This window comes from Procambarus clarkii, chromosome 61 (genome assembly GCF_040958095.1).
Source record: "Procambarus clarkii isolate CNS0578487 chromosome 61, FALCON_Pclarkii_2.0, whole genome shotgun sequence".
In the NCBI taxonomy this organism is placed as follows: domain Eukaryota; kingdom Metazoa; phylum Arthropoda; class Malacostraca; order Decapoda; family Cambaridae; genus Procambarus; species Procambarus clarkii.
Window position 1 is genome coordinate 27057837 of NC_091210.1, and position 72089 is coordinate 27129925.

At 42.4% G+C, this 72089-nt stretch overlaps 11 protein-coding genes across 11 annotated transcripts; all 11 read left to right on the top strand.

Moving 5' to 3' along the window:
• Positions 1 to 20104: 20104 nt before the first annotated feature.
• On the top strand, positions 20105 to 20800 carry LOC138354171 (uncharacterized). Its single transcript, XM_069308063.1, has one exon. The coding sequence runs from the start codon at positions 20105 to 20107 to the stop codon at positions 20798 to 20800; it is 696 nt and encodes a 231-aa protein (XP_069164164.1).
• Positions 20801 to 21006: 206 nt separating this feature from the next.
• LOC138354172 (uncharacterized) lies at positions 21007 to 25303 on the top strand. Its single transcript, XM_069308064.1, has 3 exons — positions 21007 to 21144; positions 24380 to 24444; positions 25000 to 25303. The coding sequence occupies exons 1-3, from the start codon at positions 21007 to 21009 to the stop codon at positions 25301 to 25303; spliced, it is 507 nt and encodes a 168-aa protein (XP_069164165.1).
• Positions 25304 to 25966: 663 nt separating this feature from the next.
• Positions 25967 to 26293, top strand: LOC138354173 (uncharacterized). Its single transcript, XM_069308065.1, has one exon. It carries the CDS (start codon positions 25967 to 25969, stop codon positions 26291 to 26293), a length of 327 nt encoding a protein of 108 aa, XP_069164166.1.
• Positions 26294 to 26407: 114 nt separating this feature from the next.
• Positions 26408 to 26743, top strand: LOC138354174 (hyaluronan mediated motility receptor-like). Its single transcript, XM_069308066.1, has one exon. The coding sequence runs from the start codon at positions 26408 to 26410 to the stop codon at positions 26741 to 26743; it is 336 nt and encodes a 111-aa protein (XP_069164167.1).
• Positions 26744 to 26746: 3 nt separating this feature from the next.
• LOC138354175 (uncharacterized) lies at positions 26747 to 27250 on the top strand. Its single transcript, XM_069308068.1, has 2 exons — positions 26747 to 26889; positions 26926 to 27250. Exons 1-2 carry the CDS (start codon positions 26747 to 26749, stop codon positions 27248 to 27250), a joined length of 468 nt encoding a protein of 155 aa, XP_069164169.1.
• Positions 27251 to 27316: 66 nt separating this feature from the next.
• On the top strand, positions 27317 to 27697 carry LOC138354176 (uncharacterized). The gene has a single exon (XM_069308069.1). It carries the CDS (start codon positions 27317 to 27319, stop codon positions 27695 to 27697), a length of 381 nt encoding a protein of 126 aa, XP_069164170.1.
• Positions 27698 to 28419: 722 nt separating this feature from the next.
• Positions 28420 to 28782, top strand: LOC138354177 (uncharacterized). Its single transcript, XM_069308070.1, has one exon. The coding sequence runs from the start codon at positions 28420 to 28422 to the stop codon at positions 28780 to 28782; it is 363 nt and encodes a 120-aa protein (XP_069164171.1).
• Positions 28783 to 28862: 80 nt separating this feature from the next.
• LOC138354178 (uncharacterized) lies at positions 28863 to 29321 on the top strand. The gene has a single exon (XM_069308071.1). It carries the CDS (start codon positions 28863 to 28865, stop codon positions 29319 to 29321), a length of 459 nt encoding a protein of 152 aa, XP_069164172.1.
• A 4-nt stretch (positions 29322 to 29325) lies between these two features.
• LOC138354179 (hyaluronan mediated motility receptor-like) lies at positions 29326 to 29751 on the top strand. Its single transcript, XM_069308072.1, has one exon. The coding sequence runs from the start codon at positions 29326 to 29328 to the stop codon at positions 29749 to 29751; it is 426 nt and encodes a 141-aa protein (XP_069164173.1).
• Positions 29752 to 29766: 15 nt separating this feature from the next.
• On the top strand, positions 29767 to 30251 carry LOC138354180 (probable transport protein MmpL9). Its single transcript, XM_069308073.1, has 2 exons — positions 29767 to 29904; positions 30003 to 30251. Exons 1-2 carry the CDS (start codon positions 29767 to 29769, stop codon positions 30249 to 30251), a joined length of 387 nt encoding a protein of 128 aa, XP_069164174.1.
• A 60-nt stretch (positions 30252 to 30311) lies between these two features.
• Positions 30312 to 30692, top strand: LOC138354181 (hyaluronan mediated motility receptor-like). Its single transcript, XM_069308075.1, has one exon. The coding sequence runs from the start codon at positions 30312 to 30314 to the stop codon at positions 30690 to 30692; it is 381 nt and encodes a 126-aa protein (XP_069164176.1).
• Positions 30693 to 72089: the final 41397 nt, after the last annotated feature.

Sequence of the window (72089 nt, forward strand, 5' to 3'; positions counted from 1 at the left end):
ACTACACAACTCCTGAATCATCTTAACCACACAATCCTCAGCAGCGTCTTCACTACATAACTCAATGAACATCTTCACCACAATCAATATCATAATTTACCCTTCAGCAGCATATTCACTACATAACCCCAGCAGCATCTTCACTACATAACTCCAGCAACATCTTCACTACATAACCGCTGAATCATCTTCACCACACAATCCTCAGCAGCGTCTTCTCTACATAACTCAATGAACATCTTCACCACAACCTATATCATCTTCAATTAACCTACAGCAGCATCTTCACTGCATAACCCCAGCAGCATCTTCACCACATAGCCACAAAAGCATTTTCACTACATTAACCCCAGCATCAATGAAAATCTTTACCACAACCTATATCATCTTCATTTAACCTGCAGCAGCATCTTCACAACATAACTCCAACATCTTCACCACACAGCCCTGCAGCATCTTCACTACATATCTCCTGAATCATCTTAACCACACAATCCTCAACAGCGTCTTCACTACATAACTCAATGAACATCGTCAGCACAACCTATATCATCTTCATTTAACCTACAGCAGCATCTTCACTAAATAACCCCATCAGCATCTTTACTACATAACCCCAGCAGCATCTTCACTACATAACTCCAGCAGCATCTTCACCACATAACTCCAGCAGCATCTTCACTACATAACTCTTGAGCCATCTAAACCACACAATCCTCAGCAGCGTCTACACTACATAACCCCAGCCACATCTTCACCACACATCCCCAGCAACATCTTCACTCATTACCCAAGTAGCATCTTCATCACATAACCCCAACAGCATCTTCACCACATAACCCCAGCAGCATCTTCATCACATAACCCCAAAAGCATCTTTACCACATAACCCCAGCAGAATCTTCACCACATTACCCTAGCAACATCATCACTTCATTTCCCCAGCAGCATCTTCACTACATAACTCCTGAATCATCTTAACCACACAATACTCAGTAGTTTCTTCACTACATAACTCAATGAACATCTTCAACACAACCTATATCATCTTCATTTAACCTACAGCAGCATCTTCACTACATAACCATAACAACATCTTCACTACATAACCCCAGCACCATCTTTACTACCTAACAGCATCTTGACTGCATAACCCCAGCAGTATCTTCACTACATGACCCTAGCAGCATCTTCTCTACATATCCCCAGCAGCATCTTCACTACATAACCCCAGTAACATCTTTACTACATAACTCCAGCAACATCTTCACTACATAACCCCTGAATCATCTTAACACTTTCGTGTTCCACAGACTGACTATCGCGTCACTCATTTTTCTACTGAATGTGTTCCAACGATGCAATACTGAGTCACTCATTAAAATATTGTTTAAAAATTTAAATTTTATCAGATCAATCTGGTAGTGGTTTTAAAATAAGCGCCTTTAGATTGCACACAATTTGATACCAAAATCAAAGATATAACATGAAACTTGATGTCCAAACACTTGAAATATTATAAATAGGCCTATGGTCCGAATATTAAAATATTTGTTAAAATTCTATTTATTGTCCTATTATCTTGGGACTAGTTTTAAAATGCGCGCCTTTTTATTGCGAACAATTTGATACCAAAATGAAAGATGTAACACAAATATTTATGTCAGAACACTGGAAAGATATAAATAAATTTGTGATGATGAGCGTCCAGAATTAAAATATTTGTTAAAAATCCAGTTATTGCTCTATTATTCTGGGACTAGTTTTAAAATACTCGCCTTTTTATTGCGAACAATTTGATACCAAAACGAGCGACGTAGCACGAAATTTTATGTTATCAAATTGATAAAATCCTCAGCAGCGTCTTCACTCTATAACTCTATGTACATCTTCACCACAACCTATATCATCTTCATTTACCCTACAGCAGCATCTTCACCACATAACCCCAGCAGAATCTTCACTACATAACTCCTGAATCATCTTAACCACACACTCCTCAGCAGCGTCTTCATTACATAAACCCAGCAGCATCATTACTAAATAACCCCAGAAGCATCTTCACTACATAAGCCTAGCAGCATCTTCACCACATAACCACAACATCATCCTCACTATAAAACCCAAGCAGCATCTTCACTACATAACCCCAGCAGCATCTTTACTACATAACCCCAGTAGCATCTTCACCACATAACCACAACATCATCTTCACTACATAACCCCAAGAGCATCTTCGCCACATCACCCCAGCGGCATCTTCACCACATATCCCCAGCAACATCTTCACTCATTATTTCAGCAGCACATTCATCACGTAACACCAACAGCATCTTCATCACATAATCCCAGCAGCATCTTCATCACCTAACCCCAACAGCATCTTCACCACATAGCCCAGCAGCATCTTCATCACATATCCCCAACAGCATCTTTACCACATAACCCCAACAGCATCTTCACCACATAACCCCAACAGCATCTTCACTACATAACCCCAGCAGCATCTTCACTACATAAACACAGCAGCATCTTTACTACATAACCCTAACAGCATCTTCATTACATAACCCAAGCAGTATCTTCACTACATAACCCCAGCAGCATCTTCACTACATAACCCCAGCAGCATCTTCACTCATTACCCCAGCAGCATCTTCACCACATATCCCCAGCAACATCTTCACTCATTACCCCAGCAACTTCTTCACCACATAACCCCAGCAGCATCTTCATCACATAACCCCCACGGCATCTTCACCACATAACCCCAGCAGCATCATCGTCACATATCCCCAACAGCATCTTCCCCACATAACCCCAGCAGCATCTTCATCACATAACCTAACAGCATCTTCACCACATAACCCCAGCAGCATCTTCGTCACATAACCCCAAAAGCATCTTCACTACATAACCCCAGCAGCGTCTTCACTACTTTACCCAACTGCATTTTCACTACATAACCCCAGCATCATCTTCACAACTTTACCCCATCAGCATTTTCACCACATAACTCCAGCAGCATCTTCATTTCATGACCCCAGCAGCATCTTCACTACATAACCCCAACAGCATCTTCATTACATAACCTCAACAGTATTTTGACTACATAACCCCAGCAACATCTTCACTCCATAAGCCAAGCAGCACCTTCATCACATAACCCCTACAGCATCTTCACTACATAGCCCCTGCGGCATCTTCACTTCATAACCCCAGCAGCATCTTCACATTACCAAAGCCGCATCTTCACTACATAATCCCAGCAGCATCTTCACCACATAAGCCAAGCAGCACCTTCATCACATAACCCCAACAGCATCTTCACTACATAACCTCAGCCGCATCTTCATCACATAACCTCAACAGCATCTTCGCTACATAACCCCAGCAGCATCTTCACCCCAAAACTCCAGCAGCATCTTCATCACATAACCCAACAGCATCTTCACCATATATCCCCAGCAGCATCTTCACCACATAACACCAGCAACATCTTCGTCACATAACCATCAAAAGCATTTCCTCTACATAACCACTGCAGCATCTTCACCACATTACCCCAGCTGCATCTTCACCGCGTATCCCCAGCAGCATCTTCACTACATAACTCCTGAATCATCTTAACCACACAATCCACAGCAGCCTCTTTACTACATAACTCAATGAACATCTTCACCACAACCTATATCATCTTCATTTAACCTAAAGCAGCTTCTTCACTACATAACCCCAGCTGCATCTTCACTACATAACCCCAGCCGCATCTTCACCACACATCCCCAGCAGCATCTTCATCACATAACCCCAACAGCACCTTTACTACATAACCCCAGCAGCATCTTCATCACATTTCCCCAGCAGCATCTTCACTACATAACTCATGAATTATCTTAACCACACAATCCTCAGCAGCTTCTTCACTACATAATTCAATTAACATCTTCAACACAACCTATATCATCTTCATTTAACCTACAGCACCATCTTCACTGCATAACCACAACTGCATCTTCACTACATAACCCCAGCACCATTTTTAATACATAACCCTAACAGCGTCTTGACTGCATAACCCTAGCAGTATCTTCACTACATAACCCTAGCAGCATCTTCTCTACATATTCCCAGCAGCATCTTCACTACATAACCCCAGCAACATCTTTACTACATAACTCCAGCAACATCTTCAATACGTAACCCCTTAATCATCTTAACCCCAAAATCCTCAGCAGCTTTTTCACTCTATAAATCAATGAACGTCTTCACCACAACCAATATCATCTTCATTTAACCTACAGCAGCATCTTCACAACATAACCCCAGCAGCATCTTCACTACATAACTCCTGAATCATCTTAACCACACAATCCTCAGCAGCGTCTTCACAACATAACTCTATGAACATCTTCACCACAACCTATATCATCTTCATTTAACCTACAGCAGCATCTTCACTACATAACCTCAGCAGCATCTTCACCACATAACTCCAGCAGCATCTTCACTACATAACTCCTGAGTCATCTTAACCACACAATCCTATGCAGCGTCTTCACAAAATAACCCCAGCAGCATCATTACTAAATACCCCAGAAACATCTTCACTACTTAACCCTAGCAGCATCTTCATCACATAACCACAACATCATCCTCACGATAAAACCCAAGCAGCATCTTCACTACATAATCCCAGCAGCATCTTTACTACATAACCCCTGCATCATCATCACCACATAACCACAACATCATCTTCACTACATAACCCCTAAGAACATCTTCGCCACATTACCCCTGCGGCATCTTCACCACATATCCCCAGCAACATCTTCACTCATTATTCCAGCAGCACATTCATCACGTAACACCATCAGCATCTTCATCACATAATCCCAGCAGCATCTTCATCACCTAACCCCAACAGCATATTCACCACATAGGCCCAGCAGCATCTTCATCACATATCCCCAACACCATCTTCACCACATTACCCCATCAGCATCTTCACCACATAACTCCAGCAGCATCTTGACTACATAAACCCAGCAGTAGCTTCCCTGCATAACCCCAACAGCATCTTCATTACATAAGCCCAACAGCATCTTCGCTACATAACTCCTGAATCATGTTTACAACACAATCCTCAGCAGCGTCTTCACTACATAACTCAATGAACATCTTCACCACAACCAATATCATCTTCATTTAACGTACAACAGCATCTTTACTACATAACCCCAGCAAAATCTTCACCACATCACCACAACAGCATCTTCACCACATAACCACAGCAGCATCTTCACCACATTACCCCATCAGCATCTTCACCTCATATCCCCATCAGCATCTTCACTACATAACTCCTGAATCAACTTAACCACATAATCCACAGCAGCCTCTTTACTACATCAATCAAAGAACATCTTCACCACAACCTATAGCATCTTCATTTAACCTACAGCATCATCTTCACTACATACCCCAGCAGCATGTTCTCCACATAACCACAGCAGCCTCTTCACTACACAACCCCAGCAGCATCTTCACTACATAACACCAGCAGCATCTTTACAACATACCCCAACAGCATCTTCACCATGTAACTTCAGTCACATCTTCACTACATAACCCCTGAATCATCCTAACCACACAATCCTCAGCACCGTCTTCACTACATAACTCAATGAACATCTTCACCACAACCAATATCATCTTCATTTAACGTACAACAGCATCTTTACTACATAACCCCAGCAGAATCTTCACAGCATCACCACAACAGCATTTTCACTACATAACCCCAGCATCAATGAACATCTTCACCGCAACCTATATCATCTTCATTTAACCTACAGCAGCATCTTAACAACATAACCCCAGCAGTATCTTCACCACATAACCCCAACAGCATCTTCACTACATAACCCGAACAGCATCTTCACCACATAACCCCAGCAGCATCTTCCTTACATAACCCCAGCAGCATCTTCACCACATAAACACAACATCATCTTCACAACATAACCCCAGCAGCATCTTCACCACATTACCCCAGCGGCATCTTCACCACATATCCCCAGCAACATCTTCACTCATTATTCCAGCAGCACATTCACAACGTAACACCAACAGCATCTTCATCACATAATTTCAACAGCATCTTTATCACTGAACCCCAACAGTATCTTCACCACATAGCCTTAGCAGCATCTTCATCCCATATCCTCAACAGCATCTTCACCACATAACCCCAACAGCATCTTCACCACATAACCCCAACAGAATCTTCACTACATAACCCCAGCAGCATCTCCACTACATAAACCCAGCAGCATCTTTACTACATAACCCCAACAGCATCTTCACTACATAACCCCAGCAGCGTCTTCACTTCATAACCCCAGCAGCATCTTACCCACATAACTCAAGCAGCATGTTCACTACATAACCCAAGAAGCATCTTCACTACATAACCCCAGCAGCATCTTACCCAAAAAACTCCAGCAGCATCTTCACTACATAACCCCAGCAGCATCTTCACTACATAACCCCAACAGCATCTTCACAACATAACCCCAACAGCATCTTCACTACATAACCCCAGCAGCATCTTCACTACATAACCCCAGCAGCATCTTACCCACATAACTCAAGCAGCATCTTCACTACATAACCCCAGCAGCATCTTCACTACATAACCCCAGCAGGATCTTCACTACATAACCCCAACAGCATCTTCACTACATAACCCCAGCAGCATCTTCACCACATATCCCCAGCAACATCTTCACTCATTACCCTAGCAACTTCTTCACCACATAACCCCAGCAGCATCTTCATCACATACCCCCCACGGCATGTTTACCACATAGCCCCAGTAGCATTTTCGTCACATAACCCCCAACAGCATCTTCCCCACATAACCCCAGCAGCATCTTCATCACATAACCCAACAGCATCTTCACTACATAACCCCAGCAGCGTCTTCACTACTTTACCCAACAGCATTTTCACAACATAACCCCAGCATCATCTTCACAACTTTACCCCAGCAGCATTTTTACCACATAACTCCAGTATCATCTTCATTTCATGACCCCAGCAGCATCTTCACTACATAACCCCCAACAGCATCTTCATTACATAACCTCAACAGTATTTTGACTACATTTCCCCAACAGCATCTTCACTCCATAAGCCAAGCAGCACCTTCATCACATAACCCCTACAGCGTTTTAACTACAAAACCCCAGCCGCATCTTCACTACATAACCAGAGCAGCATCTTCCCATTACCAAAGCCGCATCTTCACTACATAACCCCAGCAGCATCTTCACCACATAAGCCAAGCAGCACCTTCATCACATAATCCCTACAGCAACTTCACTACAAAACCCCAGCTGCATCTTCACTACATAACCCCAGCAGCATCTTCACTACATAACCCCAGCAGCATCTTCACATTACCAAAGCCACATCTTCACTACATAACCCCATCAGCATGTTCACTACATGACCCCAGCAGCATCTTCACCCCATAACTCCAGCAGCATCTTCCCCACATAACCCCAGCAGCATCTATATCACATAACCATACACCATCTTCACCACATAACCCATGCAGCATCTTCGTCACATAACCCCAAAATCATCTTCACTACATATCCCCCAGCATCGTCTTCACTACTTTACCCAACAGCCTTTTCACTACATAACCGCAGCAGCATCTTCACAACTTTACCCCATGAGCATTTTCACCACATTACTCAAGCAGCATCTTCATTACATAACCCCAGCGGCATCTTCACTACATAACCGCAGCAGCATCTTCACTACATAACCCCAGCAGCATCTTCACCACATCAGTCAAGCAGCACCTGCATCACATAACCCCTACAGCATCTTCACTACATAACCCCAGCAACTTCTTCACTACTGTGACGGTGTTCCCCCCCTTATATTTCTCCCACGCCTGCAGTAAGAGTCATGTCCACTTTACCCAAGCGTTCTCTACGTCGCAGGCATCAATTTGATATATGTGGGAGAGTGGAGTGTTCTCGGAGTGCCGAGAAATTTATAAAACAAGAGTATTTTGGCCTGTGGTTTAGGCCCTTTAGGAAGCCAAGATGGCGCTGGCTCTCCTGTTTCCCCGCCAAAACTGTGTAACGTCAGTGACACCGGATTGGTCACCGACAGCAATGTGGCACAGGGAGCCAATGAAAACCTCCCGTGGCAAATGTGACGTCATGAAGGAAGGGGGGTCCGGTCAGCGCGCCGCGCTGGCGCCAGCAGTCTAAGACAAGCACGTCAAGGAGGTCGGACGTACGCTGTGGGGGTCCTGTCAGTTGGACAGTTTACCCCGACTCCGGAGGATTTACGCATCACCCGTGGTCTGCCAACACCTGTGGGGTCTTCCTTCGTTCATGTGTTGAACCGAAGAAGGAATTGACGGGATATTGAGCAACAAGTGCTCCAGGAACAGGTGTTGTGCAAGAGTGGAGTCTAGGCAGTGATGTATGCGACGGCTGTCAGCTCCACTGTGATGACGTAGTTGCTGAACCAATCCTCCGCGAGGGAATCAGTCTGACACGACACGTCAAGGAGGTTGGACGTGCGAAGATTGGTCCTGTCAGTTTGACAGTTGTTTCCCGCTCCCGTGGATTTTACGCGTCACCTGAAGTCTGCCAGTACTCTGTGAGGTCTTCCTTCGTTCATGTGTTGAACCAGAGAGGGAATCGACGGATATTGAGCAACAAGTGCTCCAGGACAGGTACTGTGCAAGAAGAAGTGAAGTCTGTGCAGTGACGTAGGCGACGACTGAGGCAGTTCACCCATTCGTGACGGCGTAGTGGCTGAACAGAGCCACTGGGTAGCAGAGGAAGAAGAGGACTATTTGGGAATCCGGACGACTGCAGCCGAGAAGTAGGCGGGCAGCCGTAGCTGGGAGAAGTCGACGGCCGGGAGACCGACTCCAACCCTACAAGAAGTCGAGGAGGAGCACGGACCTGCAGGGATAAGGCACGGAGACGACGCGCTTACGGTGGGACATTGATTGAGTTCCTGGAGGACACGACAGCGTGTGTGTGTGGGGGCGTTCCCGACACGAGGCAGGAGCCAGGACCAGGAGCTACAACTCAACTCTCATCGGAGGATAGGTGGAAGTAGGTGGTTCTAGTTTCCCTCCCCATTCCCCTTTAGTCAGCTATAGTATTCGGCTATGTTATTTAGCCTGAGGATTTTGTATGTCGTGAGCAAGGCTCACCTATGTCACAGTAAGGCACCAGTGTGCAGAGTAGTACTATCAAGAGTACTTATGATATTTATGTTTATTATTGGTGTGTACAGGCACCCAGATTAATTGATGAATTTACTGTGTTGAGAATGTCTTTCATGAGACTTTAATTGAATCATATAGTGAGAGAATATATATAATATTATGCCAGTATTTGGAAGTTAGGCTATGTGCCCAGTAACTATGTTATTACCATTTATTGATGTCTGATTTATCTATATTATATATGTCTATGTTCGTGCATTGAATAATCATTCGTGTGTGCAGTGATTAATTGTGTTATCGCCCACGAAAGGAAATACTGAGAACTCCAGTGTTAAATACTTCATAAGTTATCATTAAATGAAGGGCAGTGTGAAATACCATTACAGTGAATTATTGTCGCATTTATTATAGAAACGATTGTTTGAGCCCGAGAACAGTGTAGCGAAGTAATACGTGCTATTGTCGCAAATATCGAGTGTTTGGATTTCTAGTGATTTTGAGAGCTTAAAGAAACAGCGCGCGTGACGCCAGAGAAACAATCAATAAACATTTGCGTGGGGGAAGGCGCCCAGCTGATTTTGACAGTGACGAGAGGGGGAGTGTTGCCGACTTAGCGAGTGTATATTATACGTGGGAACGAACGACTCCCGCCTGGATCAGCTGATTATTTATTGATATGACCTTGTGACATCTTTGAATGAGTTTTAAGTAAAATACAAAATACATCTGTGTTTATATCATCCCCTCTATTTATCTTGTGGCTATATAATACCTGAGAGCAGAGAGTGATAGAAGTAAATACCTGCCTGATATTATGATCTATTGAGAGTGTCCTTGCCACGGTTACCACAACTCAACAGATCCACTGACGTGTTACTGGACACCGGAAAACACCAGTTGGCGACCTTGAGGTTAATAGTAGAGCCCTATTGTTGGGGCGGGCACATAACAGTTAAGTGAACGAGTTGTGTTCCCACTCCTTCTCAATCAGAGGCCGGTTGGGATTGACTGGGATACTCTCCTGGCGTACAGTGGCGCCGTGAGGATAGAGTGAAGACCCGCAGGGCTACCTTACCTTGAGGTTACCTTGAGGTGCTTCCGGGGCTTAGCGTCCCCGTGGCCCGGTCGTCGACCAGGCCTCCTGGTTGCCGGACTGATCAACCAGGCTGTTGGACGCAGCTGCTCGCAGCCTGACGTACGAGTCACAGCCTGGTTGATCAGGTATCCTTTGGAGGTGCTTATCCAGTTCTCTCTTGAACACTGTGAGGGGTCGGCCAGTTATGCCCCTTATGTGTAGTGGAAGCGTGTTGAACAGTCTCGGACCTCTGATGTTGATAGAGTTCTCTCTCAGAGTACCAGTTGCACCTCTGTTTTTCAACGGGGGTATTCTGCACATCCTGCCATGTCTTCTGGTCTCATGTGATGTTATTTCTGTGTGCAGGTTTGGGACCAGCCCCTCTAATATTTTCCACGTGTAAATTATTATGTACCTCTCCCACCTGCGCTCAAGGGAGTACACTTTTAGGCTCTTTAGTCGGTCCCAATAGTTTAGATGTTTTACTGAGTGGATTCTAGCAGTAAAGGATCTCTGCACGCTCTCCAGGTCAGTAATTTCTCCAGCTGTGAAAGGTGCTGTCATTGTGCAGCAGTACTCCACTCTAGAGAGCACAAGCGTTTTGAAAAGTATCATCATCGGTATAGCATCTCTAGTGTGAAAAGTTCTTGTTATCCAACCTGTCATTTTTCTTGCAGTTGTGACGGCTACTTTATTGTGTTCTTTAAAGGTAAGGTCTTCCGACATGAGTACACCCAGATCCTTTACATTGCCTTTTCGTTCTATGTTATGATTTGCCTGAGTTTTGTACGTGGTTTCCGTTTTTATATTTTCATTTTTTCCATAGCGCATGAGCTGGAACTTATCTTCGTTAAACACCATATTATTTTCTGTAGCCCATAGAAAGACCTGATCTACATCTGACTGGAGGTTCGCCGTGTCCTCTATGTTGCCTACTCTCATGAAGATCCTAGTGTCATCTGCAAAGGATGATACAGTGCTATAGGTTGTGTTCTTGTCTATGTCCGAAATGAGGATGAGAAAAAGTACTGGAGCTAGCACAGTACCCTGGGGGACTGAGCTCTTCACGGTTGATGGGCTGGATTTTATTTTGTTGACTATTACACATTGGGTTCTGTTGGTCAGGAAATTGTAGATCCATCTGCCTATTTTTCCAGTAATTCCTTTTGAACGCATTTTATGTGCAATAACACCATGGTCACATTTATCAAAAGCTTTTGCGAAATCTGTGTAAATTACATCCGCGTTATGTTTGTCTTCCATAGCATCTAATGCCATATCATAGTGGTCCAGCACCTGCGACAGGCAAGAGCGCCCTGTTCTGAAACCATGTTGTCCGGGGTTATGGAGTTGCTGTGATTCCATGTATTTTGTGATTTTACTTCTTAGCACTCTCTCAAAAATTTTTATGATGTGCGATGTTAGCGCTATCGGTCTGTAATTTTTTGCCTCTGTCTTATTTCCTCCTTTATGAAGTGGTGCTATCTCTGCTGTTTTTAGTATATCAGGAATAACGCCAGTATCTAGGCTTTGTCTCCACAGAATGTGGAGGGCCTGCGATAGTGGTTTTTTACAGTTCTTTATGAATATGGAGTTCCAAGAATCCGGGCCTGGTACAGAGTGCATAGGCATACTGTTTATGGCTTCTTCAAAATCCAGTGGGGATAGGGTGACGTCTGATATATGATTTGATGTTGGTATCGTATCCATGAAAAATTCATTTGGGTTATCAAGCTACAGTGAGTGACCTTGAATATATCTGTTGCTCACCCGAGAGTAGAGTAAGAAACCCCAACATTGGGGACCTCGCCAGGATAACGATCGAAGTAAAGGTTGCAGTGGTGGTAGTTGGCAGTGGTATTAGATATCAGGTGCAGGTTATCACTCATAGCACAAGATGGAGGATGATAAAGTGACAAGGTTCATTGACACTTATTATAGACTGTGGGTTGGTTGGTGTTGTCGTCGTTGATCCTTCTCTATGGACAACCCAACCCACAACTCGGCAGAGTGCTTATACTAGGAGATCACCCTTGGCGCTTCTGGCTCTTGGAGAGGGGCTCAACGTCACACGTTTAGGGGATGCGGCTCCAACACTTAGCCTCGTTGTCACGTGCACACACCCACTCGAGCCGCTGTGACTCCCCACTCTCTCCTTATGAGATATGATCTCCTCAATCCCCTATGACTTACTAGTATTACCTCCTACCCTGTCCACAGGAGTGGTTCTTGGTTCTTTCTCTCTCCTTCGTTACTACCTCCTGGGAAGTCTCACTAGGACAAGGGCAAACACCAGCAAATTGTGACACATTCACTGGACAAAGCACATACACGATACATACACATATATAATAATAATGAATCCTATACTCTATAATATCACAATCAGGTTGCACTCCAACACCATCAGAACTCTATTATCAGCTTATCAAGTGGTATCCTATCTCCTGGTTCACCACCTGATACTATTAACCTCCTCGAGTTGATCAAGTCTACATACGCTGTTGCACTATCAGCAAGATAATGTATATATAGAAAACCAGCATTTGAATGCAATAACATATATCAGTATAAATGTTCATTGATACACAACAATGATTAATCGATCACTGTCAGTCCTCGAGCACATACATCTGTAGGTAATCAAGCCTACGACTGCAACTCTAAGCTTCAGAATAAATCACTCCTTGACATAAGAATGCAAACAGTCACTCACCTCTCACTGCGTCTTGCACGCTAATGACAACCAAACACTATCAACTCCCTATAAGTAATCCACCAGAACTTCCCCTTCCACCTCTGGAAGTTCACTACCCTAATATCCTTAGGTTCTTCCGGGCTTCACTACCAGGATCCTCTGCAGCTCCTCCAGGCTGCTATCATGAAGTTTCCTTGAGTAACAACGGTGCTTCACCCTTCTTCTAGGTTCCTCCACAGCTCTCTTGGCTGCTACACCACCTCTACAGAAGCACGTGACACTCCTCTTCACTGCTTCTCCTCACAGCTCGAGGTCCTCTGCTTCACTACCTTGGAGTCTCATCAATTACTTCATCTAGGCTGGCTTCGAAGTCCTCAGCAACTTCTTCCCCAAAAAACAAACCTGCAACCCATCGACACTCCAATAAAATTGTTTCCCCTTTAACACATAAACAAAAATAATCACACAATATGTTTGTCTCCAACCTCTATCTGTCCTCTACATACAGTGAGAGTGGACTCCCCCGTTTTGGGCGGGTCCATACTCCACCTCGCCTGGCGGCGGTCCTCACTCGCTGGGAGGGTCTTCCTCCATCAGGAGCCAGGCTCCCTCAGTCGCCCGCCAGCGCTCAGAGGGGATGGACATCGCTCCGTTTTCCTCCCTCTTCACTCTCTTATTTCAGGCTTTCTGCCTTATTAAAACATGTCTAACTTATAAATAAACATCGCTACTGTCGCTGGGCACACGACCAACTACAAGTGATCACTATGAACTGGCGTATATCGTGCTTACCACAGATTAATTGATCGAGGGCGCTTTCCCTCTGACGGCGTCTGGTCAGGGCGCTCCACACAGCCCACGAAAATGCCTCTGAGCAGCTTATTAAACTCTCCACGCCGTCCAAGACTTGACACCACAACGTTCTCAGCTCAATTCCACAGCTGGCACGTCTGCACACTTCTCTTCTCTTAGAGATATATCACTCGGGGTTCCCTTCTGGCGGGAGCTCAAATGGAGCGCGGCTTCCCCCTGCGATGTCTGGCACTTAAGTGAGGTCAAGGTCCTCCGGAAGCGAGCCTCACGCCTCCAGCAAAATGTCCACATCTCCTCGCCAGTCATTTATCTGTTTTCTTCTTCATTGCCCATAATCTCAAACTGTTATACATATCCAACCAGCCATTTTACATATGGGTTATCACCTCAATATTTGCTAGACCTTCTAGTTAGGTCAGGCTTGCTGAATAACTCTCAAGAAGGGAGACTCGTTTCTCCTGCAGGCTGAGATCATAACACTCCCCTCCCCTTATTTTTGAGAGTTATTCTAGTGGCTAGGCTCGAGATAACGCATCAGCAACTACATTGTCTCGCCCTCTTATGTGCGTTATCACCAGGTCATACTCTTGGAGCGATAAAAACCATCTGGTTAATCTCTGGTTTGCATGCTTCATTTTCTTCAGGAAAACTAGGGGATTATGGTCTGTATACACCGTTACTGGGTGTCCTCCCCCACCCACATACACTTCAAAATGTTTCAATGCCATCACCTTCTAGTTAGGTCAGGCTTGCTGAATAACTCTCAAGAAGGGAGACTCGTTTCTTGGAAGGGCCAAAGTCTCTTTCTCGACTGTACTGTACGACCTCTGGTGCTTAATGAACTTCTTCGAGAAGAAGGACACGGGGCGGTAAATTCCATCATTCTGCTGCGTCAGTACAGCTCCGGCCCCTATATCACTGGCATCTACAAATAACATAAACGGCGCTTCAAAATCTGGCGACACTAGTACAGGTGCCTCAGTCAACAGTCTTTTGGTCTTCTCAAACGCTTCTTGTGCTGTTCCATTCCACTCCCACTTCTTGCTCTTTGATAGCAAACTCGTCATAGGAGCGGCTATGTTGGAGAAATTTTCACAGAACTTCCGGTAATACCCAATCATACCTAGGTATCTCAACAATTCTTTCTTACTCCTGGGCACTGGGAAGTTGTCAATGGCCTTCACCTTTGTTCTTACCGGAGCAACCTCGCCTTGCCCTACTATATATCCAAGGTACTCCAGGCGGGCTCTCCCGAACTCGCTTTTTGCCAAGTTGATCGTCATGTTGGCCTTCTCCAACCGATCGAACAAATCTAAAAGTCGATCCACGTGATCCTTCCAGGAATCAGCGAACACCACAATATCATCGATGTACACTGCACATCCAGTCGCGCCTTGTAATACCTGATTCATTACTCGTTGAAAACAACTACCACTATTCTTCATTCCGAACGGCACCACTTTATATTGGTACAAGCCGTCGGGTGTCACGAACGCTGAGATCCTCTTGGCCTCCTCAGACAGGGGAATCTGGTAGTATCCCTTCAACAGGTCTATCTTCGAGACATACCGTGCACTCCCAATCCGATCTATGCAATCGTCAATGCGCGGTATCGGAAACGAGTCAGCGACCGTGAGTGCATTCACTTTCCTATAATCGGTACAGAACCGGTACGTGCCGTCACTCTTCTTCACGAGGAGGCACGGCGAACTCCAGTCACTGTCGCTAACCTCTGCCAAGTCGTTATCTAGCAGATACTTTACTTCTGCTCTCATTGCCGCTGCTTTCTCCGGGTTAACTCTGTAAGGGTGCTGCTTGATGGGCTCAGCACTCCCTACATTCACTTCGTGCACCGTTCCGCGGTGTCTTCTAGGCACGTCCGTGAATAACGACTTATTCCTCCGTAGGATCTCCACTAGCTCCTGGCGTTGGTCATCCTCCAAATGACCCAGACGCTCACCTATCTTGGCCAGGCTTTCTGTATTTGATATCTTCGCGCCGTCGGCCCTCTCTAACTTACAGTTCTCCTCTTCTATCCCTTTGCCGTCTCCTCCACACAGCACCGTCGCCTGCAATGGGGTTTCCATCGGTTCTTCATCGCCTAGAGGCTTATCTCTGTCATAGTACCTCTTCATCATGTTCACGTGGCAAACCTGTGACTTCCTCGGACGATCTGGCATGTGGATTACATAATTCACCTCCCCTAATGCCTTCTGGATGGTATATGGTCCACAAAATCTCGACTCGTATATACTTCCTTTTACCGGTAGCAGGACTAACACCTGATCTCCTTCTTGAAATTTCCTGCCCTTCGCCTTCCTGTCGTGGTACCTTACCATCTCTGCCTGGGATGTCCTCAAATTTTCCTTGGCCAAATCTCTGGCCCTAGAGAGTCGCTCTCTAAAAGTCTTCACATATTTTCCCACGTCCACCTTAGGCCTATCCACGGTGAGCTGCTCCTTCAGCGCGCCCACTGGGCTCCTCACGGAGTGTCCGTACACCAGTTGAAATGGGGTGAATCCGAGTGATTCTACTACCGCATCCCTGATGGCGAACAACACGGATGGTAATGCCTCGTCCCAACTACTCCCTTCCTCAACGCAGAATATCCTCAACAAGCTCTTTAGCGTTCCTTGGAAACGCTCCAATGCTCCCTGCGACTGAGGGTGATACGGTGACGAGCGCACTTGCTCTACTCTCCATCCTTTCACAGTTTCCCTAAACAACTTCGACTGGAAGACACTCCCCTGGTCCGTCTGGATAACCTTGGGCATTCCTACCCACGCAATGTAGTTCTGTAGTCTATCCAGAACGGCTCTCGACGTCACTCTTCTCAGAGGGATTGCTTCAGGGAAACGGGTGGCCGTGCACATTATGGTCAGTAAGTACTCGTGGCCTTTTCTGGTCCTCGGCAACGGACCTACACAGTCTATCAAGACTCTCTCAAAAGGCTCGCCAAATGCCGGAATGGGCTTTAAGGGTGCCTTTGGTATAGCCGGAGCCGGCTTACCTGCACGTTGGCTCGCCAAACATGTCCTACAATATTTCTTTACCTCCTTCCACACGTTCGGCCAGTAGAAGTGCTCCTGCACCTTATTTAAGGTCTTCTTCACCCCCAAGTGCCCTGCCATATCTACGGAGTGGGCTAGTTCTAACACAGCCGCCCTAAACTCCTTCGGCACTAACACTTGGTGCTTCTCCAACCATACCTTATCTGCGCCGGCTTTGTCCGGTCGCCATTTCCTCATTAGTACATCATCGTCCAAGTAGTAATACATGGGGGACTCCGGACATGAATTTCCCCCTTTTGCCTCCCTGATTAGATCTATAAACTCCTCTTTCTGAGCCCTAATCAGGTCCGCTCGGTTCACGCTGAACTTTTCAGGTAGGGTCATTTTCACTTCCTGTCTCCTCGAATCCTCATTCTTCTGAGCTCGATCTTCGTCGAACAGCCCAGACATGTCCATGTTGACCTCCTCCCTTGGTGGAGTCGACACTGCCATATCATCTCCAATGTCTTCCTCGGCGTCTACGTCCGACTCTGTCACTACACAGGCCGGGTATACGATGACTTGACTGTCCTCTGCCTCATCTTCAAGGATGCTGGCTAGATCTATCTTGTCTGGCGTTCCAATTGTACCGCGGTCCTTCTGGTTCACCTCCGGCACAGCTTTTACTATCAGCTCTGGCAGCACCTTGGACCCACACAAGTCGTTCCCCAGGATCACTTGGACTCCTGGAACAGGTATGTTGGGGCACACTCCCAACGTCACCTCCGCCGACAAATAATCTGACTTCAACTGGACAGCACACACGGGCATGTCACTCTTAGACAACAACCCATGAACCTTTATCCTCCTACTGCCAGCTAACAGTCGATCATTTCTTATTAGGCCTCTCAGAATCAAGCTCTGATTGGCTCCAGTATCCCTGAGGATACTAACCTCCACCTCGGGTTGACCTTCTATGCCGACCCAACCTTTACTAATGAACGGCCTATACCGCTCGTTCATCAAATCTACCTTCTGTGGTTTGTCTTGTTGTACATCAACGTACTTCTTCCGGGGATCACATGTCGTCAGGGTCACGACTCTCTTGCCCGGCCGACAATCTCGCATCATGTGACCTGATCTGTTGCACTTGTAGCATCTCATTTGGGAGAAATCTCTCCTATACGCCCCCGAGTAGCTCTGACTCTGCCCACTCGTATTGGAGTTCCTCAGGCCAGATGTACTACTCATACTCTGTGGAGCTTCATTGGACTCTTGTCTCCTCTGCACACTTTTATTTTCCTGCTTACCTCCAGCAGGCGGACTCGGCAACTTTCCTTCCTGGGGCTTAAAACTAGCTGGTCTGCTTGTCTGCCCCCCAAAACTTCTTCCTCCCCAGACTCCATTGGATCTGCCATTGCTGCGTCTCACCTCGCTTCTCACTCTGTTCTCCCTCAAGCTCTTGTACGCTTCAGTAATCATATCTGCCCTATCTGCGGCATCTTTCACCTCCTTTATCCCTGCTTCTTGGATCTTGAACTTTGTTTCGGGATGCATCATCTCCAAGAACTTCTCCATGACCATCAGTTGCTTCAGGTCAGCGTAAGATCCAACTCCAGCAGCCTCAATCCACTTCTGGAATCGTCTTTCCAGATCTCATGCTGTCTCAGCAAACGTACATGCTCCAACTTTGCTCATCTCTCTGAAGCGCTTTCTATAAGCTTCTGGGGTTAACTGAAACGAGCGCAATATGCTGCTCTTTACTGTGGCATAATCCTGGCACTCTTCCAGTGACAATTGGGTGTATGCCTCCCTGGCTGCACCGGTCAATCTTAACTGGACCAGCTGGGCCCATTCCTCCTGTGGCCACTCCTTGATGCTGGCTACTTTTTCAAAGTGCTCGAAAAAGCTCTCTGCCTCTTCGGGAACAAACAAGGGAATGTCCTTCTCCCTAACCCTAACATCTGGTGGGTGTGATACCTGGGTGGTGCTCTCTGGCAACCCATGTTCAATCCTTTGCTCAGCCAAGGTTCTATTCGCTTCTATCTGCATTTGTTTTGTTCTCTCTTTTTCTTTTTCGACTTGGGCTTTTTCTTTCTCCTGATGCCTGAGTTAAATGCCTGCGCATACTGGAGGCAGTAGGTCCATCTGCAGGCAGAGGCCGAGTAGGCGCAGGATATAGAGGTAGTGGCCCAGAGGGTGTGTGCAATGATCATGATTCTCAGCCACAATGTTTATAATCTGTTAAGCTTATTATAAACGGTAGACACTAACAAAGGCTCGATATAGTACATAGTATAAATCATATTCTACTAAAATATGGAGAGCAGGGACGTGGCAGAAACACTAGGACTTAACAGTGAATGGAAGAGACGTGATAAGATTAAAACTGTAACTAATGTGAACTTTGTAGGTAACATATTATATACATTTGAGGCAAAGAAAAGAGAACAGATTTTTAAAATCCACTGAGAAAGGCATTAATCAGTTTAACTTTCTTTAGAAATCTCAACGGATATGCTGTGGGAATGTTGAATAAAAGTGTCTAACACACATAGCTCTCTCGTAAAATATTAACTAAAGTTAGCTGAAAATGTACTCAAGAGTTTAAAAATGTATTCAAAATTACTCAGAGACATGACGGATACTCTTAGAGACATGACAGATACTCTCAAAAGCATGAAGGATACTCTCACAGACATGAAGGATGCTCTCAGAGACATAAAGGATACTCTCAGAGACACGAAGGATACTCTCAGACCCATGAAGGATACTCTCAGACCCATAAAGGATTCTCTCAGAAACATCAAGGATACTCTTGGAGACATCAAGGATAGTCTCAGAGACATGAAGGATTCTTTCTGAGACATTAAGGATAATCTCAGAGACATGAAGGATACTCTCAGATATATGAAGGATACTCTCAGAGACATCAAGGACACTCTCAGAGACATTTACGATACTCTCAAAGACATGAAGGATACTCTCGGAGACATGAAGGATACTCTCAGAGACATCAAGGATACTCTCAGGGACATGAAAGATACTCTCAGAGATATGAAGGATACTTTCAGAACATGAAGAATTCTCTCAGAGACATGAAGGATACTTTCTCAGACATGCTTGACACTCTCAGAGAAATAAAGAATAATCTCAGGCCTATGAAGGATACTCTCAGAGCCATCATGGATACTCTCAGGGACATCAAGGATTTTCTCAGAGACATCTAGGATACTCTCAGAGCCATCATGGATACTCTCAGGGACATGAAGGATTCTCTTAGAGACATGAAGGGTACTCTCAGAGACATGAAGGATACTCTCAGACCCATGAAGGATACTCTCAGAGATATGAAGGATTTTCTCAGAGACATCAAGTATACTCTCACAGACATGAAGTATACTCTCAGAGACATGAAGGATACACTCAGAAATATGAAAGATACTCTCAGAGACATCAAGGATATTCTCAGAGACATGCAGAACACTCTCAAAGACATGAAGGATGCTCTCAGACATCTGAAGGATACTCCCAGAGACATAAGTCATACTATTAGAGATGAGAAGGGTTCTCTCAGAGATATGAAGGATACTCTCGGAGACTTGAAGGATACTCTCAGAGTCATCAAGGATATGTTCAGAGACATCAAGGATACTCTCAGAACCATGAAGGATACTGTCAGTGACATGAAGGATACTCTCATAGAAATGATGGATACTCTCAGAGACATGAGGCATACTCCTAGAGACATGAATGATACTCTCAGAGATATGAAGGATGCTCTCAGAGACATCAAGGGTACTCTCAGTCCCTATGAAGTATACTCGCATAGACATGAAGGATACTCTCAGATGCATGAAGTATATTCTCAAAGATATGAAGGATACTCTCAGCGTCATCAAGGATACTCTCAGAGACATGAAGGATACGCTCAGACCACATAAAGGATACTCTCAGAGACATGACAGATACTCTCAGAGACATGCAGGACACTCTCAGAGACATAATGGGTGCTCACAGACCTATGAAGCTTACTCTCAGAGACATGAAGGATAATCTTAGCGATATGAAGGATACTCTCAGAGACTTAAAGGATACTCTCAGAGACATCAAAGATAATCTCAGAGACATATAGGATACTCTCAGAGACATGAAGGGTACTCTTAGAGACATGAAGGATATTCTCATCGACATGAAAGATACTCCCAGAGACATGAAGGATACTCCCAAAGACATGATGGATACTCTCATAGACATGAAGAATACTTACAGAGACATGAAGGATACTGTCAGAGATATGAAGGATAATCTCAGACACATGACGATTCACTGAGAGACATCAAGGATACTCTCAGTGTGAGAGTTTTTGATTAGTGGGAATAAAATGAAATTGGTATAAGGAATTGAGCTCGGAAAATTTCTAAGAATATTCTTTATTCTTTAACCTTTATTCCTGTCGCGATATTCAACTAGGTCGCCTGAGAAAGGACTTGCTTAGCTAACACACCAGTGTAGTAAGCAGCTCATTCCTCACTTTGGGACCATGTATGAACAATTGACTAGGCGCGAGCAAATGCTGAGACCCCAATGAAAATTGAAATCCCCTCCACTTGGGTGACGACCTTCGCCATTCGCCGAAGCGAATCTAACGAGTAGGTCACGGGCTCTCACAACAATAATTTATTGTTGTGTGGTGCCATATATTTGGTCCAAAGCTCAGAATCAGTCTCAATTTTATTAGTCGAGTGTGAAGAACACTTGCATAACAATAATAATGTGTGGGGTGTAGCAAAAAGACAATGTTAACCATAACAACTTAGTTTATTCAATAAAGTACTAACTACTAAAACAAAACAAAAAGAAATATCAATGACGTTACTCGAAATCCTTCCTGTGACACTATCAATGACAGCTAGACACCAGCCCCTCGGACTGCATAATGAACTAACTCGAACATAAGCGTGACCACAGAGGAATCAACAAGAAACAAGAACTAACAGATCTATAATCACAATTACAACAAATGACACAGTAGGTTCTGAAACACGTCTCCAGTAACCTCCTAACTGGTCTACGCCTCAGTGCAGCTCTACACCTGCAATAGTGGTTGCAATGCAATCAAATCAGTAGTCTTTCAATGACAACAATAACTAATGGGTTCACTGGCAACTCCAGCAACCCTTCCTCAAATTAATCCTTACGTTAACACTCCGTCCCACGGACGATCAGCAATCAATAACAATTGATTTCCGTTAATAACACAATAACATTTACGTTAATTTAATAACTCTTACAACTGTCACTAGTAACGTGGAATTTACACAACACTCTACCCGTCACGTATTCAGTGAGAAAATCCCATTAATCCCTGTACTACCAGATAGCTGATTAATATCTTTACTAGTTACGTTAATTTACGTTAATCGGTTACTAATCACTCAGCGATGGTAAACTCTGATTTACAATGTCCAAAGTGCTAAGAGAACGGTAATCACTCGTGATTACCTTTAGAGTAATTAATTACTATCCTCAAGATCAATAATTAAACAATTAAAATACGCAACCTTTCACACTGGCTCAGCAATTTACATTAAGGTATGAATTCCATCTAAGCCTTCCATACTCAGACCAATTCAGGTGGCTAATAACAGTAATTAACCCCACGTTTATGTTATTCTAAAATGACGTTACTCCTTCCACAAGTCAATCAAGTGCCGGTACTTCCGGGCAGATAAATAACGGCGTTACGTTAATGGAACAATGGAACCTTAGTGTGAGTCGATCAAACAAGGATCGAGGTTAATTACTTTGACTTCCTGAAACACGTCAATTACCCGGCCCACTGACCGTTAATTACGACAGACAATACTCTAATTCTTATCAGGCTGATGGCTAGGCTCCTTGAGACTACCGTAGCTGCTTGCAGGAAAGTAAATTAACCCAAACGTATTCTACGTTACTCAAATTGTCAAAGAACAAATTCTCTTAAAGCAATGGGCGTTCCCTTGGTTACGTTATATTAATTGCCTCGCAATCACCTCACTGAATACTGGACTTCGATGTCCTACCAGATAACCAGGAGAATATATGTGTACCCAAGTACTCGTCTACAGCCGAGTTCACCCACGACAATGACAAATCACACTAACAAATCTCATTGATTTACGTTACAATCCGGTTGCAATGACAATACTGCAGAACCTAGTGAAATAACATACAGGACATGAACCCTCTAGAACACTGCACCACAATGGCTTTACTGAACTGCAATCACATACAGTGATGCTCAACACTAGCAACAATCACCATCAAATAACAACCCCTTTGCAATAACACACACGGCAAGTACTCTAATTTCCAAGTAGTAGAATACTGCACACACTTACCTACTGTTGCAAATGACCCCAGTGCTCTCAATAACCCCTAGAACATAGGTCAACATATTGCAATCACCACACAGAAAATAACACAATAACACTTGGCACCGTGACACTACGATTATATATATATATATATATATATATATATATATATATATATATATATATATATATATATATATATATATATATAATTACTGCTGACACATGTAGCCTACAGCTATCAAACGTTATTGGGAACATTAAGGAGATCTCGCACTCCTTAAATCCCATGGGTGAGTGATTTATCGATCACGCATGTCTATAAACACTCTCGAGAGTTACGTTACTCGACAGAGCGATGGCGGTCCCTCCAGACAGCCTCGTCACTCACCAAATTCTACCCAAATTACGTTAATACTGCAACCACAATACATATATATATATATATATATATATATATATAAATCACACTTGTCACGGCCCCGGGAACAATACTAGAAATTAAGACCACACTGTGGTACACTCCACAATAACTATTGCCAGGAATCACTGACGTTACCCACATACCTGAGCGCACAGTGTTGGAATTCCACACCTGCAAGACTACACATGATAAATGATATCACTCCGTCCCACGGACTATCAAAAATGATTTAATTACCACAATGGAATAATATAATTATTACATGGACATCCTCTCAGTCCTTGGCTAATCTATGTATACTCTGTTCCCGTGTGTACCCACACACACACACACTGTACGTCTGTGTACACAAGACGTAAGTCCCTCTAGACTGACAAGATGACAACAAGGGTGATTATCTTCTCGTCCACACTTCACTTCACCTCCACAGGTGCTGCATGACAATGTGATGGAACACTTGACCTCGAATTCAAGCTTTTTGAGACTAACTGATCACCAGAAATACACACATATAGGTACTTACTCATTCATACTGCCGGCTTACACACCATTCCCATACATCAGGCACCCTGCTACGGGTGGCTGGATCACAGTGGTGGAGATTAGGCGGCGGTAGTACCTCACATGGTATTTTACGTACAATTGGCGCGCACTCGACACCCCTCCCACTTACAACACGGCTTGGTTCGCACCCTCGACCTCTACCCACTGTACACAATGTCTTTCTCCCCTACAAGCGACGACTTCGGCCGGATTCTGTGACGACCGCTGTCGTTGGTGAAGCAGGAGTTGAAGCAGTTGAGTAATCCAGCCACCACAGCGCCCAATACTTCAATTTGGCCGAATTGAGTACAGAGAGCGTCTTGATAGAGTGGCAGCTGGGTTCAGAATGATGCTTACACCCTTGATTCCCAAGTTCTCCTCGAAATAACCAATGAGAGAGGAAGGCATACAGCGGCCTACCCCTCTCATCCAATCAGCGACGGTCTAGCATAGCCCCTAGGGCAGCTCCAAGATGGCCGACCAACATGGCAGCTCAAGATGTTTACTAAGATGGCGGCTGTTTCCATGACGACGACTCAAGTGGCTAGCGCGCGGGAGGCCCACAGCTCACCCACGCCTGCGGCCTAGCTGTTCCCGCGCAAAGTGGAGTCTCGCTCCAAGCTATACAATGAGATGATGCTATCGGCCCTAGCACTGTCCACAGACGTGTTACTCCGGCCAGGGTAACATTTATGGACTGCTGATGACTGGGGCTCTCACATGAGCCCAAACACTAGATGTTTCGGTTGCTGGTTACCAAACTTAAGTCCGCCCACTTAACAAGTGCACTTAACAAGTGTACTGGCTCCCACAGGCATAAGAGCATTATTGTAAGTGAGCTGGTGAACCATCCCCTCACACTCAGAGGCATCAAGGATACTCTAAGGCTTATGAATGATATTCTCATAGACATGAAGGATACTCTCAGAAGCATGATGGATACTCTCAGAGACATGAAGGATACTCTCAGAGACATCACGGACACTCTCAGACACATTAGGGATACTCTCAGCATCATCAAGGATTCTCTCAGAGATATGAAGGATACTCTCAGAACCATGAAGGATTCTCTCAGAGACTCTCAAAGACATAAAGGATACTCTCAAAGTCATTACTGATACTCTCAGCGACAGTAAAGATACTCTCAAAGACGTCAATGATTCTCTCAGAGACATCAAGGATACTCTCAGGGCCATCAAGGATACTCTGAGTCCCATGGAGTCTCTCAGAGACATCAAGGATAATCCCCAACAACATCTAGGATACTCTCAGAGACATGAAGGGTACTCTCAGAGGACATAAAGGATACTCTCAGAGACACGAAGGATACTCTCAGAGGACATGAAGGATACTCTCAGAGACATTAAGGATTCTCTAAGACCATGAAGGAAACTCTCAGACCCATAAAGGATTTTCTCAGAGATATCAAAGAGAGTCTCAGAGACATAAAAGGATACTCTCAGAAACATGAAGGACACTCGCAGAGATATCAAGGATACTCTCAAAGACATCAAGGATACTCTCAAAGACATGACGGATACTATCAGGGACATGAAGGATACTCTCAAATATATCAAGGTACTCTCAGAGACATGAAAGATACTCTCAGAGACATGAAGGATACTGTCAGAGAAGTGAAGGATACTCTCATAGACATAAAGGATACTCTTAGAGACACGAAGGATACTCTCAGAGACATGAACGACACTCACAGAGACATGAAGGATACTCTCAGCGACATGAACGACACTCTCAGAGATATCAAGGATACTCTCTGAGACATGAAAGATACTCTCGGAGATTTGATGGATACTCTCAGAGTCATCAACGATACTCTCAGAGTCATCAAGGATACCCTCAGACCCATCAACGATACTCTCCAAGACATCAAGGATACTCTCCAAGACATGAAGGATACTCTCAGAGACATGAAGCATACTCCCAGAGACATGAAGGATACTCTCAGAAACATGAAGGATACTCTCAGACCATTGAAGGATACTCTCAGAGACATGAAGAATACTGTCAGAGACATGATGGATACTCTAAGAGACAGGAAGGATACTCTTAGACTTGTGAAGGATACTCTCAGAGACATGACGGGTTAACTCAGAAACGTCAAGGATACTCTCAGCGTCATCAAGGATACGCTCAGAGACATCAAGGATACTCTCAGAGATATCAAGTATTCTCTCAGAGACATCAAAGATACTCTCATAGACATGAAGGATACTCTCAGAGACACGAAGGATACACTCAGAGACATGAAGGATACTCTCAGAGACATGAAGGATACTCTCAGAGACATGAAGGACACTCTCAGAGATTTGATGGATAATCTCAGAGTCATCAACGATACTCTCAGAGACATCTTGGATACTATCAGAGACATGAATGATACTCTCAGAGACATCTTGGATACTATCAGAGTCATGAAGGATACTCTCAGAGACATGAAGGATACTCTCAGACCCATGAAGGACACTCGCAGAGACATGAAGGATTCTCTCAGAGACATTAAGGATTCTCACAGACCCATGAAGTCTGTAACCCCATGAAAGATGCTCTCAGATCCCATGAAGGATACTAATACAGACATCACGGATACCCTCAAAGGCATGGAGGATACTCTCAGAGACATGGAGGATACTCTCAGTGATATGAAGGGTACTCTTAGAGATATGAAGGATACTCTCAGAACCGTGTAAGAAACTCTCAGACCCATTGAGGATACACTCAGAGACATGAAGGATACTCTCGAAGACATAAAGGGTACTCTCAGGTACATGAAGGATACTCTCAGAGATATATTGGACACTCTCAGAGACATGAAGTATACTCTCAGACCGATTATGGATACTCTCAGAGATATGAAGCATACTCTAAGAAACACGAAGGATACTCCAAGAGACTTGAAGGATACTCTCAGATATATTAAGGATACTCTCAGACCCCATGAAGGATACTCTCAGAGACATGAAGGATACTCTCAGAGACATGAAGGATACTCTCAGAGACATGAAGGATACTCTCAGATACATAAAAGATACTCTCAGAAAACATGAAGCATACGTTCAGAAACATGAAGGATACTCCAAGAGATATGAAGGATACTCTCAGATATATTAAGGATGCTCTCACACCCAATGAAGGATACTCTCAGAGACATGCAGGACACTCACAGACCCATGAAGCATACTCTCAGAGACATGAAGGATACTCTCAGAGGCATAAGGGAATGTCTCAGAGACATCAAGGATACTCCTAAAGACATGAAGTATTCTCTCAAAGACATGAAAGATACTCTCAGAGACTTGAAGGATACTCTCACAGACATGATGGATTCTCTCAGAGACATGAAGGATACTCTCATAACCATGAAGGATACTCTCAGACACGTGAAGGATACTCTCACACCCCATGAAGGATACTCTCAAAGACTTCAAGGATACGCTCAGAGACACGAAGAATACTCTCAGAGACTTGAAGGATACTCTCAGAGTCATCAATGATACACTGAGTCCCATGAAGGATACTCTCAGAGACATCAAAGATACACTGAGTCCCATGAAGGATACTCTCAGAGTCATCAATGATACACTGAGTCCCATGAAGGATACTCTCAGAGACATCAAAGATACACTGAGTCCCATGAAGGGTGGTGAGGACGGGCGGCTGGTCCAGCCTCGACTCCCCCAGAGGGAGCTACTGAATTGTCTACTTCAATATCGAAATAACACCAGCTCAGACCCCCATGAAGGATACTCTCAGAGACATGAAGGATACTCTGAGAGACATGAAGGATACTCTGAGAGACATGAAGGATACTCTGAGAGACATGAAGGATACTCTGAGAGACATGAAGGATACTCTGAGAGACATGAAGGATATTCTCATCGACATGAAGGATACTCTGAGAGACATGAAGGATATTCTCATCGACATGAAAGATACTCCAAGTGATATGAAGGATACTCTCAAAGACATGATGAATACTTTCAAAGACATGAAGGATACTTACAGAGACATGAAGGATACTGTCAGAAATATGAAGGATAATCTCAGACACATGACGATACTCTCAGAGGCATCAAGGATACTCTAAGACCCATGAATGATTTTCTCATAGACATGGAGGATAATCTCAGACATCACGGATACTCTCAGACACATTAAGAATTCTCTCAGCATCATCAAGGTTTCTCTCAGAGATATGAAGCATATTCTCAGACCCATGACGGATTCTCTCAGAGACTTAACAGATACTCTCAAAGATATGAAGGATACTCTCAGAGATATAAAGGATTCTCTAAGAGATATCAAAGATACTCTCAGAAACATGAAGGATACTCTCAGAGAAATGAAGGATACTCTAGGAGACATGAAGGACACTCTCAGAAACATGAAGGATACTCTCAGAGTCATCAAGGATACTCTCAGAGTCATCAAGGATACTCTCAGACCTATCACGGATACTCTCCGAGACATCAAGGATACTCTCAGAGACATCAAGGGTACTCTCAGACCCACGAAGGATACTCTCAGTCCCTATGAAGTATACTTGCATAAACATGAAGGATTCTCTCAGAGACATTAAGGATTCCCACAGACCTATGAAGAATACTCTCAAACCCCATGAAGGATACTCATATAGACATCTAGGATTCTCTCAAAGACATGGCGGATGTTCTTAGAGACATGAAGAATACTCTCAGAGACATGAAGGGTACTCTTAGAGATATGAAGGATACTCGCAGACCCTTTGAGGATACACTCAGAGACATGAAGGATACTCTCAGAGAAATGATTGATACTCTCATAACCATGAAGGATATTCTCAAAAACATGAAGGATACTCTCAGGCACATGAAGGATACTCTCAGCGACTTGAAGGATACTCTCAGCGACATGAAAGATACTCTCAGAGATATACTGGACACTCTCAGAGACATGAAGCATACGTTCAGAAACATGAAGGATACTCCTAGAGACTTGAAGGATACTCTCATATATATTAAGGATACTCTCAGACCCCATGAAGGATACTCTCAGAGACATGAAGGATACTCTCAGAGACATGAAGGATACTCTCAGAGGCATAAGGGAATGTCTCAGAGACATCATGGATACTCTTAAAGACATGAAGGATTCTCTCAAAGACATGAAGGATACTCTCAGACCCATGAAGGATACTCTCAGAGACATGAAGGATACTCTCAGAGACAGGAAGGGTACTCTCAGAGACATAAAGGATACTCTTAGACCTGTGAAAGATACTCTCAGAGACATAAAGGATACTCTTAGACCTACGAAAGATACTCGCAGAGACATGAAGGATACTCACATAGATATGAAGGATACTCTCAGAGACATAACGGGTACACTCAGAAATGTCAAGGATACTCTCAAAGACTTCAATGATACGCTCAGAGACACGAAGAATACTCTCAGAGACATGAAGGATACTCTCAGAGATTTGAAGGATACTCTCAGCGTCATCAATGATACACTGAGTCCCATGAAGGATACTCTCAGAGACATCAAAGATAATCTCAGAGACATATAGGATACTCTTAGAGACATGAAGGATACTCTGAGAAACATGAAGGATATTCTCATAGACATGAAAGATACTCTCAGAGACATGAAGGATACTCTCAAAGACATGATGGACACTCTCATAGACATGAAGGATACTTACAGAGACATGAAGGATACTGTCAGAGATATGAAGGATAATCTCAGACATATGACGATACTCTCAGAGACATCAATGATAATCTCAGAGACATCACGGATACTCTCAGACACATTAAGGCTACTCTCAGCATCATCAAGGATTCTCTCAGAGATATGAAGGATACTCTCAGACCCATGGATTCTTTTAGAGACTTGACAGATACTCTCAAAGACACGAAGAATACTCTCAAAGTCATCACTGATACTCTCAACGACAGTAAGGATACTCTCAAAGACGTCAAGGATACTCTCAGAGTTATCAATGATACTCTCAGAGACATCAAGGAAACTCTGAGACCCATGAAAAAGTCTCTCACACCCCCATGAAGGATACTCTCAGAGACATCAAGGATAATCCCCTATAACATCTAGGATACTCTCAGAAACATGAAGGGTACTCTCAGAGACATGAAGCATACTCTGAGAGACATGAGTGATACTCTCAGAGATATCAAGGATACTCTCAGATCCATAAAGGATACTCTCAGAGACATGAAGGATACTATCGGAGACATGAAGGATACCCTCCAACCCATGAAGGATACTCTCAGAGACATGAAGTATACTCTCAGATACATGAAGGATACTTTCAGAGACATAAAACAAACTCTCAGAGACATGAATGATACTCTCAGAGATATGAAGGATACTCTCAGAGATATAAAGGATATTCTCAGAGACATGACGGATACTCTAAGAGACATGACGGATACTCTCATAGATATGAAGGATACTCTCAGACACATGAAGGATACTCTCAGACCATGAAGTGTTAATACTCAAATTGTATGACGGTTGAAACATAACCAATCACAGTTGAGTAGGCCTCTGACGTCATGCCAGACGGAGCGGCACCAGGCGTGCTTCCAGCAGGCCTCAGTATTCTCAAAGACCCAGAGCAGGTTGGACCTCGACTGGCCAGTTATACACCTTGTTGCCTTATTCAATAAAACTACTGAAGTTTCTACTGTGTATATCTACAACCAAAGAAAGCAACGAATACTGGTAGTAGCGGTGTGATTCATAATAAATTTTCTGAGCTACGAAATTGCAAGTGCCCAAATCACATCATGTATGTCCAGCGCCTCCTGCCACCCACGCATCGACATTCAATGGTATTTTACCAGTCCGGGGTCCTACCATCAACCACTACTCCAAGTCAACGTCTCAGAAGTAAGGGTCAATATTTTCCTGTGAGAATGATAATTCATCAGTGAGGAGAAAGGAAGATTCCCGCGCCAGCCATTTTGAATCTCGCACCACCTGGGAACCTGCACCACCACCACCAACACTGCCACTCAAGCCCACATCAACAAGCCTTGTGTGTGTTGCCTGTACCGTTCCAGCTATTGCAATCATCTTCTACAGCTTCAACTGCTCTGCAGCTGTGTTGTGCAATTTATTGAGAAACAATTGCTGAAAAAAAGACTACAACCGTCTGACTAGCGTCGCCAGCTCCCAGTCACGACGCCGCAGCGCCACATTGCCTCTTCTCACCATCGCTACAGCCTTCTGCTACACCATTCTACAGTGAACGTCTGTCTACACGTCTCCATAGCAACTGGCCTTCACTCGCCATTCGACTATATAATTATTGTCACGCCCTCAACATCACACACACATTCCTAGTGTGGGGTCCCCCGAGCTTCGCGCCACTGCCGCCATGAACGCTGCCTGTCGCTTCAGATGTAAACAAACCGTGCATGTGCCTCTTCACACGCCTTGTCGCAGTTTTTTTTTCGTCTTGGCCATAGTCATATTGGCTTGGCCGCAGTCTTGAGTTAAGTAATTAAGAGCTACACCCTCGTGTACCATGTATTAATAGTGATTTACATACTATTATCCATAATATCCTGTGAATTAACCATTCAGTGACTTGTTAAATATTGGAGCTGGTTACATACTCCACTCACACAGTTTCTCTGAGTCATTTTCAACATTCCTGCTTCCCACAATAATTTCATTGAATATTAATTGTGCTACTAGAGTATTATTGCTAGCATAGGTTTGTTAGATCCTTGTCGTGGTAGCATACCCGAGAAAACAGGCACTCGATTGAAGCATCGTAGTTGTGCAGTTGTTAAGGAGAGTGAGTATCGGGACTTTCTGGAAGGGGACGCCCTAACGGATTCTTGTTGTCTCGCTCGCCTGGCAGCTTCCATCTCTGAAGTCAGTGGTTCTACGGTTACTGACACTGTGCTGCACTCTCATTCTTTCACCAGAATAAGAGTTAAGGTTCAGGGAGTGCCTGAGTTGTCGGATGTGATTGCGGAAAGTGACATGTGTAAAGTGAATGGTATGTTTGTTGAACCTTCCTGGCACACAGTGCAGGATGGTACTGTTACATTGTATATTGCAAACACTAGTAATGCCGACATCCATCTCCAGTCTGGTACCCATGTTGTAGATTTTGCCCATTACTCATTACCTGTGCGAGTTGTGGATGATGTCTCCATGGATCATACTGTTTGCACTCTCACGCCAGGAGAACAGGGATCTCAACCAGAGGTGCAAGCGCAACACCTCAGTCCTACTGATTTTCCTGACTCTGTGGCTCAGCTTTTGGAAAATTTGAACAGGAATAGAGCTGTTGTTGCTCTACCAAGAGAAAAGTTAGGTCTCACTCCTCTTATTACACATAAAATTCCCCTTGAACAAGGAACTACACCTATTTATGTACCAGCTTACCGTCTTCCCCATTCTGAGAGAGCAGAAGCCGATAGACTCATAGAGAAAATTTTACAGAGTGATGTAATTGAATCGAGTAATTCGCCATGGAACGCTCCATTGATTCTTGTACCAAAGGGAGATGGGACTTGGAGACCTGTAATCGATTATCGGAAGCTTAACAGAGTAACGATACCTTACCGTTTCCCACTTCCAGTCCTATATGATTTGTTGCAAAGTATTGGTCGAAACAAAGTATTCTCAACATTAGATTTGTTGCAGGGATTCTGGCAAATCCCCCTTGATGAGGAAAGTAAACAATTGACAGCCTTTAGTACTCCCAATGGTCATTTTCATTTCAAAAGAATGCCGTTTGGTTTGCGGAGTAGTCCAATAACCTTTTCACGGCTCATGACAAATCTATTTCGTAGATTGATAGGAAGTACTCTTCTAGTTTACCTTAATGATCTCATAATCATGTCGCAAGATGTTCAGACTCATTTCCAGAACCTGGAGAAAGTACTTGCAAAGCTCGCAGAAGCAAATTTAAAAATAAGCTTCCAAAATGTTCATTTTTAAAGGAGAAGATTAATTTCCTAGGTCATACAGTTACAACTTCAGGTATTACATTGAATGAATAAAAAATTGTTGCTGCTTATGATTTTCCAACGCCTCGTACCGCAGAAGCCGTAAGACAGTTCACAGGTCTTGTAGGATTTTATCGTTCATTTATTGCTGGATTCTCTATTATAGCCGCCCCAATTTACAAGTTGCAAAGAAAAGATAAACCCTTTGTTTGGGGAGTGGCCCTGGATCAGTCATAAAAAAAAACTCATGCAGCCTTGATCTCGTCACCTGTCCTTAGGCACCCAGATTTTTCTAAACCTTTTACGTTGGTTATAGATGCTAGTGACATAGGTTTAGGTGCTGCATTACTTCAAACAGAAGGTCACAGAGATCACGCAATAGCTTATGCTAGCCGCACATTATTTAAAGAAGAGAAAAATTATAGTGCAACAGAACGAGAAGCCTTGGCAGTTGTTTGGGCACTTAAACATTTCAAGGATACAATTTATAATTACCCAGTTCATGTTCTTACAGATCACCAACCATTAATTCCCTTGTTTAAAAATAAGAATCCAGTTGGAAAGTTTGCTAGATATTTGCTCATAATTCAAGAATTTAATCCCACATTTGGTTATATTCAAGGAAAGCAAAATGTTGTAGCCATCACAGTTTGTAATCCTTCGTCACCAGTTGAAGAGATGAACTAATGACGTCACACATACCATACTTAAGCCGAAGTTTGTTGGGGCATTTGTTTCTGATGACTTTACTTGATTTGAAGGAGGTATACGAGTGCATTAAGTATCCACCCAACTCTGCTGACCACACCGTCTCCCACTCTCAGCATCTGCTGACATAAATTGTCAGGCTTTACAGTTAGTCAAGTATATATGCTAATTATATGAAAATGTAGCACTCTTAAATATTGCTGCTGGTGTCTATCAACACACACTGTTAGTTCGTGGATAGCAAGACAATAATGCAACAATCTGCACTAAACTGTTATAATGTTTTGTTGCACTTATTACCACTTCAGCTTTGGTCTAAATCAGTGGTCTTCAACCTTTTTTAATGTTGTCAACCCCTAGTGGTGATTAAGTAGAAGTTATCCACTCCCACCCTGAAAAAGTTTCATTCAAAATCTCACGTTTTTAATATTTAAAATCTATGTTTCATATATAATTTCTATGACTATGTAAACAGAAAAAAGCAGTCTCTCTTATTTTTTTAACTTTTACATATTCATCCATATATTTACACACCTCGTCTCTAACTAAGAGGCTCAATATACACAAGATAACATTAAGTATGCCATTTAGACGCATTTTCCTTCACTGAAGTAGCTCCTCAGTGAAGGAAAAATTCTTCTTCATTTTCCTTCACTGAAGTTGCTGTGGCTCAGCAACGCACATGCGTTGCTGAGCCACAGCAACACGTGGCCGGGTACTGCTAGTCTATATAAATAAAAATGGAAATGTTCGTTTGTTCAAAATCGCTAATCTCCAAAAGTTCTTTACCGATTACTTTGAAATTTTTGCACAACGTTCCATCCGAGTTAGTTTTTATATACATATTATATTGATGTCACATCTGTGACGGGAAAAAACATGCTTTTCGGAAAAACTGTGTTTTCATGTTTTTTAACGTGAGGGAAATCTTCAAAACCTCTTTACAGATTGCTTTGAAATTTTGATACAACGTTGAATTTGAAAAGGCAAATCTTTTTATATACCTACTACATACATGCCTCACCTGTGACAGGAAATTTTGACACAACATTGCATTCGAACACACACATATTTTTATATACCTACTATATAGATGCCACACCTGTGACAGGTAAAATCATGTTTTTTTTTTTAAACAGTGCCATCTGTTGCACATAATAGAAACACACACTCTACTAAATTGGTTACAATTTCATTTCAATGTTTCTAATTGCATTGATAAATAGAATTTTCATAGATTTCCATTTATTTTCATTTTGAATTAATTATTTTGTGTGACATTGCGATGGAATTGAGCTATGTTGTTTACCATCATATAATTATAAATGCCACACCTGTGACAGGTAAAAACTATCTTTTTTTTAAGAAACAGCACCATCCGTCGCACGTAAGAGCAACACACACTATACTAAATATGTTACAATTCCATTTCAATGATTTCGATTACATTGACAAATTGACTTTTCATAGATTTCCATTTATTTTCGATTTGATTTAATTATTTTGAGTGACATTGCATTGGAAAGAGCTGTGTTGTTTACTATACTGTTCACTTTGCGAGTATTGTTTATTTTTCAGTTTTCATTGTTTTTTGTTTTTTTTGCAACTATTTTTCTTATATTTCCGTGATGGGAACATCAGATCATTTGATGTTCGCAATTATTTGATTGAAACATCAGATCATTTGGGAATGCATCAGACAAGGTAGTGGGGAAAGGTGGAAGAGAGGACTGGAGTGGGGAATGGTGGGGTGGACGAGGTGACAGGGGAGGGAGTAATTGTAAGGAGGACAAGGGGACGGAGGAGTTGGGGATGGTGGAGACGAGGGGACTAGGGGAATATGGAATGGTGGGGAGGACAAGGGGATAGGGGAATGGGGAATGGTGAGCAGGACAAGGGGACTGGGGGGAGAGGGGAATGGTAGGGAGGACGAGGGGACTGGGGAATGGGAGATGGTGGGGAGGAAGAGGGGTCGGTGGAGTGGGGCATGATGGGGAGGACAAAGGGACAGGGGAGGGGGTGAATGTTAGGGAGAACGAGGGAACGGGGCTGGGGGTAAAAGTGGGGAAGATGAGGGGACGGGGGAGTGGAGGATGTTGGGGACGAGGGAACGGGGAATTGGAGAATGGTTATCTTGAGATGATTTCGGGACTTTTTAGTGTCCCCGCGGCCCGGTCCTCGAACAGGCCTCCACCCCCAGGAAGCAGCCCATGACAGCTGACTAACACCCAGGTACCTATTTTACTGCTAGGTAACAGGGGCATAGGGTGAAAGAAACTCTGCCCATTGTTTCTCGATGGCGCCTGGGATCGAACCCAGGACCACAGGATCACAAGTCCAGTGTGCTGTCTGCTCGGCCGACCGGCTCCCATTGTTTCTGTCCTCTCCACCAAATGGTGGAGAGGACAAGTGAACAGAGAAGTGGTTGATGGTGGAGAGGACGAGGGGACAGGGGCATTGGAGATGGTGGGGGAGGACGTGGGGACAGGGAAGTGGGAAATGGTTAGGAGGATGAGGGGACAGGGGAGTGGGGGATGGTGAGGAGGACGAAGGGACGGTGTAGAAGGAAATGGTGGGGAGGATGAGGGGACGTGGAGTGGGTAATGTTTGAGGGACGAGGGGACGGGGGAGGGGGAATGGTGGGGGAGGACAGGGGAACAGGGAAAGGTTGCTAAGGCTCAGCAACGCACATGCATTGCTGAGCCAATAACCAATAGTGACAGTCAATAACCAATAGTGACAACCAATAGTGAGACAGTCCCTCGTGTGGTTGTCCTATCGAGGTCGTGCATGTAGGTGAAGTGGCAAACTCGATGTTAAAAATAGGTAAATATGTATTTGTAATATGAATTTTAAGAAATATAGGAGAGAGAGAAAGAGAGAGTCTCTTGTATATTATAGAGAAACGTGCAGGTGAGGATCTCGTCCACCTAGTAGTCTACCCTTAGACAGTTGTCCACCCCACACTTAATCTCGTCCACTATAAGGTGGCATGTCCACCCAGGTTGAATAGCACTAGTCTAAATAATAGCTCAGAAGGGGCCGGAAAAGGAAAAATATTCGAATTATATAAATTAACAAATCCACAAGGGCCGTGACGAGGATTCGAACCTGCGTCCGAGGTGCATCCAAGACGCTGCCATAATCGACTGAGCTACGACATGGTCAAAAGGAGTTGAAACCGAAGTTCTGCTGAACTTACTGTATCCTGCAGCCTCTCCGAGGCACAACCAGGGTTTTACACAACTTCCCCCAGCACTCGAGCTATGTCAATAGGCCGTTCTCCCTCTTCGCCCTTACATCAGTACACACAGAAATCACAATTGTGTGATGCATCAAATGAACAAATCCACAAGGGCCGTGACGAGGATTCGAACCTGCGTCCGAGGTGCATTCCAGACGCTGCCTTAATCGACTGAGCTACGACATGGTCAAAAGGAGTTGAAACCGAAGTTCTACTGAACTTACTGGATCCTGCAGTCTCTTCGAGGCACAAACCAGGGTTTTACACAACTCCCCCCATGTGGATTTGTTCATTTGATGCATCACGCAATTGTGATTTCTGTGTGACATGATAAATTATTTAAACAGTTACGCAATTCTCCAATTTTTTGGCATCAGCACCGTGAAACTTTCATCCCAATATCCTAAGAAATGGAATTTATATGAATAAAAAAAAGTGCTGATGACAAGAACAGCTCCTATTAACTAGAATTGAAGGATAATGCAATGATAAAGAGATGAAAGCACCTGTCCAATGCACAAAGAAGAATAGTAGTAAGGAGGATCCACAAAGGGGATATGCAGCTGGTGCCTTTCTAGCATTACTGAGTAATTCATAATAGTAGTAGACATCCATCAGTCTCAGGAGACTATGGAGTTGCGCTCTGGTTGTCGGTCTCGAGTGGCCCCTCCAGGCCGCAAAGCCAGGGTAGGTTGATACGGAGGAGAAGCTGTTACCGAAACAGCAGGTCCCCCTCTCTACGGTGCCGAAAGTATCCAATGGAAAGGCAAACACCAATACGATTGATTCCAGTGCCGTCGCAGAAACTGTGAGCTCCGAAGTTAACCTCAAAGTTGGTGAAAGAACGCACAGGATCTCCAAACCCGGAGACCGCCGTAGTCGGGGCCGGAGAACAACAACCCCATCAAGGGCAAAAACGACCCCAGCCTCCTGAAGCAGAGCCTGGGCCGCACGAGCCCCAGGAGGTCGACGTCCCAGTCACGCACTTACGGGTTCCAGACAGAGATCGTCACAGCCCTCTTTCACCCGAGGCTGGCTTCCTTCAAGACAAAGCTAAAGCAAGAGTGATAATTATTTAATACATCAATTATTATTATAATAATTATTATAATTATTATAATAATAATATAATCAAATAATAACTATCACTCTTCCTTCTTCTTGGTAATTCATAATAACACAAATAATAATTAGTATGTTATTATGCTGTATTTTGTTATATATCGTATAAATTTATTGCCCAATGCCAATATCTGTTATTTCTATCAATGTCCAACAAATGTTTTTGTGGGGTTGGTTTCGTTTTTGTTATTTATTTTTCCTTTGCTTATACTTTTATTTTGTTATAACTTCTACATCTTGGAGAATGTATACGCCTTACAAAGTATGTAAAATTTGAACGAAATTGGTCAACATTTTGAATCCACATATATTTATTCGCTATTGTAAAAAAGGAAGATCATATGCTATTAATGGACCATACTAATACTAAATGAACAATTATTGAAATTTAATACTGTATTTTAAAAGCATATTTGAAAACCTAAAATTGCATAAATAATAAAATTAGTTGTTTTTATTTATTTGTGTTAATGTTAAGTTGTTAATCAATTATGAAAAGATGGCTCATTAACGATGTAGATTAAATAAATAAAACTTAAAAGTTTGAAGAAGTTTCAGAAAACCATTTTCCGTCTCCTTATTGGTCAACAAACTGTCACTAGTTATTATTTTTGAATATCGGAACGGAAACTTTGTTTACAGCAGTAGGTACGTACTGGAACACTGATGTTTTATATTATACCATAGACAAAATTGTTGGAACCCAGCTGAACAAAAGTTACTCCCATTGTTCGACTGAATGTACAAACAAAGACAAACTTTGTCCAAACAAAGTGAAAAATTTAAAAATGTGATGGATGACTGTCTTATCCCGGATATTACGTACTGTTACATTACATACAAGAGTTGTTACATTCTTGTACTGGGTATGCTTCCGGGAATCTTGTAGTTGCACATTAATGGTTAACATATATACATGACCTGACTTGGTCCGACTTAAAGGGCCTACACAATCAACTAAGATGTGAGAAAAAGGTTCACGAGGAAAGACAATTGAATGAAGGGGAGCTCTAGGTACAGTTGGTTGGGTTTCCCCACCACTTGACAGGTTACACACACTGTCTACAGTATCTGACAATAGTCCTTTTAAGTTTGGGCCAATAAAAGTACTTTGTTACCTGGAACAACATTCGATTGACCCCTTGGTGACCAGTTAAAGGATCGTCATGAGCAGCTGCAAGGACTTGTTCTTGGTACGCTATGGGGACTACAAGCTAAGTAACACTCTCACTGTCCTCTGAAGAGGAAGATATCTTAGATCTCCATCGTCTCATCAGCAGAGGAAGTATTCAACATCATCAGCCAAAGCATCCTCCTCTGGAACAACGTCAGAAAAACATACTTGCAAACTAGTTTCACTCTTTTGAAGTTGGGCCAGAGTGTGGGATTCAACATTAGAAAAAGAAGAAGAGGTAGTAACAGGGAGGACACCTTTATTACATGGCAACACTTACTCAACTGCACTAACCACAACCAAGTGGGCTAAAAAAGTATCTGCTAAGTTGATTTCCGGTTCTGTCTTTGGAGGTTTTCCAGCCATCCCTACGGTTGTAAGTTTGGAAATATCGTTTCCATCATTAGCATCGTTTCCATCATCAACATCAACATCGTAACGTTTGGGCTTAGGATCTTGATATCTGGTGACGGCACATACGGGAACGAGATTACTATGGGAGTAATCTCACTCACTTCTGAGACAACTCGACCTGAATCTGCAACCATTATGGGGAGATGACTGTTTCTCAAGTTACCAGCAATGTCATTCCCTATGATGATATCGACTCCAGGTATTGCCAAAGTATTACACACACCTACAATACATAGATCATGCGTATAGGAAGATTTGAGGAGGAGGAGGAGGAGGAGGACTTAACGAATGCTTGCATAAGTGGAACACGTTGAATTGCTCCTGCTATACCCTGTAAAAGCATTACATCTTCCAGGTCAATTTTCTTGACCTGGAACAACATACGAGAAGTAATCGAAGATTGTTCCGCCCCAATGTCCCTAAACATGACTACAGGAACCCACTTATCCACAACTCCAATCATTTTGGCCTTAATCATAAAAGGAGCGAAACCAGCGAACCACTGTGGCTTGCCCTAACACAAAATTTCAGAATTATGATTCCCTTGCCTTCTTTTACTCACATTCAAGGCATTAGGTATAGGTCTTAATTAGGGATGCAATTGGAAACAATAACGGGCAACATGTCCTCTTTTGTGGCAATAACCACATTGTTTAACATCTGACGAACCTTCCGAACCTGATGTGGCTCAACTAGGGTTAACAGTATCCTTCGATTTACAAGATACCTGGCCTACCCTGGCTGTAAGAGCAGATCTGGCATTATGATGACAACTGGGTGGCTTATCAGAACTATACTTCCTAAAACTGCCAGGTTCCAATAGTTGTTATAGCCGGGTGGAAGGATTGAGGAGATAAGCTCCCACAGCCTGCAAAGTGCTCCTGAAGGCATGCATCTCAAATAGCCTCTGACAACCAAGTCCAGCTCCTGGCCTGCATGTGTGGCTTAGCCCTTAGGCCTGGTGGAACTGCTTCTACCAACAGGAGAAGGGGCGAAGGCGGGTCTCTGGCACCTTAAAACGAGTTGCTTCGGGCAGATGGGACTCTAACCGTTAGCCTGGAAAGGCAGCTCATCTAGGGGAAGGAAAACCCCGAATTCAAACCTCTGCTATCTTGCGGCTAAACCCCCACTCATGGGAAAGATTTCGGGAGTCAACCCTGAGGAAAAATCCGGAGTCGTAGTCCCTAAGGCAGTTTGCAGCTGTTTACAGCTACATTCTGGCAACTCCTGAGACGACACTGGTGCCAAGTGTATCGGCGCCTGCCCTTCCCTTGGATCACATCGGTGGCGTGGAGAGGGTGGATCTGCTGCATGGGCAACAGCTGGTCCTCCATAATTACTGCCCAGGCCTGTGCCCTGGAGAGGACACTCCAGCATCGCCTTGGCGATGGCTCAACACGGGAAGCGACAGTTACTGGTGATAAGCCTACAACTCAGTTGGTGTAGAGTGAGGCGCCAGGGGTTGCTTCCGTCGGTGGGAGAAATTATCCGATTTCATAGGACAGTTACCGCCCGCCTCAAGCTGGGCAGTTTGAGAGCCACCCAGCTCTCACACTGGGCACATGGAATGTAAGAACCATGACACCGGGTCTCTCGGAAGATCTACTGGAAGTGAACGACGCCCGCAAGACAGCTGTGATCAACAATGAACTGCGCAGGCTCCAGATGGACATAGTCGCCCTGCAGGAGACACGTCTGCCCACGACCGGCAGGATACGGGAGAAGGACTTTACCTTTTTCTGACAGGGCAAACCACCAGAAGAGGTAAGAGAGCATGACGTTGGCTTTGCCATCAGGAACAGGTTGTTAGGGTCCATAGTACCACCCACGGAGGGGTCTGCTAGGATCATCAAACTTCAGCTTCATACAGCAGCAGGAATGGTCAGCCTCATCAATGCCAATGCACCAACACTGACCTCCTCCACCGAAGCGAAGGACGAGTTCTATGATGACCTCGGCCTAACTCTCAGAGACATACCTCAACAAGAGCCAGTCTTCCTCCTGGGAGATTTTAATGCAAGAGTTGGTTCTGATCACAGCTCTTGGCCTTCCTGCCTGAGCCAGTTTGGATTTGGGAAGATGAATGAGAGTGGGCAGCGCCTCCTGAAGTTCTGCTGCCGTCATGATCTTTGCATCACCAATTCCTTCCTCGACACCAAGCCCAGCATACGGTTTCCTGGAGACATCCCAGGTCTAAGCATTGGCATCAACTCGACCTGGTGCTTACGGGACATAGCAATCTGAGAAACGTCAAACTGACCCGCATCTTCCAGAGCGCAGATTGTGACACCGACCACTCTCTTGTCGTTTGCAGAGTAAAATTCCAGCCCCGGAAAGTCCACAGAGTAAAGTAGGAGGGAAGACCACGCATTAACGTAAACAAGACCCGTGACCTTCACAAGGTGGAGGAATTCACTGCGGCACTGGTAAATGCCCTTCTTGTATTACCCTGCGATAGCGCAAGTGAGAGGTGGTCACATCTCAGGGGCACTATTTTCAACACTGCCATGTCCACCTGCGGTAAGAGGCAAAACAAGTCAGCACATTTGTTCGAGGCCAGTGCAGAGGAACTGTTACCCCTAGTAGAGGAAAAGAGACGAACTCTCTCATCCTACAAGACCCTGCCCTCAGAAAGGAACCTACAGGGATCCCTACTGCCCGTAGTAGTGTTCAACAAACTGCGAGGCGTTGTGCTAACGATTACTGGCTTCGACTCTGTTCCAGCATCCAGACTGCGGCCACTGTTGGCAACATAAGAGGCATGTACTAACGGATCAAACAGGCAACAGGCCCCACACAAAACAGGACGGCTCCTCTGTGAAGTCAGCCACTGGAGAGATCATTAAAGACCGTGATCAACAGATGAATCGTTGGTTGGAACATTACTCGGAACTCTACTCCAGAGAGAACTTGGTCAGCGTAGAGGCTTTGGATGCAATCAAATGCCTGCCCATCATGGAAGAACTTGATTTTGAACAAACTGTGGAAGAAGTTGAGAAAGCAGTGGATTCACTTTCCTCAGGGAAAGCCCCAGGAAACGACTGGATTCCGCCTGAAGTTCTCAAGTGCACTCGTGGATCACTTAAAACTGAGTTGCATGAACTTCTGTGCCAGTGCTGGAGGGAGGGCTTGGTGTCACAAGACATGAAAGATGCAAACATCATCACTCTCTACAAAAATAAAGGTGAAAGAAGCAATGTCAACAACAATCGCGGCATATCCCTCTTCAGCGTCGTTGGCAAACTCTTCGCCAGGGTCGTCTTGGTCAAGGTACAGATTCTTGCCGAAAGAGTGTACCCGAGTCACAGTGTGGTTTCCGAGCAGAGAGGCCGACCACTGACATAGTGTTCTCCCTGAGATAGCTTCAAGAAAAGTGCAAGGAGCAGAGAAAAGCAGAGAAAAGCAGAGAAAAAGATCTTGGCCAAAATTGGCTGCCCACCCACCCTACTCAGCATGATACAATCGTTCCACAAGAACATGAAGGGGATAGTCGTGTACGACGTGTCAACTTCTGAACCATTCAACATCAACAGTGGTGTTAAACAGGGGTGTGTTCTTGCTCCAACCCTATTCGGCATCTTCTTCGCGATCCTCGTCAAGCATGCCTTTGGAACAACCACAGAAGGCCTCTATCTTCGTACAAGATCTGATGGAAAGCTCTATAAACTATCCAGACATCGAGCACAGACAAAAGTACAGATGCGAATCCTCAAGAAGTTCCTCTTCGCCGACTACGCAGCAATCACCACACACACAGCAGAAGGCCTGCAGCAGCTACTCAACCGCTTTGCCGCAGCCTTGTTCCGCATTCGGCCTGACAATCAGCCTGAAGAAGACACAGGTGATGAGACAAGATGTCATTGAGCTACCCTGTATAAATATAGCAGACTATGTGCTGGAGGCAGTTCACGAGTTTGTGTACCTGGGCTCCACAATCTCAGACACCCTTTCCCTGGACACTGAGCTCAACAGGCGTATCGGGAAGGCCGCAACAACACTGGCCAGGCTCACAAAGAGCGTTTGGGAAAATGCCAAACTGACAGTGCACACCAAGGCACAAGTCTACATGGCATGTGTGGTGAGTACACTTCTCTACGGCTCGGAATCCTGGACCCTGCGCTCTCGCCAGGAGAGACGGATCAATACCTTTCACATGCGGAACCTGAGACGCATCCTTGACATCACGTGAAAGACCATGTCACCAACAACACAGTGCTCGAGAGAACAGGAGTCCCTTCAATGTTCATTCTCCTGAAGCAGAGACGCATGCGATGGCTGGGACATGTCACACGCATAGTCAATAGCCGCATACCGATGGACCTCTTGTATGGAGAACTGGCATCAGGAAGGAGACCCACCGGAAGACCTCAGCTGCGTTTCAAAGATGCCTGAACGCGACCTCAAGCAGATGAACATCGACATCAACACTTGTGATGCAGCAGCTGCGGACAGATCGGCCAGGAGATGCAAAGTGCAGAAGGGACTCCAGCAATTCGAGGATGAACTTAAGAGGCAGGCGGAGGCAAATAGACTTCAGAGGAGGTCTCGACCACTGTCAGACGCGCCCGTTTGGCGTTTATCTGCGCTTGCTGCAGTCGGGACTGTCATTCTCGGGTTGGCCTTCACAGCCACAGCAGGCGCTGCATCCAACTAGACTACAACAACTAGACACCCAGGGCACAATTTCATAACCTTACGGGATTGAAGGATGCCTACTACGACTACTGCCAAAAAGTGAATGCTTTATGTGCCATATTATAATTACAGTATGGTATCTTATTAATAGTCTCATGTTCCTCCGCCAGTATAGCTAATTCATGATCATCCTTATACAAACGCTTGCCTGCCGCTAACACCATAGTCAATTTATCAGGCAGACAAGACAATAATTCTTCTATCAGCATAAGCTGTTTAAGAGAGACAAAATCTTGCATGTTCATACTATTTAGCCACTTGTCAAAGATAGACTCTTTACACGAGCAAAATCTGTGACTGATTGATCAGGTGTGCGCTTTAAACATCTAACGTTTGTCGTAGTGCCTCTGCATTGACTTCGTACACTTGCAATATCCTTTTTTTTACTGTGGGGTAGTGAAAACTATCTTCAAATGGTAATGAAGCGAAAATGTCCTGGGCTTTCCCTTTCAACTTTCCTTGCATTATGGCCAACCAAGAGACCTCTGGCCATTTCAGACTAGTAGCTAACTTTGCAGAGTGCAGGAAAAATAATTCGGGGTCCTTCTCATTAAACTTGGGTAGTTGAAACCCTCTAGAAAAATAAATACCAATACCTGAAGAGCCCTTACTTCCAGCAGATGCTGCGGCTTCGAGCTTCTTCTCTTCTAGCCAAATCTGGGCTTCAGCCATCTGCTGTTTAATTAACAACTGCTTGGTTTCTTCTTCTTCTTCCCTGAGTCTAGCTGCCTCTAACTCAGCTTCTCCCCTGAGTCTAGCTACTTCTAACTCAGCTTCCATCAGCTTAGTGTTTTCTTCACAATTAAATATCTCGAGCTCAGTTTGTCTAAACTGAAGTTCTAGTTCCTGCCTTCTGATACTAGCTGCATTCTCAGTATCATCAGGGTATGCCTATAACACCTCGTCATCTAACATACCATCTTCTATCAGATGTAAAAATATGGTTCTCAACAATTTATTTTTAGTCATTCTAGGTCCAACTTCTATCTCTAGGACCTTACCCATACAAATAAGAAACGACTTAGTCAAGATCTCAATTTTCTACACTAATGGATTCTACAAAATCTTTAACTTCTTGCACCATCTTGTCAACTTGTCACCTCCGTGTCACATAAAAACAAAAGGATGTCACTCACGATCGTGTTCAAATAAAAAACTGCAATGGAGTTATAGAGTAATAACAATAATCCTAACCCTAGGATTTCAACAGGAATGATCTTGATCAAAGGATTGGCATGATAATGATTCTGTATAGCAAGTAATCATTTTACTTATCAACAATCATCACAGACAGGAACCCAATTTTTCTCTCTGTCATGCCCACATGCTCCACAGCATCGCTCGTAATAATAATAATGTGGTCAAAAACTATATATTACCACCAAGCCTTCAATAAAGTCTAGGGGAAAGATACACAAAATAAATAAAAACAGCCAGATTACTGGGGCCTATAACATAGGGCACCGAAAATAAGCAAAAGAACAAAAACTAAGTTCTCTACAACTCATACTATTTCACCTTAAACAATCTTTACTCCAACTCTTGGGAATCATTATTATCATGCACTGTACTGCACCACCTCTCTGAACTAGCTGTCCTTAGGTTCTATCCTAGTGCAGTCGTAAACTAGCTCAAGCATGCTTATAAACAAATATTACAGAATGGTGGTGTCACAAAATATCATTAGTGGGTTCAGGAAGCCATATCATCCAGTGGTGTTCAGGAAGCCATATCATCCAGTGGGGTTTAGGAAGCCATATCATTCAGTGGGGTTTAGGAAGCCATATCATCCAGTGGGGTTTAGGAAGCCATATCATCCAGTGGGGTTTAGGAAGCCATATCATCCAGTGGGGTTTAGGAAGCCATGTCATCCAGTGGGGTTTAGGAAGCCATGTCATCCAGTGGGGTTTAGGAAGCCATATCATCCAGTGGGGTTTAGGAAGTCATATCATCCAGTGGGGTTTAGGAAGCCATATCATCCAGTGGGGTTTAGGGAGCCATATCATCCACTGGGGTTTAGGGAGCCATATCATCCACTGGGGTTTAGGAAGCCATATCAAATGGTGTACATCGGTAGAACTGATCCAGTATACATCAATACATGTACATACTATATGTTACAAGCAATTAAAAAAAAAAAAAATGTAGTCCCAATATACAAGAAGGGTGACAGGTAGGAGGCATTGAACAACAGGCCTGTGTCCCTAACTTGTTTTCCATGCAAGATGATGGAGAAGATTGTGAGAAAAAACCTAGTAGATCATCTGGAGTAAAAGGACTTTGTAACACAAGATAAGCATGGGTTCAGAGATGCAAATCATGCCTAACAGGTTTAATTTAGTTCTATGACCAGGCAACAAAAATTAGGCAAGAGAGTGAGGGCTGGGTAGACTGCATATTTCTGGACGGCTAGAAAGCCTTTGACACATTACCACAAAAGAGACAAGTGCACAAACTGAAGATGCAGGCAGGAGTGAAAGGGAAGGTACTCCACTGGATAAGGAAGTACCTAAACAACAGGACACAGCGCGTACTGTGAGGGGTGAGGTCTCGGAATGGCGGGGAGTCACTAGTGGAGTCCCACAGGGCTTAGTCCTTGGACCTATACTGTTTCTGATATACGTAAATGCTCTCCAAGAAGGAATTGTCTTATTCCTCTTAATGTTTTCTGATGATGCAAATATTATGAGAAGGATCATGGCAGATGAAAATAGTATTAGGCTTCAAGATGACCTAGACAAGCTGAAGGAATGGTCCAACAAGTGGCTACTAAAGTTCAACCCAAGTAAATGTAAGGTAATGAAACTAGGAGGAGGAGGAGGAACTAGAAGGCCAGACACTGGATACCGAATGGGAGATGAAGTCTTTCACGAAACGGACAGAGTAAGATATAGGAGTTGATTTCACTAAAAACCTGTCTCCTGAAGCCCACATCAAAAGAATATCATCAGCGGCCTATGCGAGGCGGGCTAACATCAGAACTGCTTTCAGAAACCTGTGTAAGGATTCCTTCAACACCTTGTATACCATATATGTAAGACCAAACCTGGAGTATGCAACCACAGCATGGAGCCCGTACCAAGTCAAGTAGAAGACGAAACTGGAAAATTTCAGATGTATGCCACTAGGCAAGTCCCAGAACTAAGAGGCATGAGTTATGAGGACAGGCTGGGTGAACTGCACCTCACGTCGCTGGAAGACAGAAGAGCTCGGGGAGACATGATCACCACATACAAAGTTCTCAGGGGAGTTGACAGGGTAGACAAGGATGGATTATTTAACACGTGTGATACACGCACAAGGGGACACAGGTGGAAGCTGAGTACCGGAGCCACAGAGACATTAGAAAGACCTTTTTCAGTGTCAGAGTAGTTAACAGATGGAATGCACTAGGAAGTGATGTGGTGGAGGCTGAATCCATACACAGTTTCACGTGTAGATATGATAGAACCGAGTATGTTCAGGAATCTGTATATCAGTTGATTGACGGTTGAGAGGCGGGATCAAAGAGCCAAAGCTCAACCCCCATAAGCACAAATAGGTGAGTACACACACACACAGACACACAGACACACACACACACACACACACACACACACACACACACACACACACACACACACACACACACACACACACACACACACACACACACACACACACACACACACACACACACACACACACACACACACACACACACACACACACACACACACACACACACACACACACACACACACACACACACACACACACACACACACACACACACACACACACACACACACACACACACACACACACACACACACACACACACACACACACACACACACACACACACACACACACACACACACACACACACACACACACACACACAGAGGTGGAAACTGAGTACCCACATGAGCCACAGAGACGTTAGAAGGAACTTTTTCAGTGTCAGAGTAGTTAACGGATGGAATGCACTAGGCAGTGATGTGGTGGAGGCTGACTCCATACACAGTTTTAAATGTAGATATGATGGTGTCATATCTACTGGTGTCAACTGTACACCAGTTGATTGACAGTTGAGAGGCGGGACCAAAGAGCCAAAGCTCAACCCCCGCAAGCACAAAAAGGTGAGTACACACACACACGATACCGGAGGGTATCGATTCATTTCTCTCAATGTTTGCGGACGATGCTAAAATTATGAGAAGGATTAAAACAGAAGAGGACTGTTTGAGGCTTCAAGAAGACCTAGACAAGCTGAAGGAATGGTCGAACAAATGGATGTTAGAGTTTAACCCAACCAAATGTAATGTAATGAAGATAGGTGTAGGGAGCAGGAGGCCAGATACAACGTATCATCTGGGAGAGGAAATTCTTCAGGAGTCAGAGAAGGAAAAAGACTTGGGGGTTGATATCACGCCAGACCTGTCTCCTGCAGCACATATCAAGCGGATAACATCAGCGGCATATGCCAGGCTGGCCAACATACGAACGGCATTCAGAAAGTTGTGTAAAGAATCATTCAGAACTTTGTATACCACATATGTCAGGCCAATCCTGGAGTATGCAGCCCCAGCATGGAGTCCATATCTAGTCAAGGATAAGACTAAACTGGAAAAGGTTCAAAGGTTTGCCACCAGACTAGTACCCGAGCTGAGAGGTATGAGCTACGAGGAGAGACTACGGGAATTAAACCTCACTTCGCTGGAAGACAGAAGAGTAAGCGGGGACATTCAAGATTCTGAAGGGAATTGATAGGGTAGATAAAGACAGTCTATTTAACACAAGGGGAACACGCACTAGGGGACCCAGGTGGAAACTGAGTGCCCAAATGAGCCACAGAGATATTAGAAAGAACTTTTTTAGTGTCAGAGTGGTTGACAAATGGAATGTATTAGGAAGTGATGTGGTGGAGGCTGACTCCATACACAGTTTCAAGTGTAGATATGATAGAGCCCAATAGGCTCAGGAATCTGTACACCTGTTGATTGACGGTTGAGAGGCGGGACCAAAGAGCCAGAGCTCAACCCCCGCAAACACAACTAGGTGAGCACACACACACACACACACACACACAACCTGCTCCTGGACCCGCCACCCCCATATGACTTTTACTTTACCTTTTACAGAGCCTTTTTCCTTTTACATTATATTTTATTTAAACATTGTTAACCACGAGAAGAAAAATAAAAAAATAATAATCCAGAGACTTCACAATAGATGACTTAAGACCATTTGTCGTTTACTGGGAGCTTGGGAAGTGTGGCCTTATGCCGGATTTTATTTTTCCTTGTGTTAAGCAGCTGTTGTCGGAGAGCGGTCTGTCTTCCTCTCTGGTCTCAGTGAGTGTTCTAGGACTGCTGGCTTCATGTTAACCTATGACGTCGACGTGTATTGACAATATTATCTCAAAAACTGAAGATCTCTTTATTATTTTCCCCTCTGGACAAATCCCGTCTTTTGGGAGTGCTCCAGTGATTTTCACCTAAGACGTCGATGTACTTCATCACTGTATCCCATACAGTGTAGAGAGGTTTCTTCATTCCTCTGTTCTCAGTCAGTGTTCTGGGACTACTGTCCTTGAGAGCATCTATGACGTCGATGTACATATTTTCCACTTCGTCTCCGACTGAGTACAACGATCCTGGACGTGTCATACCTAGTAGTCATCCAGCAGTCTCAGGAGACTATGGACTTGCGCTCTGGTTGGCACGTCCGGGATCGTTACCTAAGACGTCGTTACCTAAGACATACCTAAGACGTCGACGTACATCATCTCCACTGTATCCCCTACAGTGTACAGAGATCTCTTTGTTCCTCTGTTCTCAGTCAGTGTTCCGGGACTGCTGAACTTGGGAGCATCTACGACGTCGACGTACATCATCTCCACTGTATCCCCTACAGTGTAGAGAGGTCTCTTTGTTCCTCTGTTCTCAGTCAGTGTTCCGGGACTGCTGACCTTGGGAGCATATACGACGTAGTTGTACATATTTTCAAGTTGGTTTTCAACGGTGTAGAACGAACCTGGACGTGTCATACTGGCCAGAGATGAGACACCTAACACGTTTCCTTACAAGATAACAAACGAAATATCCTGTAGTAATTATTCAAATATTTTATGTACAATGTATTAACACTGTCTTTAAGCATTTGTTAATATCCAACATAGAGGAAAATTTAGTCAACACAGACCTGGGACGTGTCGTCATCAGGGACGCTGAGAATATATGATAAAGTGATTATCAGGGAAAAGTGCTAAACCAGTACTTATGACAGGAGAGAATGTAAGATAATACCACTGATGACAGGAGAGAAGATAAGATAATAGCAGTGATGACAAGGGAGAAGGTAACATAATACGAGAGTGACAGTAGACAAGGTAATACCAGTGATGACAGGAGAGAAGATAAGATAAGACCAGTGATGACAGTTAAGTAGGTAAAATAATACCAGTGATGACATTAGAGAACGTAAGATAATATCAGTGATGACAGTAAAGTATGAAAGATAATATCATTGATGACAGAGGAGTAGGTAAGATAATATCATTGATGACAAAGGAGTAGGTAAGATAATGCCAGTGATGACATGAAAGAACGTAAGATAATACCAGCGATGCCCTAAAGAAGGTAAGATAATACCAGTGATGACAGTACAGTAGGTAAGATAACACCAGTGATGACAGTACAGTAGGTAAGATAATACCAGTGATGACAGCACAGTAGGTAAGATAATACCAGTGATGACAGTAAAGTAGGTAAGATAATACCAGTGATGACAGTACAGTAGGTAAGATAATACCAGTGATAACAGTACAGTAGGTAAGATAATACCAGTGATGACAGTAGAGTAGGTAAGATAATACCAGTGATGACAGTAGAGTAGGTAAGATAATACCAGCGATGACAGTACAGTAGGTAAGATAATACCAGTGATGACAGTACAGTAGGTAAGATAATACCAGTGATGACAGGAGGTACAGTAGGTAAGATAATACCAGTGATGACAGGAGGGTGGGTAAGATAGTACCAGTGATGACAGGAGGGTGGGTAAGATAATACCAGTGATGACAGGAGAGTAAGTAAGATAATACCAGTGATGACAGGAAAGATGTTAAGATAATACCATTGTTGACAGTAGTGTAGGTAAGATAACACCAGTGATGAAGTAGAGTAGGTAAGATAATACCACTGGTGACAGGAGAGATGGTAAGATAATACCAGTTATGAGAGGAGAGAAAGTAAGATAATACCAGTGATGACAGGAGAGTTGGTAAGAAAATACCATTGATGACAGTATAGCAGTTAAGATAATACCAGTGATGACAGGAAAGATGTTAAGATAATACCAGTGTTGACAGTAGTGTAGGTAAGATAACACCAGTGATGAAGTAGAGTAGGTAAGATAATACCAGTGATGACAAGAGAGAAGGTAAGATAATACCAGTGATGACAGGAGAGAAGGCAAGATAATACCAGTGATGACAGGAGAGAATATAAGATAATATCAATTATGACAGGACAGAAGGTAAGATAATACCAGTGAAGTCAGAGGAGTAGCTAAGATAATACCTGTGATGACAGAAAAGTAAGATAAAACCGGTGATAACACGAGAGACAAGATAAGATAATATCAATGATGACAGGACAGAAGGTAAGATAATACCACTGATGACAGGAGAGAAGGTAAGGTAATACTAGTGATGACATGAAAGTACGCAAGATAATACCAGTGATGCCCAAAAGTAAGTAAGATAATACCAGTGATGACAAGAGAGAAGGTAAGATAATACCAGTTGTGACAGGAGACAAAGTAAGATAATACCAGTGATGACAGTTGAGTAGGTAAGATAATACCAGTGATGACAGTTGAGTAGGTAAGATAATACCAGTGATGACAGAAGAGAAGGTAAGATAATACCAGTGATGACATTAGAAAAGATAAGATAATACCAGTGATGACAGGAGAGTTGGTAAGATAATACTAGTGATGACAGGAAAGATGGTAAGATAATACCAGTGATGACAGTAGATTAGGTAAGATAATACTAGTGATGACAGTAGATTAGGCAAGATAATACTAGTGAAGACAGGAAAGACGGTAAGATAATACTAGTGATGACAGTAGATTAGGTAAGATAATACTAGTGATGACAGTAGATTAGGTAAGATACAACTAGTGATGACAGGAGAGTAAGATAATACCAGTGATGACAGTAGAGTAGCTACGATAATACCAATGATGACAGAAGAGTAGGTAAGGTACCACCAGTGTTGACATGAAAAAACGTAAGATAATACCGATGATTACATGAAAGAACGTAAGATAATACCAGTGATGCCCAAAAGTAGGTAAGATAATACCAGTGATGACAGGAGAGAAGGTAAGATAATACCTGTAATGACAGGAGAGAAAGTAAGATAATACCAGTGATGACAGGGGGGTGGGTAGGAAAATACCAGTGATGACAGGAGAGTAGGAAAGATAATACCAGTTATGACAGAAGAATAGGTAAGATAATGCCAGTGATGACAGTAGATTAAGTAAAATAATACTAGTGATGACAGTAGAGTAAAATAATACCAGTGATTACAGGAAAGAAGGTTAGATAATACTAGTGATGACAGTAGATTAGGTAAGATAATACTAATAATGACAGTAGAGTAAGATAATAACAGGGATGACAGGAGAGAAGGTAAGATAATACTAGTCATGACAGTAGAATAGCTACGATAATACCAGTGAGGAGAGTAGAGTAGGTAAGATAATACCAGTGATGACAGTAGAGTAGGTGAGATACCACCAGTGATGACAGAAGAGTAGGAAAGATACCACCAGTGATGACATGAAAGAACGTAAGATAATACCGGTGATGACATGAAAGACAGGGATGACAGGAGAGAAGGTAAGATAATACTAGTCATGACAGTAGAGTAGCTACGATAATACCAGTGATGACAGAGGAGTAGGTAAGATAATACCAGTGATGACATGAAAGAACGTAAGATAATACCAGTGATGCCCAAAAGTAGGTAATATAATACCAGTGATGCCCAAAAGTAGGAAATATAATACCAGTGATGACATGAGAGAAGATAATATAATACCAGTGATATCAGGAAAGTAGGTAAGAAAATACCATTGTTGATAGTACAATAGGTAAGATGATGCCAGTGATGACAGAAGAGAAAGTAAGATAATACCAGTGATGACAGGAGGGTGGGTAAGATAAAACCAGTGATGACAGGAAAGTAGGAAAGATAATACCAGTGATGACAGGAAAATAGGTAAGATAATAGCAGTGATTTCAGGAGAGAAGGTAAGATAATACCATTGACGAACGAGTGAACGTAAGATAATACCAATGATGACAGTAGAGTAGGTAAGATAATACTAGTGATGATAGGAGAGAAAGTAAGATGATACCAGTGATGACAGGAGAATAGGTAAGGTAATACAATTGATGACAAGAGGAGAAGGTAATGGTAGTGATGACAGGAGGGTAGGTAAGATAAAGCCAGTGATAACAGTAGAATAGGTAAGATAAAACCAGTGATGACATTAGAAAAGATAAGATAATACCAGTGATGACAGGAGAGTTGGTAAGATAATACTAGTGATGACAGGAAAGATGGTAAGATAATACCAGTGATGACAGTAGATTAGGTAAGATAATACTAGTGATGACAGTAGATTAGGCAAGATAATACTAGTGATGACAGGAAAGACGGTAAGATAATACTAGAGATGACAGTAGATTAGGTAAGATAATACTAGTGATGACAGTAGATTAGGTAAGATACTACTAGAGATGACAGGAGAGTAAGATAATACCAGTGATGACAGTAGAGTAGGTACGATAATACCAATGATGACAGAAGAGTAGGTAAGATACCACCAGTGATGACATGAAAGAACGTAAGATAATACCGGTGATGACATGAAAGAACGTAAGATAATACCAGTGATGCCCAAAAGTAGGTAAGATAATACCAGTGATGACAGGAGAGAAGGTAGGATAATACCTGTAATGACAGGAGAGAAAGTAAGATAATACCAGTGATGACAGGGGGGTGGGTAGGATAATACCAGTGATGACAGGAGAGTAGGAAAGATAATACCAGTTATGACAGAAGAATAGGTAAGATAATGCCAGTGATGACAGTAGATTAAGCAAGATAATACTAGTGATGACAGTAGAGTAAGATAATACTAGTGATGACAATAGAGTAAAATAATACCAGTGATTACAGGAAAGAAGGTTAGATAATACTAGTGATGACAGTAGATTAGGTAAGATAATACTAGTAATGACAGTAGAGTAAGATAATAACAGGGATGACAGGAGAGAAGGTAAGATAATACTAGTCATGACAGTAGAGTAGCTACGATAATACCAGTGAGGAGAGTAGAGTAGGTAAGATAATACCAGTGATGACAGTAGAGTAGGTGAGATACCACCAGTGATGACAGAAGAGTAGGTAAGATACCACCAGTGATGACATGAAAGAACGTAAGATAATACCGGTGATGACATGAAAGAACGTAAGATAATACCAGTGATGCCCAAAAGTAGGTAAGATAATACCAGTGATGACAGGAGAGAAGGTAATATAATACCAGTGATATCAGGAAAGTAGGTAAGATAATACCAGCGATGACAGTTCAGTAGGTAATATATTACCAGTGATGACAGGCGAGAAGGTAAGATAGTACCAGTTATGACAGGAGAGAAAGTAAGATAATACCAATGATGACAGGAGAGTAGGTAAGATAATACATGAGATGACAGGAAGGTAGGTAAGATAATACCAGTGATGACAAGAGAGTTGGTAAGATAATATCTGTGATGACAGGAGAGTAGGTTAGATAATACCAGTGATGACAGGAAAGATGGTAAGATAATACCAGTGATGACAGTAGATGAGGTAAGATAATACTAGTAATGATAGTAGATTAAGTAAGATAATACCAGTGTTGACAGGAGAGAAGGTAAGATAATACTAGTGATGACAGTTGATTAGGTAAGATAATACTAGTGATGACAGTAGGGTAAGTAAGATAATACTAGTGATGGGAGGAGAGAATTTAAGATAATACTAATGATGACAGCAGAGTAGCTACGATAATACCAGTGATGAGAGCAGAGTAGGTATGATAATAGCAGTGATGAAAGAGGAATAGGTAAGATAATACCAGTGATGACAGAGGAGTAGGTAAGATAATACCAGTGATGACATGAAAGAACGTAAGATAATACCAGTGATGCCCAAAAGTAGGTAATATAATACCAGTGATGCCCAAAAGTAGGTAATATAATACCAGTGATGACATGAGAGAAGGTAATATAATACCAGTGATATCAGGAAAGTAGGTAAGAAAATACCATTGGTGATAGTACAATAGGTAAGATAATGCCAGTGATGACAGGAGGGTGGGTAAGATAAAACCAGTGATGAAAGGAAAGTAGGAAAGATAATACCAGTGATGACAGGAAAATAGGTAAGATAATAGCAGTGATTTCAGGAGAGAAGGTAAGATAATACCATTGATGAACGAGTGAACGTAAGATAATACCAATGATGACAGTAGAGTAGGTAAGATAATACTAGTGATGATAGGAGAGAAAGTAAGATGATACCAGTGATGACAGGAGAATAGGTAAGGTAATACAATTGATGACAAGAGGAGAAGGTAATGGTAGTGATGACAGGAGGGTAGGTAAGATAAAGCCAGTGATAACAGTAGAATAGGTAAGATAAAACCAGTGATGACATTAGAAAAGATAAGATACCTGGTTGATACCTGGTTGATGGGGTTCTGGGAGTTCTTCTACTCCCCAAGCCCGGCCCGAGGCCAGGCTCGACTTGTGAGAGTTTGGTCCACCAGGCTGTTGCTTGGAGCGGCCCGCAGGGCCACGTACGCACCACAGCCCGGCTGATCCGGAACTTCTCTTAGAAAACCATCCAGTTTTCTCTTGAAGATGTCCACGGTTGTTCCGGCAATATTTCTTATGCTCGCTGGGAGGACGTTGAACAACCGCGGACCTCTGATGTTTATACAGTGCTCTCTGATTGTGCCTATGGCACCTCTGCTCTTCACTGGTTCAATCTTGCATTTTCTTCCATATCGTTCACTCCAGTACGTTGTTATTTTACTGTGTAGATTTGGGACCTGACCCTCCAGTATTTTCCATGTGTATATTATTTGGTATCTCTCTCGTCTCCTTTCTAGAGAGTACATTTGGAGAGCTTTGAGACGATCCCAATAATTTAGGTGTTTTATCTCGTCTATGCGTGCCGTATATGTTCTCTGTATTCCCTCTATTTCAGCAATCTCTCCTGCTCTGAAGGGGGAAGTGAGTACTGAGCAGTACTCGAGACGGGACAGCACAAGTGACTTGAAGAGTACAACCATTGTGATGGGATCCCTGGATTTGAAAGTTCTCGTAATCCATCCGATCATTTTTCTGGCTGACGCGATATTTGCTTGGTTATGCTCCCTAAACGTTAGATCGTCGGACATCATTATTCCCAAATCCTTGACATGCTGTTTTTCTACTATGGGAAGATTCGATTGTGTTTTGTACCCTGTATTATGTTTCAGATCCTCATTTTTGCCGTACCTGAGTACCTGAAATTTATCACTGTTAAACATCATGTTATTTTCTTCTGCCCAATCAAAAACTTTGTTGACATCTGCTTGTAGTTTTTCAATGTCTTCAGCAGAGGTAATTTTCATGCTGATTTTTGTGTCATCTGCAAAGGACGACACGAAGCTGTGGCGTGTATTTTTGTCTATATCAGATATGAGAATAAGGAACAGTAGCGGTGCAAGGACTGTACCTTGAGGTACAGAGCTTTTAACATCGCTTGGACTCGATTTTATCTGATTGACTGTTACTCTTTGTGTTCTGTTCGACAGGAAATTGAGTATCCAGCGTCCTACTTTTCCAGTTATTCCCATTGACCTCATTTTGTGAGCTATCACCCCATGGTCACATTTGTCGAACGCCTTTGCAAAGTCTGTGTATACAACATCTGCATTTTGCTTTTCTTCTAAGGCTTCTGTGATTTTGTCATAGTGGTTGAGTAACTGTGACAGACAGGATCTTCCCGCTCTAAATCCATGTTGTCCTGGATTGTGCAATTCATTGTTTTCCATAAAACTAGAAATTTGATTCCTAATCACTCTTTCAAACACTTTTATTATGTGTGATGTTAGTGCAACTGGCCTATAATTTTTTGCCAAGGCTTTACTCCCCCCCCTTGTGACGGAGCTATATCTGCAGATTTAAGTGCTGCTGGTATCTCCCCTGTATCCAGGCTCTTTCTCCATATTACGCTGAGTGCTCTCGCTACTGGTACTTTACATTTCTTTATGAATATTGAATTCCATGAGTCAGGCCCAGGAGCTGAGTGCATAGGCATATTATCAATTTCTCTTTCAAAGTCTTCCGAGTTTGTGGTAATATCCGTTATATTATCTGCAGCTTGAATGTCATTCATAAAGAAGCTGTCTGGGTCATCAACTTTCATGTTGTTTATTGGTGTGCTAAACATAGCCTCATACTGGCTTCTTAGAATTTCACTAATCTCTTTGTTGTCCTCTGTGTACGTACCTTCATTTGTAATTAACGGTCCAATACTGGTCGAGGTTTTGGATTTTGATTTTGCGTATGTGAAAAAATATTTAGGATTTTTCCTTATCTCTTGTATAGCTTTCTGTTCCAATTCCATTTCCTCAGACTCATATGATCGCTTCAACGTTTGTTCTATTTCCTCAATCTCCCTGCTTAGGCTTGTTTTCCTTGCTTGTGATAGTTGTGTCTGCCGAGGCATTTCCGTTATTTTTTTCCTTCTCCTGTACAGTCGTCTCCGTTCTCTTTCTAGAGTGGTCCTCTTTCTGCCCCTCCTCACAGGCACGTGCTTCAAGCAGACCTTGTAAGCTTCAGCTGTCAGTTGAGCTATTCCCTGTGTGGGAGTTTTGTCGCTTAAGACCGTCTCCCATTGAATGGTTGCAAGGTCTACATTTATTTTTTCCCAGTCAATCCTCTTATTGTTGAAATTGAATTGATTGAATATTCCTTCTCGCTTGTTTGGTCTCTTAGACCTACTACCGTTATTTATGCTAGTTCGCACTTCAATGAGCTTATGGTCTGAGTATGAAGTATCTGAGATTGTGATATCCCTGATTAGTTCATCATTGTTTGTGAATAACAAGTCTAGTGTGTTTTCGTTCCTAGTTGGTTCTGTAATCTGTTGATTGAGCGAGAATTTGTCACAGAATCTCAAAAGTTCTCTAACCTGTGGTTGGTTATTTCCCGGGTCATTCCCTGCTATGATATTTGTGTTTGCCGTTCTCCATCTTAGACTCGGTAAATTGAAATCTCCAAGAAAGATAATATCTGGAGCTGGGTTTGCTAGGTTGTCAAGTATGTTCTCTATTTTGTGCATCTGCTCTGTGAATTCCTCAATCGTTGTATCTGGCGGTTTATATATTAGAATAATAATTAAGTTTAGTTTCTCTACCTTCATTCCAAGTACCTCTACCACCTCATTAGTTGAATTTAGTAGTTCTGTGCATACCAGGTCTTCTTTAATATACAGACCTACTCCTCCATTTGACCTAGTTTTTCTATCACATCTATATAGATTATAATTTGGAATCCAAATTTCACCATCCATGTAATCTTTTGTATGAGTTTCCGTGAATGCCCCAAATATTGAGTTTGACTCTAATAGAAGGCCATTTATGAACTTAACTTTATTTCTTGACTTTGGCTTTAAACCTTGAATGTTTGCAAATATGAATGATTGTCCATGTTGTGTGTAACTTCTGGAAGGTTTTGGTAGTTCTCCCTCCTCTCTACCCTGACCCAGGGTGTGTTGTTGTGGCAATGGTTTGTCCAGTTTTGGAAGTGATACTGGGGAGTGTGGTAGTCTCTGTGTAGTTGGGGGGTGTAGTATGTGTGGGCTTGATGCCGAACTGTAGTCCAGTCTTGGGCATTCCCCCCTCTCCATCCGTACTCCTGCCACGTTTCTGCCTGTCTGTTTCTCCCTCTGTTTGTACCTGCCTCTAAAAAATTTTCAGGGCTATTATGTTGGACTTCTTCTCTTATATGGCGCTGTGTACCTCTGACGTGGAAATCGGGGCAGTGAAGATCGTAGCATTTCCTCTCATTGACTGAGAGTGTGCATAGCTTAGGGTGAAAATATCTACACTCTGTATCAAAACGACATCTGCCTTTCCCTAACCGGTTTCGGCATTTCCGTGGGTGCATGAATGAGCATTCCGTGCCTCTGGGCCCATATCTATACTGTCCTTTTGCATAATACCAGCAAATATTTTCATTTGTGATTGTATTATTCTTGTTTGTACCCGTGCACGACTTGGCTACCTCTGTGTTTTTTGTTCCAACTTTCTCGTTTCTGCATTCATTCTCGGTATTGCCCTTATCTTTCTCCTTGTTGCTTTCGTCTTTCTCATTTGTGTTCTCATTCGTCTCATTTTTTCTCTCCTTATTCATATCACCAGTGTGCTCTACACTATTGCCTTCATTTTTGTGTACCTCGACACTATACCCGTCTACATTGCTACTTTGACTCTCTAAATTCTCAGTCCCTGGGTTGTGTTCAGAGTTCGTTGCTGTGTTTATATACTCTGCATATATTTCTGGTAGTTTTTGTGTGAATTGTAGCCTGTGTACTTCAGGAATGTTATTCATTAGTTTGGTGATGTTTTCCCACATCTGTCTGTCTCTTTGACAGATCCAGTAGTTACCTTCCCGGTTTGCATATTGTGTAGGTAATCCTGTACAACTTAGGTGAAACCTTATGTTACAAATGTTACATACAATGCCTACAACACTCTTCCGAAGTGACTTAAGGCAGCCTCCACACACCTCCATGTTGGGTTTGTGATGTTATAATAATATATGCATATATTTAAGTATTATATGTATGTATATATAATATGTATCCAGTATATTTATAATATTACATATGTTTATTTGTTCAAGTTTATGTGGGGGTACTTATCGCCTTGTGGAGAAAATATGGTCGTCTTGGGACCGTCCAGTTGACCGTTGTTTGTCCCAGGTCGGGGGCAGGATGGGCAACCAGGATGTCCCAGGTCGGGGGCAGGATGGGCAACCAGGATGTCCCAGGTCGGGGGCAGGATGGCCAACCAGGATGTCACTGGTTGCCAGTTACTTGATTTATACACTGATTATGCGCCTGTAATATCCTAAGGGAATTTCTGCTTTCTTCCGGCTTGTAATGTTATTCACTTACTCTATTACTAGTTCCTAGCTCCACTTTCCCGTATTACAGTATATATTGCCAGTATATTATCACTGAGGGAGTATACTGTTACTGCGGGACGTCCTCTACACTGTGTAGGCCTCGTGGCTGTGGTGTAAACAGCCTAGTGTGATGCCTCCTCCACAACTTTACATTTATACTTTTTCTTTGTACAATTCTCTAACACTATCCACTAATTTATATGTTGTGTTACACGATCCACTTCACTGTTCAAGGTATCACTGCTCGCTGTATATGATATATATCGCTTATGCCTGTACACATGAGCCTGGTGGCACTGGCTCACCACGTGGGACCACCTTTATTCTCTATTTAACTCAAATTTCCATTGTTAATTTCTGTATTCTATTTTCCTACGGGTCACTATGCACTTGGTGATCACTGTGGGCCGTAATCCATGGTTGTAATCCTAAAAAAGCCCGGTTTATTCCAGTGTTTTAACGGAGCGCGACGACGACACGTCTGTCCCCTCCCCCGCCAACTACCTCTCTCTAATAATACCAGTAATACCAGATAATACCAGTGATGACAGGAGAGTTGGTAAGATAATACTAGTGATGACAGGAAAGATGGTAAGATAATACCAGTGATGACAGTAGATTAGGTAAGATAATACTAGTGATGACAGTAGATTAGGCAAGATAATACTAGTGATGACAGGAAAGACGGTAAGATAATACTAGTGATGACAGTAGATTAGGTAAGATAATACTAGTGATGACAGTAGATTAGGTAAGATACTACTAGAGATGACAGGAGAGTAAGATAATACCAGTGATGACAGTAGAGTAGCTACGATAATACCAATGATGACAGAAGAGTAGGTAAGATACCACCAGTGATGATATGAAAGAACGTAAGATAATACCGGTGATGACATGAAAGAACGTAAGATAATACCAGCGATGCCCTAAAGAAGGTAAGATAATACCAGTGATGACAGTACAGTAGGTAAGATAATACCAGTGATGACAGTACAGTAGGTAAGATAATACCAGTGATGACAGCACAGTAGGTAAGATAATACCAGTGATGACAGTAAAGTAGGTAAGATAATACAAGTGATGACAGTACAGTAGGTAAGATAATACCAGTGATAACAGTACAGTAGGTAAGATAATACCAGTGATGACAGTAGAGTAGGTAAGATAATACCAGTGATGACAGTAGAGTAGGTAAGATAATACCAGTGATGACAGTACAGTAGGTAAGATAATAAAAGTGATGACAGTACAGTAGGTAAGATAATACCAGTGATAACAGTACAGTAGGTAAGATAATACCAGTGATGACAGGAGGTACAGTAGGTAAGATAATACCAGTGATGACAGGAGGGTGGGTAAGATAATACCAGTGATGACAGGAGAGTAGGTAAGATAATACCAGTGATGACAGGAAAGATGTTAAGATAATACCATTGTTGACAGTAGTGTAGGTAAGATAACACCAGTGATGAAGTAGAGTAGGTAAGATAATACCAGTGATGACAAGAGAGAAGGTAAGATAATACCAGTGATGACAGGAGAGAAGGTAAGATAATACCAGTGATGACAGGAGAGAATATAAGATAATGTCAATTATGACAGGACAGAAGGTAAGATAATATCAGTGAAGTCAGAGGAGTAGCTAAGATAATACCTGTGATGACAGAAAAGTAAGATAAAACCGGTGATAACACGAGAGACAAGATAAGATAATATCAATGATGACAGGACAGAAGGTAAGATAATACCACTGTTGACAGGAGAGAAGGTAAGGTAATACTAGTGATGACATGAAAGTACGCAAGATAATACCAGTGATGCCCAAAAGTAAGTAAGATAATACCAGTGATGACAAGAGAGACGGTAAGATAATACCAGTTCTGACAGGAGACAAAGTAAGATAATACCAGTGATGACAGTTGAGTAGGAAAGATAATACCAGTGATGACAGTTGAGTAGGTAAGATAATACCAGTGATGACAGAAGAGAAGGTAAGATAATACCAGTGATGACATTAGAAAAGATAAGATAATACCAGTGATGACAGGAGAGTTGGTAAGATAATACTAGTGATGACAGGAAAGATGGTAAGATAATACCAGTGATGACAGTAGATTAGGTAAGATAATACTAGTGATGACAGTAGATTAGGCAAGATAATACTAGTGAAGACAGGAAAGACGGTAAGATAATACTAGTGATGACAGTAGATTAGGTAAGATAATACTAGTGATGACAGTAGATTAGGTAAGATACACCTAGTGATGACAGGAGAGTAAGATAATACCAGTGATGACAGTAGAGTAGCTACGATAATACCAATGATGACAGAAGAGTAGGTAAGGTACCACCAGTGATGACATGAAAGAACGTAAGATAATACCGATGATTACATGAAAGAACGTAAGATAATACCAGTGATGCCCAAAAGTAGGTAAGATAATACCAGTGATGACAGGAGAGAAGGTAAGATAATACCTGTAATGACAGGAGAGAAAGTAAGATAATACCAGTGATGACAGGGGGGTGGGTAGGATAATACCAGTGATGACAGGAGAGTAGGAAAGATAATACCAGTTATGACAGAAGAATAGGTAAGATAATGCCAGTGATGACAGTAGATTAGGTAAGATAATACTAGTGATGACAGTAGAGTAAAATAATACCAGTGATTACAGGAAAGAAGGTTAGATAATACTAGTGATGACAGTAGATTAGGTAAGATAATACTAGTAATGACAGTAGAGTAAGATAATAACAGGGATGACAGGAGAGAAGGTAAGATAATACTAGTCATGACAGTAGAGTAGCTACGATAATACCAGTGAGGAGAGTAGAGTAGGTAAGATAATACCAGTGATGACAGTAGAGTAGGTGAGATACCACCAGTGATGACAGAAGAGTAGGTAAGATACCACCAGTGATGACATGAAAGAACGTAAGATAATACCGGTGATGACATGAAAGACAGGGATGACAGGAGAGAAGGTAAGATAATACTAGTCATGACAGTAGAGTAGCTACGATAATACCAGTGAGGAGAGTAGAGTAAATAAGATAATACCAGTGACGACAGTAGAGTAGGTGAGATACCACCAGTGATGACAGAAGAGTAGGTAAGATACTACCAGTGATGACATGAAAGAACGTAAGATAATACCGGTGATGACATGAAAGAACGTAAGATAATACCAGTGATGCCCAAAAGTAGGTAAGATAATACCAGTGATGACAGGTGAGAAGGTAATATAATACCAGTGATATCAGGAAAGAAGGTAAGATAATACCAGCGATGATAGTTCAGTAGGTAATATATTACCAGTGATGACAGGCGAGGAGGTAAGATAGTACCAGTTATGACAGGAGAGAAAGTAAGATAATACCAGTGATGACAAGAGAGTTGGTAAGATAATATCTGTGATGACAGGAGAGTAGGTTAGATAATACCAGTGATGACAGGAAAGATGGTAAGATAATACCAGTGATGACAGTAGATGAGGTAAGATAATACTAGTGATGATAGTAGATTAAGTAAGATAATACCAGTGTTGACAGGAGAGAAGGTAAGATAATACGAGTGATGACAGTTGATTAGGTAAGATAATACTAGTGATGACAGTAGGGTAAGTAAGATAATACTAGTGATGACAGGAGAGAATTTAAGATAATACTAATGATGACAGCAGAGTAGCTACGATAATACCAGTGATGAGGGCAGAGTAGGTATGATAATAGCAGTGATGAAAGAGGAGTAGGTAAGATAATACCAGTGATGACAGAGGAGTAGGTAAGATAATACCAGTGATGACATGAAAGAACGTAAGATAATACCAGTGATGCCCAAAAGTAGGTTATATAATACCAGTGATGCCCAAAAGTAGGAAATATAATACCAGTGATGACATGAGAGAAGGTAATATAATACCAGTGATATCAGGAAAGTAGGTAAGAAAATACCATTGTTGATAGTACAATAGGTAAGATAATGCCAGTGATGACAGAAGAGAAGGTAAGATAATACCAGTGATGACAGGAGGGTGGGTAAGATAAAACCAGTGATGACAGGAAAGTAGGAAAGATAATACCAGTGATGACAGGAAAATAGGTAAGATAATAGCAGTGATTTCAGGAGAGAAGGTAAGATAATACCATTGACGAACGAGTGAACGTAAGATAATACCAATGATGACAGTAGAGTAGGTAAGATAATACTAGTGATGATAGGAGAGAAAGTAAGATGATACCAGTGATGACAGGAGAATAGGTAAGGTAATACAATTGATGACAAGAGGAGAAGGTAATGGTAGTGATGACAGGAGGGTAGGTAAGATAAAGCCAGTGATACCAGTAGAATAGGTAAGATAAAACCAGTGATGACATTTGAAAAGATAAGATAATACCAGTGATGACAGGAGAGTTGGTAAGATAATACTAGTGATGACAGGAAAGATGGTAAGATAATACCAGTAATGACAGTAGATTAGGTAAGATAATACTAGTGATGACAGTAGATTAGGCAAGATAATACTAGTGATGACAGGAAAGACGGTAAGATAATACTAGTGATGACAGTAGATTAGGTAAGATAATACTAGTGATGACAGTAGATTAGGTAAGATACTACTAGAGATGACAGGAGAGTAAGATAATACCAGTGATGACAGTAGAGTAGGTACGATAATACCAATGATGACACAAGAGTAGGTAAGATACCACCAGTGATGACATGAAAGAACGTAAGATAATACTGGTGATGACATGAAAGAACGTAAGATAATACCAGTGATGCCCAAAAGTAGGTAAGATAATACCAGTGATGACAGGAGAGAAGGTAGGATAATACCTGTAATGACAGGAGAGAAAGTAAGATAATACCAGTGATGACAGGGGGGTGGGTAGGATAATACCAGTGATGACAGGAGAGTAGGAAAGATAATACCAGTTATGACAGAAGAATAGGTAAGATAATGCCAGTGATGACAGTAGATTAAGTAAGATAATACTAGTGATGACAGTAGAGTAAGATAATACTAGTGATGACAGTAGAGTAAAATAATACTAGTGATGACAGTAGAGTAAAATAATACCAGTGATTACAGGAAAGAAGGTTAGATAAAACTAGTGATGACAGTAGTGTAAGATAATAACAGGGATGACAGGAGAGAAGGTAAGATAATACTAGTCATGACAGTAGAGAAGCTACGATAATACCAGTGAGGAGAGTAGAGTAGGTAAGATAATACCAGTGATGACAGTAGAGTAGGTGAGATACCACCAGTGATGACAGAAGAGTAGGTAAGATACCACCAGTGATGACATGAAAGAACGTAAGATAATACCGGTGATGACATGAAAGAACGTAAGATAATACCAGTGATGCCCAAAAGTAGGTAAGATAATACCAGTGATGACAGGAGAGAAGGTAATATAATACCAGTGATATCAGGAAAGTAGGTAAGATAATACCAGCGATGACAGTTCAGTAGGTAATATATTACCAGTGATGACAGGCGAGAAGGTAAGATAGTACCAGTTATGACAGGAGAGAAAGTAAGATAATATCAGTGATGACAGGAGAGTAGGTAAGATAATACATGAGATGACAGGAAGGTAGGTAAGATAATGCCAGTGATGACAGTAGAGTAGGTAATATAAAACTAGTGATGACAGGAGAGAAGATAAGATAATACCAGTGATGACAAGAGAGTTGGTAAGATAATATCTGTGATGACAGGAGAGTAGGTTAGATAATACCAGTGATGACAGGAAAGATGGTAAGATAATACCAGTGATGACAGTAGATGAGGTAAGATAATACTAGTGATGATAGTAGATTAAGTAAGATAATACCAGTGTTGACAGGAGAGAAGGTAAGATAATACTAGTGATGACAGTTGATTAGGTCAGATAATACTAGTGATGACAGTAGGGTAAGTAAGATAATACTAGTGATGAGAGGAGAGAATTTAAGATAATACTAATGATGACAGCAGAGTAGCTACGATAATACCAGTGATGAGAGCAGAGTAGGTATGATAATAGCAGTGATGAAAGAGGAGTCGGTAAGATAATACCAGTGATGACAGAGGAGTAGGTAAGATAATACCAGTGATGACATGAAAGAACGTAAGATAATACCAGTGATGCCCAAAAGTAGGTAATATAATACCAGTGATGCCCAAAAGTAGGTAATATAATACCAGTGATGACATGAGAGAAGGTAATATAATACCAGTGATATCAGGAAAGTAGGTAAGAAAATACCATTGGTGATAGTACAATAGGTAAGATAATGCCAGTGATGACAGAAGAGAAGGTAAGATAATACCAGTGATGACAGAAGATAAGGTATGATAATACCAGTGATGACAGGAGGGTGGGTAAGATAAAACCAGTGATGACAGGAAAGTAGGAAAGATAATACCAGTGATGACAGGAAAATAGGTAAGACAATAGCAGTGATTTCAGGAGAGAAGGTAAGATAATACCATTGATGAACGAGTGAACGTAAGATAATACCAATGATGACAGTAGAGTAGGTAAGATAATACTAGTGATGATAGGAGAGAAAGTAAGATGATACCAGTGATGACAGGAGAATAGGTAAGGTAATACAATTGATGACAAGAGGAGAAGGTAATGGTAGTGATGACAGGAGGGTAGGTAAGATAAAGCCAGTGATAACAGTAGAATAGGTAAGATAAAACCAGTGATGACATTAGAAAAGATAAGATAATTCCAGTGATGACAGGAGAGTTGGTAAGATAATACTAGTGATGACAGGAAAGATGGTAAGATAATACCAGTGATGACAGTAGATTAGGTAAGATAATACTAGTGATGACAGTAGATTAGGCAAGATAATACTAGTGATGACAGGAAAGACGGTAAGATAATACTAGTGATGACAGTAGATTAGGTAAGATAATACTAGTGATGACAGTAGATTAGGTAAGATACTACTAGAGATGACAGGAGAGTAAGATAATACCAGTGATGACAGTAGAGTAGCTACGATAATACCAATGATGACAGAAGAGTAGGTAAGATACCACCAGTGATGATATGAAAGAACGTAAGATAATACCGGTGATGACATGAAAGAACGTAAGATAATACCAGTGATGCCCAAAAGTAGGTAAGATAATACCAGTGATGACAGGAGAGAAGGTAAGATAATACCTGTAATGACAGGAGAGAAAGTAAGATAATACCAGTGATGACAGGGGGGTGGGTAGGATAATACCAGTGATGACAGGAGAGTAGGAAAGATAATACCGGTTATGACAGAATAATAGGTAAGATAATGCTAGTGATGACAGTAGATTAAGTAAGATAATACTAGTGATGACAGTAGAGTAAGATAATACTAGTGATGACAGTAGAGTAAAATAATACCAGTGATTACAGGAAAGAAGGTTAGATAATACTAGTGATGACAGTAGATTAGGTAAGATAATACTAGTAATGACAGTAGAGTAAGATAATAACAGGGATGACAGGAGAGAAGGTAAGATAATACTAGTCATGACAGTAGAGTAGCTACGATAATACCAGTGAGGAGAGTAGAGTAGGTAAGATAATACCAGTGATGACAGTACAGTAGGTAAGATAATACCAGTGATGACAGTACAGTAGGTAAGATAATACCAGTGATAACAGTACAGTAGGTAAGATAATACCAGTGATGACAGGAGGTACAGTAGGTAAGATAATACCAGTGATGACAGGAGGGTGGGTAAGATAATACCAGTGATGACAGGAGAGTAGGTAAGATAATACCAGTGATGACAGGAAAGATGTTAAGATAATACCATTGTTGACAGTAGTGTAGGTAAGATAACACCAGTGATGAAGTAGAGTAGGTAAGATAATACCACTGGTGACAGGAGAGATGGTAAGATAATACCAGTTATGAGAGGAGAGAAAGTATGATAATACCAGTGATGACAGGAGAGTTGGTAAGAAAATACCATTGATGACAGTATAGCAGTTAAGATAATACCAGTGATGACAGGAAAGATGTTAAGATAATACCAGTGTTGACAGTAGTGTAGGTAAGATAACACCAGTGATGAAGTAGAGTAGGTAAGATAATACCAGTGATGACAAGAGAGAAGGTAAGATAATACCAGTGATGACAGGAGAGAAGGTAAGATAATACCAGTGATGACAGGAGAGAATATAAGATAATATCAATTATGACAGGACAGAAGGTAAGATAATACCAGTGAAGTCAGAGGAGTAGCTAAGATAATACCTGTGATGACAGAAAAGTAAGATAAAACCGGTGATAACAAGAGAGAAGATAAGATAATATCAATGATGACAGGACAGAAGGTAAGATAATACCACTGATGACAGGAGAGAAGGTAAGGTAATACTAGTGATGACATGAAAGTACGCAAGATAATACCAGTGATGCCCAAAAGTAAGTAAGATAATACCAGTGATGACAAGAGAGAAGGTAAGATAATACCAGTTGTGACAGCAGACAAAGTAAGATAATACCAGTGATGACAGTTGAGTAGGTAAGATAATACCAGTGATGACAGTTGAGTAGGTAAGATAATACCAGTGATGACAGAAGAGAAGGTAAGATAATACCAGTGATGACATTAGAAAAGATAAGATAATACCAGTGATGACAGGAGAGTTGGTAAGATAATACTAGTGATGACAGGAAAGATGGTAAGATAATACCAGTGATGACAGTAGATTAGGTAAGATAATACTAGTGATGACAGTAGATTAGGCAAGATAATACTAGTGAAGACAGGAAAGACGGTAAGATAATACTAGTGATGACAGTAGATTAGGTAAGATAATACTAGTGATGACAGTAGATTAGGTAAGATACAACTAGTGATGACAGGAGAGTAAGATAATACCAGTGATGACAGTAGAGTAGCTACGATAATACCAGTGAGGAGAGTAGAGTAGGTAAGATAATACCAGTGATGACAGTAGAGTAGGTGAGATACCACCAGTGATGACAGAAGAGTAGGTAAGATACCACCAGCGATGACATGAAAGAACGTAAGATAATACCGGTGATGACATGAAAGACAGGGATGACAGGAGAGAAGGTAAGATAATACTAGTCATGACAGTAGAGTAGCTACGATAATACCAGTGAGGAGAGTAGAGTAGGTAAGATAATACCAGTGACGACAGTAGAGTAGGTGAGATACCACCAGTGATGACAGAAGAGTAGGTAAGATACTACCAGTGATGACATGAAAGAACGTAAGATAATACCAGTGATGCCCAAAAGTAGGTAAGATAATACCAGTGATGACAGGTGAGAAGGTAATATAATACCAGTGATATCAGGAAAGAAGGTAAGATAATACCAGCGATGATAGTTCAGTAGGTAATATATTACCAGTGATGATAGGCGAGGAGGTAAGATAGTACCAGTTATGACAGGAGAGAAAGTAAGATAATACCAGTGATGACAAGAGAGTAGGTAAGAAAATACATGAGATGACAGGAAGGTAGGTAAGATAATGCCAGTGATTACAGTAGAGTAGGTAATATAAAACAAGTGATGACAGGAGAGAAGATAAGATAATACCAGTGATGACAAGAGAGTTGGTAAGATAATATCTGTGATGATAGGAGAGTAGGTTAGATAATACCAGTGATGACAGGAAAGATGGTAAGATAATACCAGTGATGACAGTAGATGAGGTAAGATAATACTAGTGATGATAGTAGATTAAGTAAGATAATACCAGTGTTGACAGGAGAGAAGGTAAGATAATACTAGTGATGACAGTTGATTAGGTAAGATAATACTAGTGATGACAGTAGGGTAAGTAAGATAATACTAGTGATGACAGGAGAGAATTTAAGATAATACTAATGATGACAGCAGAGTAGCTACGATAATACCAGTGATGAGAGCAGAGTAGGTATGATAATAGCAGTGATGAAAGAGGAGTAGGTAAGATAATACCAGTGATGACAGAGGAGTAGGTAAAATAATACCAGTGATGACATGAAAGAACGTAAGATAATACCAGTGATGCCCAAAAGTAGGTAATATAATACCAGTGATGCCCAAAAGTAGGAAATATAATACCAGTGATGACATGAGAGAAGGTAATATAATACCAGTGATATCAGGAAAGTAGGTAAGAAAATACCATTGTTGATAGTACAATAGGTAAGATAATGCCAGTGATGACAGAAGAGAAGGTAAGATAATACCAGTGATGACAGGAGGGTGGGTAAGATAAAACCAGTGATGACAGGAAAGTAGGAAAGATAATACCAGTGATGACAGGAAAATAGGCAAGATAATAGCAGTGATGACATTAGAAAAGATAAGATAATACCAGTGATGACAGGAGAGTTGGTAAGATAATACTAGTGATGACAGGAAAGATGGTAAGATAATACCAGTGATGACAGTAGATTAGGTAAGATAATACTAGTGATGACAGTAGATTAGGTAAGATACTACTAGAGACGACAGGAGAGTAAGATAATACCAGTGATGACAGTAGAGTAGGTACGATAATACCAATGATGACAGAAGAGTAGGTAAGATTCCACCAGTGATGACATGAAAGAACGTAAGATAATACCGGTGATGACATGAAAGAACGTAAGATAATACCAGTGATGCCCAAAAGTAGGTAAGATAATACCAGTGATGACAGGAGAGAAGGTAGGATAATACCTGTAATGACAGGAGAGAAAGAAAGATAATACCAGTGATGACAGGGGGGTGGGTAGGATAATACCAGTGATGACAGGAGAGTAGGAAAGATAATACCAGTTATGACAGAAGAATAGATAAGATAATGCCAGTGATGACAGTAGATTAAGTAAGATAATACCAGTGATGACAGTAGAGTAGGTGAGATACCACTAGTGATGACAGAAGAGTAGGTAAGATACCACCAGTGATGACATGAAAGAACGTAGGATAATACCGGTGATGACATGAAAGAACGTAAGATAATACCAGAAATGCCCAAAAGTAGGTAAGATAATACCAGTGATGACAGGAGAGAAGGTAATATAATACCAGTGATATCAGGAAAGTAGGTAAGATAATACCAGCGATGACAGTTCAGTAGGTAATATATTACCAGTGATGACAGGCGAGAAGGTAAGATAGTACCAGTTATGACAGGAGAGAAAGTAAGATAATACCAGTGATGACAGGAGAGTAGGTAAGATAATACATGAGATGACAGGAAGGTAGGTAAGATAATGCCAGTGATGAGTG

What these genes read in the sequence shown, in the direction of transcription:
- LOC138354171 (XM_069308063.1), top strand. Translation starts at nt 20,105, where the DNA reads ATGGATACTCTCAGGGACATGAAGGATTCTCTTAGAGACATGAAGGGT.
- LOC138354172 (XM_069308064.1), top strand. Translation starts at nt 21,007, where the DNA reads ATGAAGGGTACTCTTAGAGACATGAAGGATATTCTCATCGACATGAAA. An exon ending in ACAGAGACATGAAGGATACT is followed by an intron (nt 21,145 to 24,379) that starts GTCAGAGATATG and finishes CTCCCCTACAAG; the next exon opens with CGACGACTTCGGCCGGATTC. An exon ending in GCAGGAGTTGAAGCAGTTGA is followed by an intron (nt 24,445 to 24,999) that starts GTAATCCAGCCA and finishes TGGCTCCCACAG; the next exon opens with GCATAAGAGCATTATTGTAA.
- LOC138354173 (XM_069308065.1), top strand. Translation starts at nt 25,967, where the DNA reads ATGAAAGATACTCTCGGAGATTTGATGGATACTCTCAGAGTCATCAAC.
- LOC138354174 (XM_069308066.1), top strand. Translation starts at nt 26,408, where the DNA reads ATGAAGGATACTCTCAGAGACACGAAGGATACACTCAGAGACATGAAG.
- LOC138354175 (XM_069308068.1), top strand. Translation starts at nt 26,747, where the DNA reads ATGCTCTCAGATCCCATGAAGGATACTAATACAGACATCACGGATACC. An exon ending in AAGGATACTCTCAGAACCGT is followed by an intron (nt 26,890 to 26,925) that starts GTAAGAAACTCT and finishes GGATACACTCAG; the next exon opens with AGACATGAAGGATACTCTCG.
- LOC138354176 (XM_069308069.1), top strand. Translation starts at nt 27,317, where the DNA reads ATGCTCTCACACCCAATGAAGGATACTCTCAGAGACATGCAGGACACT.
- LOC138354177 (XM_069308070.1), top strand. Translation starts at nt 28,420, where the DNA reads ATGACGGATTCTCTCAGAGACTTAACAGATACTCTCAAAGATATGAAG.
- LOC138354178 (XM_069308071.1), top strand. Translation starts at nt 28,863, where the DNA reads ATGGCGGATGTTCTTAGAGACATGAAGAATACTCTCAGAGACATGAAG.
- LOC138354179 (XM_069308072.1), top strand. Translation starts at nt 29,326, where the DNA reads ATGAAGGATTCTCTCAAAGACATGAAGGATACTCTCAGACCCATGAAG.
- LOC138354180 (XM_069308073.1), top strand. Translation starts at nt 29,767, where the DNA reads ATGAAGGATACTCTGAGAAACATGAAGGATATTCTCATAGACATGAAA. An exon ending in ACAGAGACATGAAGGATACT is followed by an intron (nt 29,905 to 30,002) that starts GTCAGAGATATG and finishes AGACACATTAAG; the next exon opens with GCTACTCTCAGCATCATCAA.
- LOC138354181 (XM_069308075.1), top strand. Translation starts at nt 30,312, where the DNA reads ATGAAGGGTACTCTCAGAGACATGAAGCATACTCTGAGAGACATGAGT.